This window comes from Nesoenas mayeri (assembly GCF_963082525.1).
Source record: "Nesoenas mayeri genome assembly, chromosome: 6".
Classification (NCBI taxonomy): domain Eukaryota; kingdom Metazoa; phylum Chordata; class Aves; order Columbiformes; family Columbidae; genus Nesoenas; species Nesoenas mayeri.
This window is the reverse complement of record NC_137545.1, coordinates 34,661,224-34,732,482: the sequence shown is the minus strand read 5'-3', so window position 1 is coordinate 34,732,482 and position 71,259 is coordinate 34,661,224. Positions and strand designations below refer to the sequence as shown.

General features: G+C 47.9%; 2 protein-coding genes across 2 annotated transcripts; one reads left to right on the top strand and one right to left on the bottom strand.

The window, feature by feature from the left end:
- Window positions 1-10,263: 10,263 nt before the first annotated feature.
- EN1 (engrailed homeobox 1) lies at window positions 10,264-15,918 on the bottom strand. Its single transcript, XM_080346667.1, has 2 exons — window positions 14,150-15,918; window positions 10,264-11,576 (listed from the first exon to the last, which is right to left on the bottom strand). Exons 1-2 carry the CDS (start codon window positions 14,820-14,822, stop codon window positions 11,260-11,262), a joined length of 990 nt encoding a protein of 329 aa, XP_080202793.1. The 5' UTR covers window positions 14,823-15,918; the 3' UTR covers window positions 10,264-11,259.
- A 34,092-nt stretch (window positions 15,919-50,010) lies between these two features.
- MARCO (macrophage receptor with collagenous structure) lies at window positions 50,011-60,049 on the top strand (the record flags this gene model as incomplete). Its single annotated transcript, XM_080346973.1, has 15 exons — window positions 50,011-50,125; window positions 51,183-51,284; window positions 51,644-51,874; window positions 52,297-52,332; window positions 53,547-53,591; window positions 53,958-54,065; window positions 55,356-55,467; window positions 55,587-55,627; window positions 56,191-56,289; window positions 56,385-56,438; window positions 57,437-57,481; window positions 57,634-57,741; window positions 59,014-59,055; window positions 59,396-59,572; window positions 59,919-60,049. The coding sequence occupies 15 exons, from the start codon at window positions 50,011-50,013 to the stop codon at window positions 60,047-60,049; spliced, it is 1,446 nt and encodes a 481-aa protein (XP_080203099.1).
- Between the last annotated feature and the right edge of the window lie 11,210 nt (window positions 60,050-71,259).

Sequence of the window (71,259 nt, the reverse complement as noted above, 5' to 3'; positions counted from 1 at the left end):
GGTGATGCTCTGCATCACCCCTTGGACCACCACCCTGATAGCCACGCAGTGCCACCCCAGGGAGCCCAAAAAACAGGCAGGGTGTCAACCACCAACCCATGAGGCTCCTGTGCTCCCCACTGTATCTGCTATCAAAAAACCTGAGGCTTACATCCCCTCTGGGACAAGATAGCCAGAAATTCAGAACCAACTTAGAGGATAGTATGTCCATCCAGAAAATAATAGAAATATAACAACAACAACAACAAAAAAGGTGGGCTGCATTCTATTTGTTTGTTTTGGCCGTATCATAGCTCAGACCTTCTTTGCCATTGTGGTTCAATATTTACTGATCGAAAATATAGACTAGCTGCAAGTCACAGCATTTGCCAGAAAGAACGATTATCATCAGAAAGAAATGGGCATTAAAAGAATAGCTCTTCCATTTCCAGCATATAAAACAGACATTCAGAAGAACAAACAGAGCAGAGAAGAAATAATAGTCATTTGCAAGTAAAATATTACTAAACAATATAACATTGGATTAACTGTTTCATGTATTTATTGTGAAAGAATATATAGAACTTTACATGAGAAACTATCAGTACAAGCAAGAAATAATGCAGCCTTTTAAACAGCTTGCTCATAAGCATAATGCTTCTGCACATATAGCACACGAGCTTGCTGCCACTGGAGCCTGTGCAACAGCTACTATTAAGTTCAAAGGGGCCAGGATCAGGCCCTGAGGTTTTGAACTTTTCTCCTGTAACATCCCTCTCAATAGTATTGCAGACCCCCTGGTCTCAGCGACATTAATGTGCTCTGGACATATTTATGGCTTAGAATGCGCAATATGGCAAAGAGGCACCGTAAGATGAGGGCTGATCCTGAAAACTGTGGAGTGACTTTTTCTTTCTACATACATTTGAAAAGAAAAGGAGAGGATAGAGGGGTAGGATAAAGAAGAGGGAAGAAGAAAAAAAACTAGGCACATATTGAGTCCAGTCCTGCATTTGTGCGAAGCAAACCATTGAGCCCACAGCACAGTAGCGAGGGCTGACTGGACCCGACAAAACCCGACTCCATTTATTGTCTTTTGTTGTGGTGTGCCAGGAATGCAGGAGCTGTAGTTATTCTGAATTAAAGCTGGCTCTGGGGATGGCTTTGTACTCCCAGGACCTGTGGATTGCTGAGAATGGGTACAGCTCTGATCTCTGGCTTTAGAGATTTTTCTTCCTTCTAGAGCTATTTAAAATAGTCACATAATAATTTCATTAACTCCGTGGCAAATGATAAATTACATGAATTTGTAATTAGTTTGCTACTCTTACACAAGCTCAAATTAGATTAATTTGATATTCTCTTACCCAAAATACAGCTCTAAATAGGAATTTCTGACAAATGTGATATGCAGGTCTATTCTAACACTTGTCCTGGTTTACTCAGAAATCATTCACAATTCAATGCATGCTTTAACACTGACCAAAAAAATTAGTACAAAGTTAATTCTATTATTTTTACTAAAGACTGAGATTCCTATGCAACTATTTTTTAAATTAATTTAACCATAAAACCCAGTTAACACAGAAACATTTTCCTAAGTCTTTTTGTAAATGAAAGAATCATTGCAGAAATAAAAGCACAAAAAGAATTGCAGTGGTATGGTTGATCACTGCTTTCCTGGCAAACACAATTACTGTCTATTGAGATAATTAGAGCACCAGCAGTAGAGATGCATAAGATAAGAAAAGAGAAATTTAGGGCTGGATTAGTGCAACCTTTACTCCGTGTGATGCAAAAGGTTGGGCCAAATGACCCCAGAAGTTGTCTCAAACTCCATCTTGTTTCATTCTACGCATAGGGAAAAGTCATTGATTTTCAGTATTTGAACTCTGCCTGCAAGTGCACCCCATCCAAATTAAATAAATCTCTAAACTCTTTCAAATTGTTTGCAAACAGATCCTGAAGCCCTGACTTACTTCCAGCTTCATGCCTACAAAATTCCTAGTGATTTCAAGGATGATTTTGGTAGACATACAAAAATGATAAGTTCAGTTCCCAGAATTGTGGCTGCAATCCACTCTGAGTGGATTTAGAAAGAACCCAAAATAAAAAAGTCCTTAAAAAAAAAGAAACAACCTCTATTTGGCCTCTAATATATAGTAATAACAATAATATCATACATGTTCAGTCACGTACATGTTTTCATAAACCATTTTTAATAATTTCTTGGACATATAGAAGAGTTTGACATGTGACAAGCACCTGTAATTTTAAATAAAGCTTTCAAGTAACTTTTCAAGCTCAGGGCAGTAAAACCCACTGACTGTGCAATGCATATCTAAGTACAAAAACCCACTGCAGAGGTATAAGCCTTCTGGAAAGACAGAAGCATGGGCTGGATGCTGCCGCCTCCTCCTCACTCAGTATCACCACTGCAGGGATTTTTGCAGAGCTGGGGTAAAGCACCATACAATGGAAAGGAGCCTGCATTGCCTAATTCGCCTTGTCACACAGCGGTGAAAACAGCAGAGCTAAAACATTTTAAACCAGACCTCCATTGAGGGCACTGCCTTCAAAATTAATTCTGTGATGGATTTGGGGGGATGGCAACGAGTACACCCAGGAATTTCAGGCAGTGGTCAAAAGTTAGTGGATTAACAGGGATCTGCAGGATATTGAAGCTTTCCATAGCACCCTGGGCTCCACTCTTTTTGGGAAATACCTCTCATTCAAGCTATTGGGTTAGAGCTTGTCACTGCCCTGCACCTCAGCCAGCTGACAGGGGCTCGGCATTCTGACCAGGGTCAGTGCTCAGGAACTATCCTGGGTGGGAAGATGGAGGTTCTTGGCACTGCTAATTGCAACCACACCTTCACCTGGTTGCTCAGAAAGGTACAATACGCAAGGCCCAGAGGAATACTCCACTTTCTGCTGGCACTGCTACATGCCTGTTATTTTTGCAAAGATTTCTCCTATCTACAACAATATCCAAGCCACTAATCTATTGTTGTAAGTCAGGCTAAGCTAATGCTCATTTTTAAATTAAACCTCAGGTGAAAGTTGGCAAATCCGTGTGTGTATGGTTTTCCCCCTGCTTGCAATCTTGCGTGCACATACCTCAGCACAGTGCAGGTCCTCTGACCTCTGACTGGTGGGGTTTTATTCCTGACAGGCTAGATGTGAATAAAATCATATGGAGCTGTGTTTTTTACAGTTCAACCTTCCGAGTCCCATTCTACTGCCATTGAATGGCAAAACTCCCAACTTCGCTAGTCATATCAGATTAGCTTTGTTCCACAGACTGAAACAATCTAATAGATACCAGGTGTCCTTGATAGAGCTTGTGTGGTCTACAAGTAAGTGGAACATATTTTAAAAAGTCAAATATGAAACAGCTACATTACAGAACCTGTAATAACCCCAAACTGGTATTATTATCTATGGAGGACATGATCGGTATCTAAAATGTGACTCAATATATATTTACATGATGCATCCCATAACAGACATGTTCTGAGGTAAACTCAGCTGCATGTTAAACCACTACAGAAACAGATCCATATTTATGCTCATTTCCACAAGAAAGCATGGCTCTCGTGTGTTTTTACTTAAGGGAGAGAGCCCCAAACAACCTTAAATTAATCCAGAAATCCACTTTAAATATATGACCCTGCATGTATAAAGACCTATAGAAGTTAAAGGCTGCATGTGAAACCTCTTGGCTGCTGCTCTAACATTTAGCTCCCTTCTCGCTCCAAACTGTAAACTTCCAATTCCGTATCTACTTCTCCACAGTCATGGAGCCTCACCAGCTGCTCTGGTAGCATGGACTGAAGGAGACAACACAGCGATATAAATACCCACTCCTGGACTGCACCAGGACATCCATCACTGTGCAATGGCTGTAGCTATAAAACGTGCAAGAAATTCCCTCGTGCTATCTCCTGGCCTGTAGGTCCAGCCTTGCCCAGCTCAGTAGAAACATCTCAGTGCCCTGCTCTGCATCAAAAGTTGTTCTGCTCAGTCCAGGGCCTGATTCTGATTCACAGCATCTGCAGATAGGAGCTCAGTTCAGTCCTTGCTTGTTTTGCCCAACAGAGGAGCAGAACCTCCAGCCCAGGACCCATCACACAGGTACAACAAGGTCAATAAACTAGGAAAACAGAAATGGGAAGATCCCAAGGGAAAATTCAGCCCTTACCAGAGAAAAACAACAACCAAAAAAAAAAGTACTGATAATTTTTTTCTAATCCAATTAAAGGTCCTCAAATATGGTAAGGTCTACCTCAGTTCACAGCCAGAAGAATATCTCCTGGGGCCACCTCTTGGGGTTGTTTGCATGCTGGTGCTCAAGTCTTCTTCTCTGCTCTTGCCTTGCAATTCCATGTCTTTGGAGCAGCTTCCATAGATGTCCCTGACTGCAAAGTTGTCCCAGGGCTCTCATGGGCAATACTAACACCTGATAGATGAGGAGCTGGAGTCAAGAGGCTTCAAAACTTTTGCACCTCTTTCTGCTAGAGAAGCAGGAGCAAACATCTCATTAAACCTCTCTCTTCCACCCAAAGTACAGACTGTTATCTCTAAGGGTTGATGGACAACATGTGTTTGCCCTCGTCCTGGCCTAATGGGAAGCACCTTCCCAGCTGGGGTCCAGGTGCTGCTGCAGCAGCCCTGAGAAATGAGAGCACTGCAGCACTCGAGATTATACTCCCAGACAACATTTTAGGCAGCTGAAGCTGCCGGTGGAAAGGGCCAAGCTGACAGCAAAACGGTTGCTGGGGTCAGTGCAGAGATCCTGAAGTCAAAGGGTGCACGTTCAAGTTTTGTTTTGTTTTGTTTTGTTTTTTAAAGCTGCACCAGGAAAACACCAAGCCCTGTTAAAGAGACATGATCCAATTAGTATTTAATTTGGTATCTGAAAATCGAGTGCTATCTCTAGCCTTATCTTTTACCAGCCATCCTCTTTCATTTAAGCCTCCTTAAGAGGCTTAAATACTTGTACTTTTCCAATAAAGATCTTGCAAAGTACGGTCAAGGGTAGCTTATTTTAACATTCATCACATTTAACAAGACTTTTACCAGAGCTGAGAGAACGCGTAACTAATTGTTGGAAGATCTGGTCAAGTTTATTGTAACGGGTAACTGTCGGGCAATTATGATTTATTTATTCAGAGGGAGATAAGGCACGCATTGTTCTCTGGAAGAACATCGAAAAAAAACCCCACACAAAACCAGGGCTGATCTTAAAGTTAATATTATTTCCCATGCTTTCTTCAATCTTTTCATAACTAAGGGGGCTCACCAGCGCACAATCCTCATTGGCTCCCTTCACTCCAGATTTTTGGGTTTAAGCTTAACCTCTCCCCAGCCTGGCTCCCGGGCCCGGAGAGGCCATGCAGTTCTGTCTCCTCCTCCACGTATTTCGTAAAGGTCTGTTGTCGTAATGGGACACCTGAGAACGCCGGTGTCCCCCGCAGGGTGCCCGAGAGGGCGACCAGTGCCCGGCCAGAGCGCCTACGGGGAGCCTGGGCAGCCCGGGACCGGGGGACAGGGTAGGAAGGGGGGGTTCTTTTTTTATCTGACAACCAAAAAAAGGAAGAGGGAGAGATCAAAGAGGAAAGAAAAGTGCCCCGTTGTTGCCACCGTTCCTCGGGCTCCTCCTGTGCTTTCTCGAGGAGCAGCGTGCCCTCGCAAACTGAGACGGCGGGGAGCAGCTCCGCCGGCACCGGGGCTGGCGGAAGACACGGCAGAACACGGGCCGGCACGGCCCCACTGCGAATGCAGCCGTTTCCCACACCCCACCCACGCAAACAGATCCCGGGCTGGGCAGCCGCTGGCGCCGGCTGGGACGGGTGACAGGTGGCGGTGGGGCACTGATACCAAGGGGCACCCCGAGCCCGGCCCCCCTGGGTGCTGCCTGCCCCCGTCCCCCCCACACCCCTCCACCCCTGTCCACCTCCGGCCCCCAGGCCGGTGTGTGCCCGGGTGACTGCTGCCAGCTCTGCCTGGCCCCGAGAAACCCTGGGGCTTTGCTGGAGACCGGGCAGGGCTCTACCTGCCTGGCAAGGGGGGTGCTCGGATGCGGTCGCCGAGGGGGAGCAGTGCCCCATACTACCCCGGCTGCGCCCGGCTTGCGGCTGCCTTTACTTCTGGCCTGACCCTGCTATTCTCTGGGCCAGGCGGTTCCAAGCAGCCCAACCGAGGATGAGAAAGGGAAGAGCAAAAAAATCGGAAAAAAAAAAATAAATAATAAAACCGAAAGATGCCCAGGCCCGCCTGTTCCCTGGCACCACCCTGGCGCGACGGCTCCTTCCCCTGCCCGAGCCGAGCCCTGCGACCGCAGCCCGGGGACATAGCGGGGCTGCGTCCACCGCCCGCCCCCACGACCGCACCGCCAGCACCAGCATCGTCACGGCCATGGGCCGCAGCGGGGGCGGCTCGGCAGACCCGACCCGTCTCGTCCCCCCAAACCTCCCCCCCCGGCCCGCGACAGTTATGCTGCTGCCGCAGCTAACAAAGTTTTTATTCGCACCCTTCTTATCTCCAAACTGACAAACTGACCAAGAACAAACAAAGAAACTCTTTTTAATGTAAGGGTTGCTCACCTGGTGCAGTAAAGATCAGATCTCAGAGCAAAGTACTTCTACTTCCAGCAAAGTTTGGTGCCTCGGCTTACTCAACCGGAAGACAGAGCTCCATTAGCTCGTTTACATACACTTTTAAATCTGTTTCAAAGACATTTGATGTAGAGCATAAAGATGCACCTTGCGCGCTGCTGTCAACAGCCAGCCCGAAGCTGGGGCTCGGGCGCTACGTGTTCAATTCCCCAACAGAGGGAAAGTTACAGATGTGGGTTTTTTTAACTCAAAATTTGTAACCCTCTTCTCCAAATTTCAGCCCTTCGCCATTCAGCAAAGCTTTCTTCCAAACGGTTTTAGATTCAATCGAAAACCGTTTGAGTTGTGTTTTGTTCCGACCGCCGCTCTGCTTTTATTTGTTGTAAGACAAAATAAAAGTTAAACCGAATAGGTTTCACCGACAAGAAGCCGGAGTCCGGGGGCGCGGCAGCGCGGAGTGAGGTTCCCGCCGGGACCGCCTGCCGTATCCCCCGGGACTCCTACGGCGGTTTCGGACGCGCTGGGCGGCCCTCCTGGGGGCGACAACCTTGGCAAGACCTGTCTCTATAGCCCCCACCCCGCCCAGCCGCGATCGGCTTCGGACAAGGCTTCGCCTGTTTGGCGAGTGGAGCTCGTACCTCCGCTTAGTCACTTGTTAGCGCTGCTTAGGACCTTACCCGACGGGGAGAGAGAGGTGCAGTGCTTGGAAATGTTCATTGTAAACCACTGTGATATTCACTCGCTTAATTCCGGCGTGGCCTCGAGCACCGCAGGGAGTTGCGGAGTGAGCCCGGTACCGGTGCCGGACCCCCGAGGTCCCCCCTTGTCGTCGCAGTCTGACTCCCAGCGCCCTTCGGCGGGTCGGACGCGGCACTCGGTGTCCAGGGGCAGCGTATTTCCCCTCGGCCGGAGCCGAAGCGAGGGCCCCCCGCACCCACGGCCCTCCAAGCAGAGGGGAGGGGAGCAGAGCCTTCTTGTAAAGCTCCCAGCCGTCGAAGCCCGCAAGATAAACATCGTTAGAAATCATTGTAATTGGGATTGTGAAATCTGACCTCTGACCCGTCGGGCTACGTGTCACAACCGTGTCTGCTTTGATTCCTCGAAAGGCAGCACAAAGGAACAAGCTCCGTAACAGGAGGCAGCGGGATCTGCACCCCGGCCCGAGGGGAGTGACGAGGGGACCACGCGTGGCCTTGCCCCCCTTCTCCCGCGACTCATTTGCATATGCAAAGCAGCAGGTCACCGGGCCAAACCCCCCCGAGGGTCGCCGGGCCGGTGCCGGGGTCCTGGAAGCGGTTGTGCTCGGCTCTCGGGGTGTTTTGAAGGGAGAAATGAGGGTCGATGTGTCCTTCCACCAGTGGGGTCGGGGGTCGCCTGTTCGGTGTTGGCTGAGAGTCACACCCCACAAACGCGCTGCTGCTTGCCGAGAGCAGGGGTGTGGGGGAGCCGACCCCCAAGGCAGGGAGGGAGGGGAAGGTACCGCTTTTCCTCCGGGGCTTTCCCTTCTGGGATTGTGGGTGCCCCCTCCTGGGGCTTGGGCTCCCCGGTCTCATCTGCTCCCTCCAGCCCCCAGCTCTCCGCCAGAGGCCCCGGTGCGTGTTCCCCGCCTCCCCCCTCCGCTCCGCGCACACCTGGTCCCTCTCCGACGGGGAGGATGCTGCAGCTCCTGCTCTTACGTCTCGGCTCCTCGTAGCCGACCACGGGGCTGTTGCTGAGCCCCGGGGGGAGTCCTCCCCTCGACTGCCGGCCGGAGAGCACCCCTCGCGGGGCTGTCTCTTCCCGGCACCCACGAGAGACCGAGGTCGCTCGTGGAGCCAGCGAGGGCAGCCGGGCCTGCACCGGGCCCCTCATATGCCCTGCTCAGCTGCTCTCACCAAGAAATCCTAAAAGCATAATTACATTAAAAATCCTGATTTGTTTAAATAATCCTCTTTAGGCTCTCCTTAATCTGCCCTATATTTTCCCCGTCGTCTTTATTCCTGACTTGTCCAGCTCAGCTGAGCTTGGCTGGACACCCTGTGTCTGAGGAAATCCCTCTTCAGCCTCCTTCTCCGGAGATCCCCATCCTGCGGGTGATCCCCGCGCCCGGGAGCCTGTCCCGGCTGCAGGTAGGCAGCGGGGATCTCTTGGTGGGGCGGGGGTAGGCGAGGGGCCCCTCGACAGGGCAGTGCCGGATCCTGCTTTCAGAGAGCGTCATTACTCGATTTTTAAGAAGAAATTACATTTATCGCCTGTACAGCTCCAGGCAGCAGCAAGTGAAGGGGGGCCCGAGGAGGTTCTGACTCTGTCCCGCAAACCCCGCACCTCCCCCCGGCAGGGTGGCCGCTTTCCACCCCAAGTGGTGCGATTCACACTCTGAAGGATGGTTTCTTTTCCTCGGTGTGGAAGACTTTATGTTCCAATCCCATCGAAAAGAGAAAGAAATGCACAACTTTGGATGGCGCTGTACAACATTTATTTAAACCCTCCGAGTATTCCCGACTCCTCGGCCTACAGAGAGGAATAGAGGCCTCAGCGGGCAGAGCAGAGTTGGGCTAGGCGGGAGTGGGGTGGGATGCGCTGGGGTGGGATGTGATGGGATGCAGGAGCGGTTCTGCCCCGTCGGCCGCGGGTATGGAGGGCGCGGCGCTGTCGCTGGGCAGGGTAGCCCCGGCCTGCGTCTCCATCTCCGGTCGGTGACAGCTGACTGCAGCGCTAAGCAGAAATAGTTAAAAAATAAACAAAAATGGCAGAAGCCGTCTCCCGCTGCCTCTCTGCTCCCGTTCTCCTTCACACAGACGGGAAAACCTCTAACGCCTCTGACGGGGAGAGGATGGGTGAAGCTGCAGATTTGATAGGAGCTGCAGGCTGTGCCAGCCGGGTATACTGCTGCTCGTCCACGTCCGCGCCCGGGCCCGCCTGCCCCGCTACCCTGGGGCAAGAGATCGGCGTTGCCCCATCCTCTGGGATGCAGGAGAGGGGCTCCCCTAGCTCGGATCTCACCCTGGCTTCAGCTCTGCCCGCCTCTCTCCTCCTCCTCGCCGGCTGCGGGCCTCTGGGAGGGATTCAGAGGAGCAGAAAGAAAGATAAAGGAGAGGAAAAGCAGACAGACAGTACCGTCGCGGGGGCTGGCGGCTATCCACCCGCCCCGGCGCCCGGTCTCTGCAGGGACCGCGGGGAGCGGACCCCCAGCACTCGTCCTCGGCTCCGCGGGGCCCCACGCAAGGCCCGCGTGGATTGCAGGTCCGGCCACGGCTCCCCTCGACGGCCTGAGGACAAAGGTACGGGCGCGGCCCGACCCCAGCCCGATGGTGCCCCCGGTCCGGTGGCGAAGAGAGCCGCAGCCAAATTTACCCGGGTTGGGTGGAAAACCGGAGCGGAGGCGGCAGGCTGGGAGTCCTACTGTGCCGCCGGTCCTCCACGACCCCGCGCTTCCCACACGGGCAAACGCGAGCCCGAGCCCTAAAAAGGGGAGCAGAGGGTAGGGGCCGGGAGCGCTCCCGGGGAGCCGCTGCGCAGCGCCCGTGCCGAGCGGCAATCTCTCCGGTCCTCTCCTCACCGCGGCTCTGCCCTGCCCGGGGAGATCTCGCTGGAAACTCGGCATGGGAGCAGAACCTCTCGGAGCGAGGTGAAGTCAAATCCCTTTTCAACACATCCCGGAGCTTTAAACGTCCAGACGGTTTCAGGCATTTTTTCTGCAGAAGCTGGTGATACATTATTACCATTATTACCATTGTTTGTTTTTATTTCTTGTTAAAAAGGGAGATGCAGGAGGTGAGGCACAGCCAAAGAGAATTATTTTTTTAAGAGAGTAAAAAAAAATAATAAAGAAAAAAAAAACAAAAAAACCCACAAAAAACTAACAAAACCATAAAATCGAAGGTCTCAGACTGGCTTTGAAAGAAGGGATGGGCGGTTTAAAAATTGCTGCACTGATCTATCAAAAACAACACCTAAATAAGCCTCTGAAATGGCACTATATGCACAGCGTATAATGTATGTACATATATATATTTGATTTGTATATTTATATATATATACATATATATATACAAACATCTATACACTAAAATAAAGAATTACAGCCAGCCTGGATCCTGAACACAGTCTACACTTTATTTCAGACTACAGATTTCTGAACATAATAAAATCTTTGGCTTGTAGCGGCGGATTCAGTCTCGCAGTCTGTGGATCAGATTTATTTTTTTTTCTCGGGAAAAAAAAAATAAAAGAAAAAAGAAAAAAAAAGAGGAAAAAAAGAGAGACAGAAATACACACACACAAATAAGATCAAACGAAAGAACGGAAAAGTAGGACATTTACTGTAAAACAAGAGCAACGGACATCGAGAAAAAAAAATAAAAGCAAACAAAACGAAAAAAAAATGAACAAACGGATAAAAGAGAAAGCAAGAGAGAGAGAGAAGGGGAGAGAGAAACTGTCCAGCAAATAGAGATCGCTACACATATTTCTTACCTGAAATTAAATATATACATGGTCATATGCTGTTTGGCTATATAGAGATAATTTTTTAAGTGTTCATATTTTACTTTTTTTTTTTTTTTCTAAATCGGAGTCCTTATACTATGGATAGACAATAGATCTGCTTTTAAATAGCACCTGTCCGCCTCCCGGCCGGCGGGCCGGCGCCGCGGCGCAGGGCTGTGAGGGCTGCGCCGCCTCACTCGCTCTCCTCTTTGTCCTGCACCGTGGTGGTGGAGTGGTTGTAGAGTCCCTGGGCCATGAGGTGCAGCGCCAGCCCGTTCTTGATGCCCGTCGCCTTCTTGATCTTGGCTCGTTTGTTCTGGAACCAGATCTTGATCTGGGACTCGTTGAGGCTGAGCTCTTGGGCCAGGCTCTGCCGCCGCTGCTCCGTGATGTACCGGTTCGCCTGGAACTCCGCCTTCAGCCGCTGCAGCTGCTCGGCCGTGAACGCCGTCCGCGGCCGCTTGTCCTCCTTCTCCGTCTTCTTCTTCTTCAGCTTCCTGGTGCGGGGGCCTGCGGGCAGGGCACACACACGCCACTGGGCAGGGCCGCGCCGCCGAACGACCGACAGACCGACCGACCGCCGACCCCTCCCCGCCGACCGCCGGAAAAATGGCCGACGAACGAATTTCTGCCGGTCCCGTGTGTTTCCCCCACAGACACCCAACCCCGGTACCCCCGCCCCGGCACGGTGGAGGGAAGGACGGGCAGGGAGATGAGAGGCCGCGGCCAAGCCTCCGGCGCATCCCCCGCTGCCCCGCCGAGCCCGTCCCGCCGAGGGGAGCTGTTGCCCCCATCGCCCCCTGCCCCGACACACGTCGGGGCGTCTCTGTGGGGACGAGCCGCGCTTCCTCTGCACGGCCCGGGACCAAGGTCCGCCGGCCGGGCAGCCGCTCCGCGGGGGGCGATGGTTCCCGTGGCCAGGCACCGGGGAGCCGCCGGGAGCAGCAGCCCGGCCGGGGGCGAGTAGTCTCTGGGGAGCAACAGCTCCTCCGCAAGGCCGGCTCAGACCCGGGAGTGCCTTCCCCGCCGACACCTTGGAATCCCGCAGCCGCCCGGGTCGTCTGCTCTCAGATCCTTGTCGGGGACCCTCGACCCCGCCTGCAGCTCCTTCCATGAACCCTCGCCGAAAGCGGTGCCCCCACACCTCCCCAGCCCCAGGCCGGGATGGGATCAGGTGAAGTGCTACAGAGCTCTCCCGGGAAGCAGCCTGGTCCCGGGGTGCATCCCGCAGACAGCGCCCGCTCGGGGTTCTACACTCCGTCCTGTGCACGCCGGCCGGAGGCGAGTGGAGAGGGGAGGGGGCCCTGGAGAAAGGGATCTGTGAAAATCCCCCGACAGCTGCCGGGCTCGGCGGGCGGCCCCGGGCCCGCAGCACCCCGCCAGCAGCAGCCGCAACCGGAGCCATGAGGCCTCCTGGCCGCCGAGTAGGCCGAAAGCTGCTCTCCCGTCCCAGTCCTTCCCCAGAGCGGGAGTTTTCCCTGCGTCTCGGCGGCGGCTGCCGGTAGGAAGAAGGACGGGGCCCGGCGGGATGCTCCCGGGCTCGGCCGGCGGAGGGACGGAGGGCGCGGGGAGTGAATCGCTTTGACCTGGCACCTTGCAGCGATGTGCCGACGCCTCCGACCGCCGCAGCCCGTTCGTACCCGGAGCTAGGAGAAGCGGCCGGGACCGGCGGGCAGCTCTGAGCACAACAAAGAGGGCGGCCGAGCCAAGCTAGTTTCCCCTCGCCCTTTCTACCCTCCGGGCTGGGGTAAGCATGGAGCTTCGGGAAGCACATACAGAATTAATTCTCTGCCCGAAGAAAGGGGAGGAAAGGAAATAAAGGCGCAAGTGTAAAACGCCTGGTGCACGGTGGCACTGGGAATCGGTAGAAAAACACCCGTGGCCGGGCCGGCCGGGAGCGAGGGCCGCGCCGTCTGACAGCTCTATCACTCCATCAATCACCCGAGTCAATCAAAGTGCCTTTTCTGAGTTTCAAGTCGCTGGACGTGTCAATAACTGAAGATGGAGATCGCTCGGCCGATAGCGCCGCATCGACCGCCGGTGGGGAGCAGCCAGGCCGGGCAGCGCGGAGCGGGCCCGGGCCCGGGCAGCGCCGCCTTTACAGCGGCCCGGAGTGGCAGCCGGCCCCGCGCCCACCGGGGCGGCACAGGGGAACCCACCCCGGTCCTGGCCCGCGCTGGTGGATCGCTGGGTGCTGGCCTCGGGTGCCACAGGGGAAGCCTCCCTCCTCACCCTCTGCTTCTTTCGAAAAAAATTACAACTAGAAATAGAAACTAACGGTGATAAAATAAGGGGCTGTTGGGAGCACCTAGGAGAGTGTAAACAGCGTGAAAGGGGGCGGCAGAACGGGGCCGAGGGCCGGGATGGCCGAACAGACGGCTCCCACCGGGGTAGCCCCCGTCAGAGGCACGTCCCCCCCGCGAGAACCGGGCCCCAAACCGCGGCATAGAGCACCGGCTCCCGCGGCAATGCGCGGCCTAAGGGCCTGCCTGGCTCTGCCTCGCTTCAGAGGCCCCCATAAACAGCCTCTCCGCCACCTTCCTAAAAATAAACCCTTTTTCTTTGCCCTCCGACAAAACACTCCACACACGCCGCACCTCCAGCAGCTGCTCGACTCATGGCTCAGGTCTCCCCCACTACCCCCGAAAGGCCACCAGCAAAAATACGGGGGGAAAAAGCCCCAAAACAAGGGAGCAGACGAATCGCTGCCTGTTTTCGCAGCGCTCCCACTCCACGCCGCCGCGCTGCGGAACACCAAGGGATGCGGCAAGGCGGAGCGGGCGGGGGGCACGGGAAGGGGGTCGCTGCCCGCCGGCGGTCCGCAATGAAACACGGCCGAATCGGGGCCCGGCATCCCATTCAAATTTGGGAGATTCGGAGGAGGAAGGAGAGGTGGGGGGTGGAGGGAACGCGTTTCCTCTCGCCCCGGGTGACCCAGGACGCCCCCCCCCCGCCTCCCCGCGCCTCCCCACGCGAGGTCCTCAGCAGGCCTGGAGCCAAAGCAATGGGGGGAAGAAGGGAAGGGGGGTGGGGGCGACCTTGTCACGATTTTAACAGCTCCCAGATGCGCCGCGGTTCCTTACCCGAGGACGGTCTGTCTGAATACCTAGTGCAGTAGACCCAGGCAGGCCACACCAGCGGCTGTTGCGAGTCGGGCTTTATAACAGGTCCTCCATTATTAGAGCCCATGAGGAGGATGGCGGGGCTGCCGTGCTCCCCGTACTTCGCCGGGTGAGTTTCGCCCCCGTCGGCGGGGGACTTGGGAGCCCCCGACGCCGCCGCTGCCGCCGCGGCGGGACTGGCTTTGGCGGCGGCGGCTGCGGGCGGCGGCGGCGGCGCGGAGCCGTCGGGACGACAGTTCGAGTCCGGGCAGAGGAGGGAGGGTGGGTTGGGCGGCCGAGCCAGCAGTGGGTTGACGTTTTCTCTACCTGAGCTCTGCCCCCGATCTCCGTCCCGCTCCCGGCTACCTCCTCCTCCGCCGCTGGCCGGCGCGGGCGGCTCCTTCTTGCAGCCGAAGTCCGGCCTCAGGATGTTGTCGATGAAAAAGTTGGTGGTGCGGTGGGGCGGCGGCGGCGGGGGTGGCGGCGGGGGCGGCGGGTGGCGACGGCGGGGCAGGGGCAGGGGGCAGGGCGCGGCGGGGGAGGCGGGCGCCGGGCTGGGGGACACGGGTACGCTCTCGCCATCGCTGCCGCTGCCGCTGCTCGCCGGGCCGGGCGCCGTGTCTCTGTGGCCGTGCCCCTCCGGCGGCTCTTCCATGCTCAGCCCCCGCCACGGAGATCGCTGCCTCTTTTCCCCCCCACCCACCCGTTTTACGCCCACCCCACTTTGCCGGTGGGTGGCGGGGTGGAAAAGGGGGAGAAATAAAAAATTTAAAAGAGGAAAAAAAAAGAAAAAAATTAAAATCCACTTGTTGGGCTGGAGCTGAGAATTTTTTCTCCCCCTCGCACGGACGGATCCAAAACCGGAGAGACACTCGAGGGCTTCTTTCCCCCTTCCCCCGATCAGCTTATATTTCCACCACCAAAAAAAAAAAAAAAAAGGAGGGGGGGGGGAAAGCAACACCAGACCCAAAAAGGTGTGCGGCAACACCGCAGCCCCCCCAAAAATCCCGCCCCCCGAAAACCCGTCAAAATCTGCCCATCTCCCCGCCGCCGCCGCGGCGGCTCCGCGCTGCCCCACTGTCACGCTGCGCTCTGCCCACGCCGCGGGCTGCCGGAGCCCTTCCCCGCCAGCCTGGAGCTGCACGCCGCCCGGGCCAATTTTTTTTTGTTTGGTAATTCTTTTTTTTTTTTCCCTTTTTTTGTTGTCTTTTTTTCTTCCTTGAAAAAAAATATAATAATAATTAAAAAAAGGCCAAATCTCTGACAGCTCCGGTCCGTGCAACAAACTCTCCCTAAAAAATCCCTCAGCCACACTTTTTTCACTCGCACCGGAAGCACGTGAGGCGGCCCCGCACGTGGGGGCGGCCAATGGCGCGCGGCCGCCGCCGCTGACACCCGCGCCCGCGCCCAATGGGCGCCCGACGGCGCCGCCGCCATAAATACCGCGTGGGGACGGGACGGGCCGCGACGGGGCGGGGGCTCCGCGCCCGCACCTACACGCGTGTATCGGCACCCTCCCCGGCCCCCCTTACCACCCCCAAACAGCCCCGGGAACAACTTCTTCCAGCCGCGCCGCATCCCCGCCGTGTCCTGCGCGGGCCGCCGCGGCTGGCGGGGATTGGGTCATAGGCCGTTTTCCTATTGCCCCCCCAATAATAAACTCCCCCTTCCTTCCCCTCCCCCCAAAAAACACAACTGTTTGTGTTCTTTTTCCTTTTTTTTTATTTTCTACTCTCTCACGGCTGGGTCAGTCAGCGACGGGAGATGGGGAGCGGAGTACGGGATGCCCGGAATCGAAACTTACTTTATGAGGAATAAAAAATGAAAATAATAATACCAATAAATAATAATAAAGGCAGGAACCACTGCCGGGGTGAGCTGGGCGTACGGCTGCGGTCACTGGGCTGTTTTTTTCCTTTATTGTTGATTTGCTTGGTGTTTTGGTTTGTTTTGTTTTTCGGAATATGAAGCAGATCAGCCACCAGCTCATAGCTGAATTCGTATCATGTTTCTTCGTCTGCTTTTTGATGCTTGTTTGTTTGTTTGGGTTCGGTTTGTTGCCTTTTTTTTACCCTTCTGTTCCTTTTTTTTCCCTCAGCAAAGACCGAGCACCTTGAGACGTGAGTTTAGGCAGAAGGGAAATTTAAGGATATTGAAGGGTGGAGAGAAAAAGGCACTTTCCGAGAACTGCTGCAGATTTCTAAAAATTAATTTACAGGGGAAACAAACAAACAAACAAACAAACTCTGCTCCCTGTTTTAGGGTTTTTTTGTCTGCTAGGGTACTGGAGCCCGGTGCCGTAGGGAGAGCGGCTCTGCCGTCGCCGTGTATTCTACCGCGGCCCCGGGCGCTCCCGTGCGCGCAGAGCAGAGCTGCTCCGGGGAAGGGAAGTCTCGGTGCTCACACGAAGGGGCACGGGGGGATAGGGGTCCCATGACAGCTCACGTTTTGCACAGCGGGAGTGTCCCAGTGGGCTGGGTGCCCGGTGCTGCGGCCACATCCCGGCCGGCCGCAGGCACCTGCTCCGGGCTGGAGCCGCTTTTCCAGCCCGGGGACGTCTCCCAGGACTGCGGGAAGGCCAATTCCCGGCTTTTTCTCCTGCTGACGCAACCGAAAACCCCCATCTTTCCCCCCCAAAAAACAGCGGCCAGTCGGGCCGTGGAGGCCGCGGGGCCCCGCGCACCGCTCCGCGTCTCTCCGCGGGGCCGGGCCGCGTCACGTGCCGCCGCCTATATATCCTATATGTGCATGGGTGCGTGCTCAAAAAACACCTATAGCTGTATCTGTGCGTTTCCTCGCGGGCTGAGCTGCGCTGCCGGCTGGATGCGCTTCAGTCCTCGGGAGCGGCCCCGGGGAAGTGCCCGGCCCGGTGCTCCGCTCTCGGGACTGCGACCGGCGCCGGGAATTGGAGGGTACACGTCTGGGTGTCCGACACCAGCTCCCCGGGTGTCCGAGCGACGTGTGGGTGTCCACACTTCCGAGGCACACTCGGCTATTCTCCGTACCGGGGAAACATTAGCGAATTGTTACCTCCAGCCACACAATAATCCCCTAAAATAATAGCTGGCAGAACACAATCAGCCCTGGCATCAAGAGCTTCATCCGCAATTAAATGAATGTTAACCCCCCCCTGCATTGACAATATCATATCATTTACTCGCACCGAAATTGGGTTTATTTATATTTAAGTTAGCAAAATTGAAATCTTTATCCCAAAAGCGAGCGTGGGTACTTAATTAAATTCTAATTAGGACACTATCAATATCCCATTTAGCCACGTAGCCTTTGTGAGCCGCGGTCCCTTTCAGAGCTGTAAATGGGGGCTCGCTGCCTTATCTCTCCTGCAAGAGACGCCTTGAGAAGGGCTGCAAAAGATAATTTATAGGTTTTAATTACTCTTCATTCCGCCTGATCAGCTTGGCGTTCATCACAGGACGGCGAATAAAACCTGGTCAAAAGCACTGTCACTATTCCCTGGCAAGACGCTTAATCAAAGTAAGCAGGGCCATATTACACGCTGCGAGCTTCTTCACGTAATTTCCCAGCTGCTGATAAAGCTAGTTGAATAATGCTGCAGTCCTTCGGAGACACCATTTACAGAAATGACTTTATTGACGGCTTAACGTCGGTAATTCATTTTACCTTTCATGTATTGGGAGCCCGGATTTGTTACAGTAATAGGATGATAAATGTCCTGGCGGCCCTATAGCTTTTATTATTGAATACAATACACACACCCATCCTTAAATGTTCCAAAATTGGGTAACAAAAGGGAGAGAGAGAGAAATCGAAGCCTTTAACTATTTAATTTGCCTTCCTGAGCGCGAGGCGGAGGGAGGGAGGGCGAAGTGTGTGTATGTGCGTGTGTGTGTACGTGTGTGTGTAGGGGGGGGGATTATTTTATCCGGAGTCCTCTCTTCTAGAAACTGTTCTGGATTTTAAAGACTTCTCTATAAATTGAGTAGGTTTGTGTACGGAGGGGGTGGGGGATCGGCTGGATGAATGAGGAGGGGTTCAAGGAAAAAGACGATGTATATTTCCAGGCTGGATGTTTTTTCCACCGCGACCGTTCCTATCTAAATAGACAAATATTACTCCAAGCTAGTAGATAGTTACAGTAATCGGGGTAATATGTTCACACCGTGTCTTACGGACTGAAGCTTTAAAAAAAATAATAAGCCCTTCTTTGGAAAAAGTTCCCCTTTGCAACATATGAGTGCCGCTGGGTTTGGAGGCGCCCGTCGGGGCAGCGCAGCTCCGCGGACCCTCGCCCGCTGCCGGGAAGGGGAGATCGGTCCCGCGGAGCCTCCGATGCGTCCAGCGGGGCCGAGACCCCCAACGCTCCCCGGAAAGGGCTCCTGTGGCCGGGGCCAGGCTGCGACACTCCCTGGCCCTCGGGAGTGGCCCGGTGCTGTATGAGCCTCTTACAGGATGTTGTCCCCACCGCCTCCTGGCTTGGGTCAGCCATCCTGGCGTGGGGAGGCAGAGAATGAAATCCGGGAGGCGGGGAGCAGCCGAGGGGCAGCGGGGCCGGGAAGCAGAGCCGGGACCCCTGGTGCCCACCGTCAGGCTGCATTGCTCCCGCCGCAAGACACCAGCTTGCGGCGCCCACAGCCTCTTTGGAAATCGGGAGAAATCATTTCTCCGATTTCGTTGTATTGACTTTTTTTCTTCTTGTCTTTTTTCTTTTTTTTTCTTTTTTTTTTTCTTTCTTTTTTTTTTTTTTTTTTTTTTTCCGGATGAAGACCATCAAAGGAAGGAGGGTATCAAATTGAAATTAAAAAATAAAATTAAAATCGGATAAAAAATTCTTTGAAGTTTGTTTTTGTTTTTTTTTTTTCTCTCTGCCCCCTGATAGGAAGGAGGAAGTATAGAAACGTGGTTAATATACGCTGTGGTAATCCTATTTCTAGGTCTAGATCAGATCTCATTGGGGCCTTTGCTGAAGGACATAAATGAGTTGTTCTAATACAATAGATTTCATCCTTCCTACAGGGACTGGCTGACCAGAGGTTTTGTTAAAAGTGAATGCGAATAGATTTCTGCTACAAGTGCAGCATTATTATTATGAGCTGTAAGGTCAGACTATACATTCCGGGTCCCCAAAGCCTATAGACCCTGGGAAATGCGCGGGATATACCACGTCATTGTACCTGACAGTCTCTTCAATAGACTAATTCAATTATCGCTTGGGGATTCAGTCTTCATTGAAAGCAATAATAGCAGTGTAATTCGTTGGTAAATAGGTATTGGAAGCAGCTCCGCTCGAAACTTTTTTCGGGGCACAGGTTTGTATCTCCAGGATTCGAAATCTCTCCGGGTGTAAGAGTGGGAGCAGGGAGGGAGGAAGGGCTGGTTTTTAGTGGAGAGGAGGGCCCGGCTGCGGGGAGACTCCGGCGCTGCCGGCCGAAGCAGCAGCCCCCGCACCCCGGCCCGGGCGGGCAGCGCGGTCGCCCCGCTCCTCCGAGAAGTTCCCGGAGCGCCAACGATGTTGTGCCCTGGTGTCCTGGTGTACAGTTATGAATCAATTACCATCCAGGACCACCCCCCACCCCGGCAATGCAGCCCGACTTTCAAGCCACAGGAAACTGTAGGAAATATTTAAATTTATTTACTTCATTGCCTGTCGTCCCCTTCTTGCCAAGGGGAACGGAGAATAAAACACCCCGCAGAACTTTGTGGGGAGGGGAGAGAAAACTATTTCTTATTCTTAATTATATTGTTTGTTTCTTTTCATACCATGGGAAAAAAAAAAAAAAGAAAAAAAAAGAAAAGAAAAAAAAAGAAAGAAAAAGAGAGGGATAGGAAGGGAAAAGAAAAATAGGAAAAAAATAAAAGAGAAATAAAAAGAAAACGGAGAAAAGGTAAAAAAAATAAGAAGAAAAGGTAAAAAGAACAGGAATTTTAGCAATGAAAAAAAAAAAAAAGAGGAAAAAGAAAAAGGGTAGAAAACCAGAAAAGATCGAACAAAGGGGAAGAAGTACAGAAAACGGAAAAAAAAATAAGTAAAGGAAAGAGAGGGGGGAAGAAGGAGAAAAAGAAAAGTAAAAAAATAAAATGAAAAGGAAAAAATAAAATGAAAGTAAGGAAAATGAAAGAGAACATAAAAGAGAAGAAAAGAGAAGGAAAGAATAAAGGAGTACAAAAGAGAAGGAAATAGTAGAAAAGAGAATAAAAGAGAAGGAAAGAGAAGGAAAGAGAAGAAAAGAGAAGAAAAGAGAAGAAAAGCTCGCTGCTTTCCAGTGGCCTCCCTACATACCCCTTCCCATCTGCTTCCCAAGCTCCCTCCCGCCTCCCACCCACATCTGCAGCCCACCCTACCTCGCTGCGAGCAGCACAAGTCACCTGGATCGGCTGCCTTAAAAACTCCCAGTTCCCGGCGATGTTTCTCGCTAGCTGGCCGGGGAAGGAATACGTCCGAGAAGGGCAGAGACATCCTCTCGACAGGCGAGCAGTCCAGACGGCTTTCTCCAGCCCCGTCTGCCTCCCTGACAATCTGTTTTAAGTTACAGTGGATGTTTCTGAGCCTTGCTCTACCCCATTTCGGGGCAGATACTCCTGTCCCCTCGCTAAATACGTTACGAACAGGAGCTGAAAGTTTTGTGGCAGAGTTTGGGTCCGCACCCATCTCTTTTCTATCGGGCTGGTCCCGGCGTGCGCCCCGTCTTCCCCCTTACACGGTGTCGGACTGGCTTGAACCCATTTACATTTTTAAATATGTTTTCAATTTCCTCCGTCTCTCCCTACCTATGTCTCGCCCTGCTCCTATCTGTGCTCGAGGAGCCGCGCAGCCCAAGGAAGACTCGGGGATACTTTGGCCGCCCGGCCCCGCGGGGTGTTGGCGGGGCTGGGGCCGGGGCCACTTCGCGGGGCTCCGACGGGCGGGAGGAGGGGGGGTCCCTGCCCGGCCTTTGGGAACGGGGCCCCAAGACTTTTCCCACTTCGAGTGGGTGCATGGTTCTTCGTGACAGCAAAGCCTTTCCCTTCCCCAGTTTCTGGATTTTTGGCTGACAAAGGGGCACACGCAGGACCGTCGCCCACCCGCTGCTCTTGCCGTGGGCGTAGGTGCAGGGAGGGTGTGCGTCCAGCTCCACGCAGACCCGCCGTGTCTCCCAGCCCACGCGGGCAGCGCTTCTGTGCGCATATTTGCGTGCGAGAGTTTGCGAGTTCGTTTGCGCATCTGAACGTGGGTGTAGCGGGAGTGTAGGGGACTATTCCTCTGCACACACCCCTGTGCTAGTAGCTGTAGCTTTTAGAGGGTGCACACGGGCAGAACCACCCCCCGTCTCCGGGTTCCCCTTCAACCTGAAAACCGCCCTGAGGGGCTCCTCCTGCAAAGCCTGTGCCTGTTCCCGGGCCGGGAGCAGAGGGGCAGTGGCCGTGGGAAGTTTGCTTATCTCTCTGCATGGCAGAACGCTATCCGGGGTCCTCGCCCCATCTCTCAGGTGCTCGCCTTTCCCAGCCCGCTGAAGGTACCTTCCTTACTGGATGGCTGGGGCTCGCCAGCAACGACTTGTGCAGATATTCCCCCGCAAAGGAAAAGATGATCCAGTCTTTGTTTATTTTGGGGTGGGGTTTTTTGTTTGTTTTTGGGGGTTTTTTGTTTGTTTGTGCTTGTTTTTGTTTTTGTTTTTTTACCCCGGGGTCCAAATAACAGCACTGATTCCAGGGACTCATGGGTATCATCATTTCTCCCCTTCCAGTGTGCAGGCAACTCAGGACATTCTCCCTACCAATGTTTTGGAGGAGGGCTGAGCCCCGCGCCCTTCACCACAGTGAATCCCTCTGTCATTTCACACCCCCCATCGCGGGGCCGTGTCTCCGGGCAGGGCCCCGGGCCCGGGGCGCGATACCGGAGTGGGGGGTCCCGGCCCTCACCGAGCCGGGGTGCAGGCACCGGGGAAGTTTGAGACGGGGAGAAAAGCAGGGAAAGGGAAGATAATTCCTTTGTGTTTTTGTCTTCCTTTGTTCTAGAATTAACTTGACCAGTGGAGTTGGAAAGCAGCACGATTTCGATTTGAAAAAGCAGAGGAAAGGGGGGCTCTTTTGATCCTCATCAGGGAAAATGATGCTCGGGGAGGTGGCTGGAGGCGCTGACACCGGCGCTGGGGTCTCTGCGGCGGCTCGCAGCAAAATTTCGTTGAAGGCACTATTTCTGCCTTGCATGGGAACTTTCGGCATTAATTAGCCATGTTGGTCGAGCTGAGCTGGCTCCTCTCTGCTCATCCGTTCTCAGAGAGAGAAAATTGTGTGTAGGGCTAAAACGCAGCAAGACAAAATAATCAGCTTTAAAAGTACGTATTGGCTTGGGGAGGTAGGGAAAGGGGCAGAGAGTAAAGCAAAATAAGACTATCGCCTGGAGAAATTATGCAATGTTACTGCTGCCCAGTGGCAGTAACCGGAATTGGGTCATTTTAGGGACAAACGCCAGCAAAATTCAAGTCACGTCCACTTATGCTATAAGGATGTGTCCTCTTTAAAAATTGTTATGCAAAAGACCCTCGTACGTGATCTTTTTGCGATAAAAAGCAGCAAGCCAAATATAGGAGCCCGAGTCAATAATATATGAACAGATTAAGTAACCTTTCTCCTAGGCAATTATTTCAGCAATTGAAAACCTCGCTTGCTCCAAATTTGGAAAATAATAATAACAATAGTAACAAAAGTAAATAAAGGCCAGAGCAAGTGCTGTGGTCTCTTGCTCTTTGCCCCTTGCTCGGGAAGGGTGGGCGTATTTTTTGTTTTTTGTTTGTTTTTTTTCCATCCGAGAGAGAGTAGCTGAGAAGGTATTTAAAAGAGCAGCAGCCTGAAAATCACAACAATTCATAATAATCTATGGATCGCGGGAGTAAATAGGCATATCGCAGGGACACCGGCCTGCCTGCATTTATTTGTCTTTAAAGCTCCGGGTAAATTAAGTTTCCGGCTGTGTAATTCTAACAAAAGGTGATAGAAAACGCACTGGGGGAGTAATAGATGGTGGCACCAGGTATCAGAGGGGGGAATGGGTTTAATGCTGATTTATGTGCCGCGGGCCGGGGCGCAGTGCCGCCTTCGCGGGAGCAACGTGAGCAGCTCCGCGGGTGCGTGGGCTCCGCAGGGTCTCCACGGAGCGGAGTGGGGGGCGGCGGGGCCGACGGCATCCCCGGGCAGGGCCCGGAGCAGCGACTTGGAGAGGAGCCGCTGCCGGGAGGTGGCTTGTCCCTGCGCTCCTCGGGAGGCTGCTGCCCTGCGTGGGATCCCCGCCAACGGGTCACGGAAGAAAAAAAATATCGGCTACAAAAGGGCAGTGGGTGCGGGTAGGGGTCTGTCAGGGGCGACCCGGGTGCCTTTGCCCTCCCAGCAAGGGGCAAAAGGCAGAGCTGGGAGGCGTTTCCCCGAGCCGTCTTGTGCCTAAAGTGACTGCAAAGATTTGAGAGAGAGAAAACCTTCAGTCACCCACCGCAGGCTACTTTTTCTGCCCCCTTTCTACTTTACATCTCTTGCGCTGTGGCTGCCGGACACTGCTGGCCATGCAGCAGGCGGGATTTCCTTTGCATGCTTATTTCTGGCTCCACAATAGAAACTTGCCCCTTCTTCACTGGTTCTAGTCTTGGTCTTGGATTTAGTCGATGGTACAATGGCAATAACTAGCCATTTGTTTCGGTTACAAAAGCAGACAGCAGATCAAAAGCAAAGAAACTGAACTTTCAGAAATTGGGGTCTGTACCCTTCAGGAGAAACCATGACCAGGTTTGAAGTGAGGGACAGGACTTTGGACCTATTTGGGGGCTGGGTAGGAGGAAGATGGAAAAATTATTTGGGAGCGACAATTCCTTTTGGTGTATCAGACTGAAGATGTCTTGTGAGAGCACTAAGATGTAGGAGTACACAGCCCCACCGACCTGCTACAGCTGAGAGCCTTTTCCAAGACACGCCAGAGTACAATAGAAATGCTCACTAGCATGGCACCTCACCTGCACACCCAGCCCTGCAGCCAAATCCCACATCCCTCTCCAGACAGCAGCCTTACATTCCTGAGCTAGACAAATGATGAAAAAGTTCCAGTTACTGTCTAATGAAAGGCCTCCATCTCCCTTCCCCCAGAGGTTTCCGATGCACATATAATTAGCTCTCAATATTTCATGAATATGGGGTTTTACTAATTCCTTTTCACTCAGGAGATTTCACATTCGCTGTTTTACCCTCTCTGTCATTTTGCATAAAGCCCTGGTTGTGGGAAGGATGGTTATGGGTTGGGGTGGGTTCTTCTAGCTGGATACACAACATCTCTCAGCCGCCTGAGGCCTCAGCCCAGACATCCTGAGAGACACAGATCCCAAATGAAGGACTACAGCATTTTTGTTTTTCTTTTCCATGGAGAAAATGTAATGTGCTATGGGATTTTGGTCCTTTGGGGCAAGCATTTCTTTGGATGGGTAGCAATTTAGGAACAGATCTACTTCTGAGTTACAGCACATTTTGGAGGGAGATCGGTGCTTTCTGACTAAAAAGAGCAATCATCTCAGAAAAAACAGGAGGTAGAAGTCAAGCTAAATGTCATCAAGAATTGTCCCACTAAATCTTGGTGAATTTCCACAATAACAGCTCCAGCTCCACAGCACAATCATATTAATAAGAACAACTGTAAGCTCCCTATCTGTGTAACAAAAGGAAAAACTACCCTGGCACCAATTTTTTTTTTTTTTCCTTTTTCCTTTTTTTTTTTTTTCCCATCTGATTCACTGGAAAGTAGTGACATAAAAGTTCCTGTATTCATAGTCTACATGGTCTACATGCAAAAACTTTTAGCAGTCTTATCTTCCTTCCTCAGTACCTGACCTGTGACTGTGGGAGGCTCAGGGTGCAGATGCTGAGAATGCTGAGGATGTGGTTCACACGCAGGGCTGAAGTACAGTCTCTGCCACAAAGCCACCCTTTCTGTTGTGATTCCCCTACTAAGGCTGCTTGGGTGCTGCAGACGGTCTGACTCCATCACCCACATGTCACCATCCAGCATCCTCTTGGCTCAGCCTGCAAATAGTTGCACTAAGCAGAAATTTGCTGTTCTCTGTGGGAAACAAAAAAGCTTTAAACCTGTTCTTGAAAGGCTGAGGACCCTCAGCTGCACAGGACAGGCTTCGCTGGCTGGTTGTACAGCAAGAGCAATCTCTCCTCTAATCATGCCGTAGATATCAACTACAACTTTCTTTCTTGTCCTGCTCAGTCCAAATGTATGTTCCTTGAGTAAAGTGTTGTAAGGACAGCTCAGTCCTGGAGGAACTTTCCTAAACACGCCACAATAACAAATTTGGATCCTTCTGTTCGAGCAGATTTAGAATAATGGGCTTTTCACCACATTGCCTTAGTGCTAAGCGCTGGCATTTGCACTGCAGCAGATGAATTTCTGTAAAGGCAACCCCTCAACCAGAAACAGCTTGTTAAAAATCCCCTTATGCCCATAACTTATTATTAATTTAAATTACTGTCTTATGATTTGTAAGAAGAAAACCAAATCCTAAACCAAATGATACTTAGAATCACTGAGTCTGGTGGGCAATGGATTTTGTTTGCCACACATTTTTAGTTGGATGCTAAAGAGGTTTTCCAGTTTACAGTAACTGCTGTTTCTCTATGTGGTCCACTGAAGGATAGCTTTGTTTTCTCACATTAAACTTTGTGAGTCACTAGTTACTGTGCTCCGCATATTTCTTAATAACAACTTTACACTTAGAGGGACCTTTTCCACTCTACAATTCTCTAGTTGTTTACTAGGAAGCCAAGAGAAGCTGGTGGAAGGGAGAGGAGTTCCCTGAGTGACTGACTCGGATGCAGGATCAGGACCTGCAGGCATTTTGCTGAGCTCTGAGTCACGTTCAACAGGATTTTTCCCTGTGTCAGGGACAGACAGTTCATTCCCATAACGTCTGTCTGTGGGTGTGCCACAGTGGGATTTTTCTGTACTCACCAATCCCTGAAGGTAGTGAAACCACGTAGGAATTAGTACGTTTGGAGGTTATAAACCTAGGTCTATGCTGCCAACAGCAAATGTCTCAGAAGCTGAAAATATCTCCTTCAGCTCTCTCAGGAGTGACCTACAGCAGAAGCAGGGCCTAAGGGAGAAAGGGATTGTCCCTTGCTGCTCTGGGCTGAGACAGCCAGTGCTGAGACCCTCTCCCACCGCAGGTACTGCTGCCCTGTGGAGACTGCAGACCCTGAGGGGTGCCAAGCCGTGTAGACACTGTGCTGGTGTGCAGGGAACATGTGGCAGAAGAGCTCCGAGAGAAGACTCCTTCTGTTTTTACTGTTTCCTGCCACTCTGTGATTATTCTGTAATCTGGTTTTCAATGTGCACTCTCTAGTGTTTGACCCCTCACTTCAGAATTCAATACAATTTTTAATCCAATAGTGATTTTCTGATCCATGGTTCTCATCCATGCACTGGGGAAACACCATGGGTGCAACACCACAGACCAAATTCTCACCTGGAGTAAATGGTGATGGAGAGGAAGCTTCAGTAAGCCGGGCTGTCCCAACTCCAGTGCTGCAGTGCTGCATATTGCCAGGGCTCAGCACTCACTGCAGACGGAAACAAGCCCAGCCACTTTCCTGGTGTTATTAATGTCTTTTTTGTCCAAATGCTGGTTTCCAGAGACATCTTGTGGCTCTCACCAGCTATCACAGCTGAGATGCTCCACATCCCAGCATGCTGCTCCTCCTGCAGTGTTGAATAGCCAAACTGTTTCACAAGCTGTTTGCACCCTGAAGGACTTTGTTGTTTGTTTTTTTTTCCAACCCCTCGATGTGTATTTTTGGCTTTGTGGGACTCCCCTTTCACATACAGCTCAGGCTGGGGTACGGGTGTAAGCACTGGTCTTGCAGAAGCGAAGACCTCTGCAGAAGTGTCACTGGCGTGAGAGCCTTCCCAGGCCCGTGTCACCACAGATCAGTGTTTGCTCCCAACGCAGCACCCAGCGCTGGTGCCTCAGCAGATAATGCAGCACAAGGTGTTTGTCACTAGCTCCCTTAATGACTGTGCTACAAAGACAGAGAAATATAAAGCAAAAATACTTTTGTGAGAAGCAGAAGAAGGGTGGTGTTGTTACATGGGCAGAAGCTATGGGCTGGCTAGGCATCCCCGTGCACTGCAGGTGGAAGGGCTGTCTCCAGTCCTTGCAGCAGAGACTTCCAACAGCAACTTCTCAGCTGAAGTGGGAGGGACAAAGCCCATGGGTGTGTGAAAGATGACCCTTTTCAGAAAACAAATAGTGGGAATTGGACCCCATGACCATGAAGGTCCCATCCATCCCCATGCTGGCTGCACAGCAAGTAGTGCAAAGGCAAAGTGCTCCCTGGCAGCAGAGAAAAAGGCATTGCTGGTCTTTTAAAATCTTTTCAGAAGTAATGGATCAGCAATAATTATTCACTAGATAAAGAAAGGACATTTAAACCACTCAGTGACAACTGTTCTTTTCTGGACTTGTAAACCTCTTCTTTAGATGGCAAGCCCATCATTTTGTCTACCAGGGTTGCTTGTACTAGCAAGCACTAGCAGCCCCACACTCCCGAGCACACACAGCGCTGCCAGCCGGCTCCTTGCTCCCAGCCGTGTGGCACAGGGAGGAGCTGCCAGGTTCAGGCAGGGAAATTAAGGCTGTTCCTCCAGCTACAGGCACCCCAAGGATCACCACAGTGCCAGGCTATGCTGGATCTGTCTGCCCAATACATAGTTAATCCTGTCTCCTTTTGATGGGGAGATAGCACCTATGGCAATGGTGTCTGAGCCAGCAGATTGCTTGTCTCTATCCAGGCAGGGATTCCCTTCCGATTGCACAAAGAAAGCTTCATAGATGGGGGATGTTTTTTAATGTGTATCCCATAGCCACACGGACTCTTGCTGAGTCCAAGCCATCTATGCAATCTACACTTTCCCACTGGTGTATAATTTTCTTGGCACTTTCTTTGCAACAGGTGGGCTGCAATGTAAGGAAATGTAATGTGGCTGCTTCATTCTTGACTAAGAAGAAAGATTTACTGCAGGAGACACATTGCTTACAGTTTTATGGAGATTTCTTATATAAAGCCATGTAACACCCTATGGCGGGGGTCCACAACCTTGAGAAAGTCTCAGAACATGCAAACAAATGTTTTCAAGCAGGAAACGAGCCAAGTTACCATATCTGTGTGTGACATCAGGACGCTGGGCTGGGAACTGTAGCTGAGATCACATGGAGCTATAACCCCATTTTGCCTTTCTGAGGTCCAAGGAACCTTACGTAATTCATCCAGTCCTAGAGGAGAGAAGATATCAAAGATGAAAAATTACTTCCCAGGTGCCCTGGACAATGTGCTGGCTGTGCTGGCTCAGACAGCTTGCTGAGCTCTGTCCTCAAGCTAATCATCGGCATCCCCTTCCAAGAGGTGGTTAAGCCCATAACACGGCTTTTGGAATGGTAGCTAGGGACCTGATGACAGTGATGGGTGAAGAGATCTATATTCTGGCCTCTTATGGACATGAGGCACCATGTAGACATTACGAGCAGCCTGGCAGAGACACAAATGACCTGGTGTTCCTGTGTTGCTACTTAAAGTGGTTTTTCTGCGTGGGGTTGTAGTTTGGTACAATGTCCACAGCAAGAACCAGTCCATTCCATCACAGGCACTGGTGCAACAACAACACTGCAACACAACAAGTACATCGTGAGTTATGACCACTAAATAGCAAGGCAGCGCTAATAAATCTTAATCTGAAGGCTGATAAACTATAAAACACAACATAAAATATGATGCATGGGTTGGTGTTGAGCATGTGAGCCTCTGCTCCCATGGGGGCAAATTCTGGCTGATTTTTACTGATGCAGCTCAAAGCAGGCCAGCTGCAGACACCCACGCTAAAGCCAGCTTCATGGCTCTTATCAAAATAATTCCTAGTTATTAATAACTTTTATAGTTGGTACGTGGGATTGAATGGCGTATGCTTTTTCAGTGAGGATAAACCATTCAATCACATAAAGCCTCGCCTAAGAGATGTTGCTAGATGAATCATTTAGGTTGATTGAGGGCTGTGTAAGTGATATATTAAATATGTGCCAAGCAACATTCCTTGATGAGGAAAATTATGTGTTTTCTGGCAGATTCATGAGCTAAGGAATTCATCTGCGGGTTGTTAAGGAGATTATTGTCTGGTATGTGTATATATACATGGGAATGGGAATACCAGTCAGTCCAGTTTAATAAATATCAAAAATAATCTGGTTTTACTGAAATGAAACTGTCAACTTGGGCTGATGCTGGGTAAACTTTTGACTTATCAAATCAAACCATTTCTTTGCGTAATTCTCATGCCAAGGAAGAATTTTGTTCATGGGCTTCAGAGACATGAGCTAGGTGGGATATGACCAGCAGAGCTGGCTCTGTGAACATAGTTCCCCTTTAAGTCAAGAATATTGCTTGCTAGGACCACCAAAAAAGGGCTAAATATTCCTATAACCATAGCTAAGTTTAGGTTGAAGTGAAAAGTGACATAGTTACTGTACCTGGTTCAATTCCTCTTAATTTGCTCCATACATTAAAGAATGCTGTGCCAGGGGAGGTTTAGACTGGACATGAGGAAGCATTTCTTTACTGAAAGGGTGGTTAAATACTGGAACATCCTTCCCAGAGAGCTGATCTATGCCTCAAGCCTGTCAGTGTTTCAGAGACATTTGGACATTGGTCCACAACACACTTTAGCATTTATCAGCCCTGAATTGGTCAGACAGTTGAACTGGATGATCATTGTAGGTCCCTTCTAATTCAAATTTATTCTATTCTATTCTATTCTATTCTATTCTATTCTATTCTATTCTATTCTATTCTATTCTATTCTATTCTATTCTATTCATTTTAAAAATCCCAATAACAACCCTCTCTCATTTAAGAGGTTTCAAGCTGGGATTTAAAACCAACCGACCCTAAGGAAAAAATGTAATTTTAACTCCACAAGAAACATTTGGTGCCTGTGATGCCATCCCAGTGCAAGCCAAAATGCCTCCAGTTTCTCAGCCACTCTGTCAGGAAGATGTCCCCCCAGGCTGGCGGGGCCAGGGACGGGGTCTGGCCGAGGGTGACATCCAACCTCTTGCTGCCACCAAAACAGCAGCTTCCCAAAGGAAGCACAAGACACCTGAACTGGTGGCACTTTGCCATCCACCAGTTCTCACATCGTTGGCAGGTGAATGGAGAAAAAGTATAATCAGTGAATGTATTTTGCAACATACACATATTTTTTAACTTTTTTGTTTCTTCTCACTTTGCTGGAAATCAAATGTGCCTCCCTGCCCCTTGCACTCCCACACTTTCTCCTTTCAGCTGAATTCTTTGTTTTTTTTCCACATGTTCACTATGGTCTCAGTTTGGATGGCTGTTCAGTTCTTCAGTCTATCTTTTAAAAACTACTTGTTTCAGTTTATGCAAATCTATATCTCTGATTCTATATTTCACATTTGAAGCATTAAGACATTACTGAAAAGAGTTGTGTGTTGTACAATCTGAGCTTCATGTTATCACTTTCAAAAGCAACCTAACTGCTTATCACTAGCAGTTACTTTATTGTCTCATTATTTGTTTTGTAGAATTTCCTAGTTTATAGTTCTGACTTTTCCGTGCCTTCATATCATACTGTAATTTTATCATCCTCCAGTGAAAGATTTTAAATCACTGCTTAGTTTCTGTCCAGTATCCTCCATCCAAGGTCACATGACAACTTACATGCAAGCCTCCTTCTACCTGTTACAAAAGGAGGAGAAACCCCATCTTGGCGTGTTTCTCCCTAATATTTCACCTCCTTGTTTTACTCTGCTTCTGCCCGCTGTGCCCCACTGGCCAGAGGGGCTCTCCTCTGCACTCACTTGGAGAGGGCTATTCTCCCTGGAGATGAGAGAGACAATAATTAATATGATTAACTGTGTGTCATGGACAAACCCAGCTTAGGAAGAGCCCAGAGTGCTTGCAGATGGGGAGCCTATGGTCACATCAATCAGCTGAATAAGCAAATGAGAGAGGCAGGCTCTTAGGCCCATTTACTCCGCAGCTCAGTACTCTGCAGTACTCAAGTACTTTGGCTGTCTCTCCGTGCACTTTATAAGGTTATTGTGGCCATTATATATCTCACCTTCCCATTACCCATTGTGGTTTTGAGAGATGTTTAAAGTGAACTTCAAAGAAAGCTTAGAGTTGCTTAATGCTGCAGAGGAATCTTTAATAGCCAGTAGCTTGGGCAAGGTTTAATCCATGGGGAAGCCGGCTGTGTTCAGGTACAAGTCCCAGACCAGGCTGCAGACCTCTTGCCTTACTCCAGGAGAGTGGGCATGGTTTGATATTGCTCCAACAGGAAAGCAGATCCTGGTATGGGTGTATGTATTGCCACTGAAGGATAATTTTTCTGACTTACAGCATGGAGACGACGCAAGGTGCAAATAATGTCAGATCTGCCTGCCGGAGGCGGACAAGCCTTAGGTAATGGATACGGATCTATGGTGATATATGAATAAACATACTGACTAAAGGCTTCATGTTTGATAAACTGTGACTACCTGAATGGTTCCCTAAGAGATACTTGGTGTTTTTCCACCTGTTTCCCTAGCAGAACAGAACCCAAAGGACAATCAAGTTCAATTAAACATGTCATAGAATCATAGAATCATAGAATGCTAGGGATTAGAAGGGACCTCGAAAGATCATCTAGTCCAATCCCCCTGCCGGAGCAGGAACACCCAGATGAGGTTACACAGGAATGTGTCCAGGCGGGTTTTGAATGTCTCCAGAGTAGGAGACTCCACAACCTCCTTGGGCAGCCTGTTCCAGTGCTGTTACCCTCACTGAGAAGAAATTTCTTCTCAAGTTTAATTGGAACCTCTTATGTTCCAGCTTAAACCCATTACCCCTTGTCCTACCATTCTTTGTCACCAAGAAGAGCCTGGGTCCATCCTTGTGACACTCACCCTTTGTATATTTGTAAACATTAATAAGGTCACACCTCAGTCTCCTCCATACTAAAGAGACCCAGCTCCCTCAGTCTTTCCTCATAAAGGAGGTGCTCCACTCCCTTAATCACCTTGGTTGTCAATCTGCCCAGCATTGCCTGGGTAAAGAAACTAGTTGTACACTCCCAGCTAGTCTCCAAAAAGCCTCCACTGATCTAAGGAGCCTCAAGTTCTCAGCTGGCCGAAGTAGATAATATCTTTCAGCTACTTGTTGGGAGCACACATTCCTTGGGAAAGCTATGATAAACCCGGCACTTAACAAGGCTCGCAAACCAACTAAACAGCTGTGGGAGACATTTGGTGCGTTCGACAGTAAAGAGAGGAATGCTTTGAAGATGGGGCTTGTAAGGCAGAGTTCTGTCAACTAGCTCCGGAGCAACCCGGCGAGCGGCCGAGGCGTATGGAGCAAGCTCAGCCTTTACGACTTCGCAGCCTGTGACTCCCCTCCTGGCCAGGGTGCCCGTGATTTATCCACACTGAGATGCTTTGCTGTTCTCACTCCCTGCCTTTTCCAGCCCTCTGTTTCACATTAACTCATCAGCAGGTTGCAAAGTCAGCATGTCCAAGGAGAAGCTTTTTAAGAGAGACCCTGCAGATTGTCCTCCCTTTGCCACAGAAGGAAAGAGGGAGGAGGTGGCCTCCTGCTCCTTCGAGCCATAAGCTCCTTCATTGAGAAGATGTGAATAGTCTTCACTCCTTGATACACAAGGTAGAAGTGCAAAAGATAAAGGGGCTCTGGGCTAGTCAAACTCACTGATGCCTTTACGTTTTTATAAACAATTTCTGTTATTCACAAGGTGCTGAGGATCACTGGAGAAAATGCAGCCCTGGTGTACCAGTCATCTGCCAGGATCTGTTATGGTCAGTGTGTGCACAAATATATATATTTTAATTATTTAATTAATTGTTTTGTTTGTTTGTTTGTTTGTTTGTTTTTAAAGCAAGGCACAATATTAGGCCACATTCCCTCAAAGAACAAGGACCGAATCAGTGTCATCTTAATACAGGGCAGGAAAATGCTGGGTTCTCACCTTGCCAGCAGCCAACAGCATTAGACCTGGGAGAGGTCAGGCTAAAATTATCCTCCTGCAGATGCTCTCAGAGACTGAAGAACATCCAGGTCTTTGAGAAAAAATGTCTGGTTTATTCTAAATTGTTACCCCTAGAAGGAGATCTTACACTATCGCCTGATTAAAGATGATGGATTATCTCACTGAGCTGATTGGTAACCAGTGAGGTTTAGAAATATCTGTGTTTTCTGAAGTCCAGTGACCACTCACAACACTAACTGAAGAATCACAAATGACTATGTCTTTTTTCCCTGTAAAATAAACTTTTAGCAAAGCTCACAGATTGCCTTTGAGAACCTTTCTTGCAAAAGCAGCAAAAGACAAGTTACTGGCCAGCTGTCTAACACCTCTGGGAAATCTTTAGTAATATTTTTAATTTTCATGGTACATATTTAGGTATCAGAATCACAGGTTTCATCTTTCCAGAAACAAACAAACAAACAAAGCACTGAACAACTTTCCTCATTTATCCAGGACTTTTTCCATACATTTTAGCACCTGCCTTGAAGAAGACGCAGAGCACATGCTTATGTATCTGTTTGCAATGAGGGTCTAATCAGGGTCTGGGGCTGGCCCACACTGAAGCCTGGTGTCCCAGTGTCCCCAGGCGTGGAGGGGGTGAGGCCGGGGCTTGCAGGCAGTCCAGCACCACACCACAAGGTGGGGATGCTACAATGCTGAATGGCAGGCGGCTCCCGTCGGATGAATCGTATTAATCTCTGCACGATATGAAGTTTGTAATAGCCAAAAGCCAAGCCGTCTCTTTGGTGCTTAGCCCTGTACACCTTGCTCCAAGCCCCGGGGAAGTTACTCTGCATCATATCTCCTGCATAATCGCAGCATTAAAGGCTTTATAAAACATTGGTGCAAGTGAAACGTGGTGCCAGGGACCCCAGAGCTTTTTCCTGGAGAGCCAGCATCAGGGCTGCTCCTGGGGCTGGAGTGAGCCAGTCAGTCACAGCAAGGCTCAGAGCAGAGAGGGGAAATCAGATAAATCAGATATGCCTCTTTTTTATTATTTTATTTTCACACAAAAGTAGGGTGACACCACTGCCACAGAAAGGTGATGGATTTCAAGCAATTAAGGGAATCTCTTCCTTTAGAGGCTCAGCTGGGCTGGAAAACTCAGCGCTTCATGCTCCTACTCAGTTTGACTTGATTTAGAAAGAGGCAGATGCCACAGCGAGAGTAATTTCCGGGCAGAGGCAGGGGATGATCGCTCTTTAAAAACTCTAAGACAAGATGTGGAGCTCTGCCTTGCAGGACAGCATGAAGCCAGCCAGCAACACGAGGCATTTCCCTCGTCTACACTGACCATCACTGCCTACTCCAGCAAAAGTGCGGCAGGCTCAGGGCCATGCCTGTGACATCCCATGGCAGCAATGGGCAACCTGCTCTGCCTACACCCCCACAGGCATTGTGGGCTCCATACGTTTTGGTCTGAGTGAACATGATACTTCTCACCACTCCCTGCAACTGTTCTTCCAGGACTGGGACATCTGACATAATGAATACAGGCAAATGATAGCTATGATACTTCTTGGATTTAACAAAGCACTTGGCAGTGTAGAAACGAGAAGTGGGAACTCGATTATAGTCTTCAAATATGCAAGAGATTATTATGAAGAGGGCATCAGTCAATTGCTCTCCATAGCTACCAAGAGGGAGACAAAAAAGAATGAGCTCAATGTTTAGCAGCAAACTCAGTAGTAGGCACTCAGGGAAAAAATACATCCTTTCTAACTGTGAAGGTAATTACACATCAAGACAAGTTATCTATGAAGGGCTGGGAACCTCTGAGTTTTAAGATTAGATCACACAAGCATGTCAGGAATCATCTTAAGACCTCCCAAACCAATACGTCTTGGTTTTGTGATTTTAAGGTTGCCCTGAGGTCTTGCCCTTGCATGTCATATACCCAGGGGTGAAGCTTGGCCAAAAGGATTTCCTTGTATGGACAGCATTTTGCCTGGTCATGACACATCTAGACAAGGTTCCAGGAGCCTTTTTGTCAGCATGGGAGGTGTCTCAACGTCTTCATCCAATTCTTTTACATTGCTCTGACCCATCTCCATTTTGCTGTCCAGGAGCAACCTCTAGGCTCGACATCTGAACTCCTTGCACCTCTGCCTGCAGGAGCAGGCTTGGGTTTTATCTCAAAGTTTCTCTGTACAGACATCCTTCTTGGACTTAGGAGTTCTCAGAAGAAAGCACCAAGGCTTGATCTTGTCTCAGTGGGGACTTTGCTTTTGCTATAAAGGAACACAGGCTGGGACATGGCCAGTTCAGCAGTGGCCTTGGCCACCCCAGTAAAGTTGTGAGGGTGAGTAAGATCTCATAGCTCTGCTTAACCAACTGATTTCAGCCTAGTATTAAACTAGGTTTAGGAATAGTGAAAATATTCCTCGAATCGGGGGTTCATGGAGTTTGGCAACTCCAGGGCCATGGGGACAGCATCACTCTGGGGCAACTGAGTTGGGATTGCTTGGTCAAAGGAAGTATATGGCAAATTTAGCATGATTCAAGCAGTGACAGCATGAGTTCATTGAAAAAGAAGTATAGCAAGAAACATCAAATACCTGGGAGTATCATCCAGCCAGATCAGGAAATCCCTGAGCTGAGGATGACTGGAGGCCGAGCAAATGTTTGGAAAACATCATAACTATGTTCTTATACCCCCTTCTTCTACCCTTTCCTAGCACCCACTTTTGGCAAACCTCAGGCAGGGTGGTGAGCTACATAAGGCATTAGTCCATTTGAGCCAATGTGTCTGCTCATAGCCTTCCATCAAAAGAGGGGCTAAATGGGACTGAAGAGGGCTCAGCAGATTACAGGATGTATTGTATTCCTCTAAATACACAGGTTTTCCTCCCACAGGCCCTGGTGGGGAGTGGGTGCTTCAGCTCTCTGGCAACACTATCTTTCCTTAGTTGACTTTCAGAGACAGTAGGATGTGGTCCACAGATCCCCAGACTGAAACCTGCAGAAGAAGAAAGTGGATGAGCACTGTAATAATTTACTACGGTCCTTGGCCATTTTTAACCCAGCCAAAGAGCTAGCAGCTGATATTCGACAGTAGTGGTTCAGAAAAGGAAGGCAGAGCTCTGCTGAGAGGAAGCAAGCGGACTTACAGCCTGGTCACAGCACGCACAAGTGAATTGGGTGGGGACGATGAGGAGAGCTTGAAGTCACAAGAAATAGCATGGGCAATGTAGCAGAAAGGTCATGAATATTTTCACACTGATAATAAAATGCCCATAGTCTGAGTTTTTATTTTGGGGATGTGATAGAAAATTGACATCCAAACAACAATGAGGAAAGTTAGTTCTACCTGCAATTTTATCTATACACAGCTGAGGAGATGGTGTGGTGTTTGTCTGTGACTGCTTTATCTCTGGGTCCAACCATCCCCAGATGAAACAGCAGTTAATTCTTTATCTCTCTATTCTTTCTCTCACTCGTGTGGTATGAAACATTAACGTCATGGCTGGAACTAATGTCATTGGCAGGAGCTGTTGTAGTTATCCCAGGCCATTTATATAGGTCAGAAAATGAAAGATACTTTTTCAACAGAGAATTCTTGCTGAGGAGGGGCTCCCATGAGCTTGTAAAAAGGAAGAACACCCCTCAATCCTGCTCAGGCTGTGGACCATTGACAGATCTAGCTCCACCTGCCTGAGAGGGTCCCCATCCCTGCCAAGTCATGTCCCACCCAAGGCCAGGTGTTGCCATGAGGGACCACAGGGCTGAAGCTCACTCTCTCCAGAAACCTAGGGCTCATGTAGAACCCAAACAGCCCAGTTGCCCTCCAGCCTGGAACTATCCCAAAGTGAGCAAATCTCAGGGGAAAGCTGTCAGGAAAGGTAGGAATTTGCTTTTTGTTCAACCTAGCCAGCTGAGGGAAGAGGATGTTGAGGGCAGAATGACACTGTCTGTGCAGTGACTGCTGCAAGGCTACTGCTGTTATTATAAAAGTTCAATCATTGTTCCCTTGTTTAGAGCTGCTATGTGGACATTTTATTATTAAACGTACAGAAAATCAATAGTGGAAATATGTCAGCACTGTCCATTTGCACAAAGCAGAAGATGACTTGATGTGACTTCCTTACCGCTGGGATGGCCAAGAAACCAGCAGCAATGCGGTGGGTTTGCTAAGCTTCCTTTAAGCAGCACACCACGGTGTAACCACCACCCACCATGGCAGAAGTGGAGCTCAGAAAGTAGTTTTCACTAAAATGTCCATCATACTCCTATGTCAAACACAACCAGGTCCACCATGGCTTTGTGGCTTCACATGGGGGAAATCCATGCCCGTGGAAAGCTGCTGGGATGTTTCCAGCCTCCATGTTGTGGTCTTCCACCCTAGGCTGCAGATGCATCAAGACAAAGCCACAGCTTCAAGCCATAAACCCGGAGCAAATTGCAGTGTGGCAGCTGTGTGTGCATGAGCAGGCTGAGCATTTGACAAATAAATAAGCAGCTGTTGAAAAACAGCAGCAAATTCAGTTCTCGCCCAGCTCAGGCAGAGTTTGCCACTGTGGGACAGAACTAAATCACAGAGACTGTGCCGTGGCTAGTGCTTTGGAAAGTGCCTGAGTTTAACCCGTGCTCATGGCCCAAGTTTGACCTAAAGGCTATCAAATGGCAAGTCTGCAGACTCTGCATCAAGGTGATCATTTGCAAATGAGCCCAAGTTGTGACCTATGGCTGAAAGTTGTTGCTGGTGTTTAGTGTCATTTATAGGGGAGGGTTTATCCTATGAAGTCACCTCTTTAATTTATTAATTATTTATAAGACAACCTCAATAAGCCAAAAAATATTTTTTCAGCAATTCTAGTAGTATATTTCCAATTCTTATCATGGTAGAATTGCAAATTTGTTGTGGGACTGCGGTGGGTCTGTGAATTCCCTGAGAGAGGGCATGGGAACAGAAATTAGCCTTGAAGATATAAAGGCCTACCTGTGAGAAAGATGGGAGTAAAGGAGTATCCGGAGATGTTAAGGATGTACCTGTGAGAGAGAAGGGAGTGAAAAAGTAACATTGATGATAGCAAAAATAGCCAATGAGATGTTACTGCTGTAACCTGTAACCCATAGTGAAGAGACACATGAATTGGTAAAACTGTATAAAAATGCACTTGTGGCAATAAATGGCATTTACTACTTTCATCCTGGACGAACTTGGTCTATGTCGTTTGTCCGTCTCAACGGTGACAATTTGTGGCAAAGAGCTCACCGCGCACCTGTGGATTTGGACACCTGTGATGGACTTTCCCAGGGAAACAAGGTGCCAGAGAAGTCAGAGCCTGGCAGATGTCTCCTGTGCTCCTATTTCATGCCTCAAATACTGACCAGAACTTCATCAAACATTCATATCTGGCACTCATAGATGTGAAGAAGCACAGAAGGAAGATGAAACTTAATTGCTCTGAACAAGCAAAGCGCTGCAGTGCTGCTCAGAGGAGCCACTTACCCGGAGGTAGCACTGTCAGGTGCCACCCCCACCCCACGTCCTGAAAAGAGAACTGCCACTGGGAAAAGAAACTGTTTTTTCAGGTTTTTTCTTCTTACTTCTCACTATCTCCTTTTTGCCCTGACAAAAAGCGAGACTTTAGCAAGTGCCCCACCAATGACTTCTGCTCATCTCAGCTCTTTTTCTTTCTCACACAGGACCTAGGGCTGGCCCGGACAGTGATCACAGAGGATTTCCTGCTCTATCAAGACTCTCAGCAGCTTAACAGGGAGGCAGCTAGGAGCACAGACAAAATGGAAATTAAAAAAAATAATAGTGTATTAATGAAGTGTGAGAGGGAAGGTCATTTGCTTGTTATTTGTAGCACAATACCTGATAAGAGGTCATTAGTCATTCAAAGCCACTGGATTACTTTAATTAAAATTTGAGTTTTGAGAGCTGGGTACAGCCTGCTTGCTGAACAGACTTGCAGGGCAAAAAGACAGAGAGAGGGAGGGAAGGAGTGTGGGAGTTGACCAAAATGACAATAAGCTTAATTAAAGCCAGGAGGAATGCTGGGAAACTCTCATTTCCAGACTCCCTGCTTGGGTTTTTATCCTGGTCTTCCTTGGGTCTGCCTGGCACAGCAGCCGTTGCTCTGGGCACCATGAGCTTGGGGGGTATGTTCCCAGGCTCTTTCCCATGGGACCATGGAATTCAGCACTCTGTGCAAGATACCTTTTTTTTTTCACAAATATTCTCTATTTTTAAAAGTAATTGTATTTTTAAAAATGATATTGCATTTGGAGATTTTCTGCTCTGTCCCCAGCCCAGTGCAGAGTTGGGAGGTATAATTGAGCCTTTCAGCACGGAAAACAAAGACAGGAGAAAAAGAGTGTGTGCCTGGGATGCTCAAGGTCAGACTTCCCAGAGGTGTTGAAATTTCTTGGCATTTTTCCCTGACTGTCCACATAATCCTGTCTGGTGGCAATACAGCAGCTGATCCTCCCTGCACTGCGTCCAGGATGGTGACAGGGAAGAATTGATGTCGAGTCAAAAGGGCAGCTGGTGCTGTAAGGGGAAAACCTTGCAGAGGACTATAACTAAATTTTCATTTAAAGAGAAGGAAATCAGTTTGTGAAAGGAAGAAAACAGTTCTGCACTGTTTAAGGATAAATTCCGGACTTCCCCATTGCAGCTTCTCTCTCCAGGGTTCATCTGCAGCACCTCTACTTGCACTGGGATGCTGAGAAGTGTTGATATATGTGCTCTGAACAGCTGCGAGGCAGACATAGTCATGCTGGACTGTGAGAATAAAGGAGGGGGTTTGTCCCCTGCTGCTTGGTATATGCAACATATCAGAATTAAGTAATGTGAGCTTTCTGCCAGCCTGGGGCACTGCCACAGGACGGGGATGTGTTTGTTTCCTAGGACAGGAGATATTTCTACATGTCTTTTCTAAAAAAAAAATATTTATCCAATTTTCTGATGTGTGTGTGTGACAAATGAACCTTAAAGCCACTTGTTGGTACACTGAGAACCTGAACTTTAAGCAGAGGCTACATAATGCAACACCTGCTGTGAGCTGCAGACTGTTGTTCCCTTCCCGTACTGGGTCACTGGCGTGCTGGAAAGGCTTCCCAGGGATGTCATTCGTGTGCCAACAAGCATTAGGACTTATCCTCACTGAGGTCTTTATCTGTGCCAAACTAGCAAAAGACCCCACCTCTCGCCCCACTGTCCATGTTGGCACCAGGGGACAGAATTGAGAGCCAGGGACGGTGCAGGTCCTCTGTCCTCTTGCCACCAGCCAGTCAGGCTCATCCCCAGCTAGAGGCTATGCATAGACCACCAAGGAAGAGCTAGTTGGCGTGACATATCCTCTCCTGGTAAGGCCATGCCACTGGAGACATCACACCAGACCTTTGCATGTACCAATTCACACTTTTTCTTGCCAGCAGAGCTATATCATGTCTACTAACAATGTTGCTAGGCTGACAAAACACTGTCTGCAACAAAAGTTTTCTTATCTCAGCTTTCCATCAGGAGGTGTGATGGTTTTTTGCTCTCCAGCCAGCATATCTGCACCAGAAACATTTCACACTATAGACCAAGCCCTACTGCTATTGCAAAAGGCAGCCAACTTAGACTAGTGCTTAACTTTCCATCTGCTTGTCATTAGTCTGGATCTTCACGCTCTCAAGCTAGAGAATGAAATCTATGACCTTGATCCACTTTCTTTTCATTTTGCTTTAAGATTTTGCTATTATTCTTGTTGGTCTGGAAAAAAGTTTTGGGACAAATTCTCAAAGGCCACTTCTAATCCAGACCTTCATGCTGTCTATGTAGGGAAAGCAGTGGACAGTTAAACAAAAATCTACACCCAAGTCTCTAGGTAGAGTTGAGATCTCCCTTGGATCTTATTCATCAAATATCCGGCCCTTAAGTGGTTGAGAGAACGAACTCTGAAGGTGAGATGACATTTGGAAACTTGAGCTCATTTCTTCTTCGACCATTTTTTTTCCTTAATGATGTGAGCAACTGGACTGTCTCTCTCCATATAAAACAACACTTTTCTTTAGCTTGCTCTGACAGACTAATATATAATGTGTTTGATTCTGGCACACATATTTATTGGCATGTTGACATCTTTTTTATATTCTTCCCACCTCAGGCCATTCCATCACTCCGCGGTCCTTAAGCAGAGACTTTTGAATGCACCACAAAAGAGAAGTCAGGTTAATTATTTTTTTTCTTTATATTGAGCGGAGCCATCCCTCCCAGGTTTACTTAGCCCTATACAAAGGTTCATACCAAGCCAATCTGAATTCCCTTTCAAAACTCAAACCGTGTTTAATGGGAAAGGTATGATTTCATAAGCAGATCTGTGCAAGACTGATGTTGTGCAGACAAAATACTATAATGATTAACATGTGGCACCTTGGTCCAATTCACTCAGCTATGTGCTTACATCGCAGTGAAAGCTGCTTACCAGTTTGCTCACTTTGTGCAATTTAATTAAAGAAATTAAGATAGCTGGAAGCCCACTGCAAGTGTCATATGCTTTATTGACACTGGGATCTCTGATTTTTCACAGCACCTTTCTAATATTTTTGGCGAGGAGAGAGTCTCTAAGCCTCACCCCCAGGACTCTGCAAATCCCTTTCAGCTGTGGCAGGAGTGGGAGCCAGGCTGCCTGGCTCAGCATCACGAGGGCTGGGCTGACCTCCCTGATCAACCCTCACCCAGCCCAGTGCTGGCAAACAGCCTGAGCCCCACGCATGTACTTGACTCCTTGATTTCAGCCCTGAAACCCAGGTACAGTGTCAGCCCAGGCCCCTGCGGGAGCCATACTGAGAAGGAAGGGGCATATGAGGCACTGGCCATGTCCTTCAGTGGTCCAAATGTTGAGGAGATCACTTTGAGGAACATGAAGGAGAGGTTTGGAGACAACCACAGCTCCAGAGGTCTTCTAGACTATGTCCTCCAGCTCTCCTGCCCCATTGACAGCAATGGCAGGCGCAGAAAGGCTCCTCATCAACACCATGGCTACAGCTCTTCTCATGGTTTTCCCCAGTCCTGTCCAACCCGAAGCACACTGACATCTCCCAAAAGCTGCTGTTTGACACCAGCACCCTCTGAGTTAGCCCCTACATCTTCACACACCTTGGGAAAGTTGAACAGCCTACAGGGTGGACATTTTCACGAGGTCAACTCATTCAAACACAGCGGTGAATGCAAATCAGCGACTTGCATGTAGAATTTCTCAATGCCATCAAGAGTGCTGTATTGAATTAAAGATATCTGACTCATTAATAAAGGCAAATAATGCCAAGTGGATCTGATTATTTTATTGGGCTAGAGTTAAATATTTGACCAATAACGGAAACCTATTTCTAATTGATTTCTCCCTTTCCTCCTCAGTCCGTTTCTTTTAAAGTCCATATACATGTGTGGTTTTGGTGTTTGGTTTTGCTTAAATTGTGCCTTCTGCCAGGTTCCCTGGTGGTTAGGATAGAAGGAATTTATTAAGAACTTTACTTTTTTTATTTCAGTAATTACCATCTCTGTATTGAACCAGCCTTCAACGGCACTTGGTTATTCTTTGCTCTACCACCACTACCCATCACCATCGCTGTATGGACCTGTCTTCCTAGGTAACACGTAGAGAACACAACATGTAGGGGACATGGGGAGGCTGTGGCATCCAAAGCCCTTTTGTTTCTGTCAAAACTCTGCTCAAACACTGTAAGAACAACAGTACTACTGAATTAATGGTGTTGAAGGCTTCAGATGCTTTGCCCAAGCCTTTTGGGTCTTTAACTCTTATGCAAATGTAAGAATCCTAGAGACCTGCTGCTTCCAGTTACTTTTGGGGAAAAAAAAGGCAGTTTAATGGGAAAGGTTGGAACTAGACAAGCATCAGGGTTGTGGGGTGACTTTCACTTTAATTCATCAAAATCCTTCAGCTCTGCTTGATTTGCCATTGTCAGCATAGCAGAAGGAAGGGAATTCCCAGTTAGTTCCCAAAGGAAGTTGTGTATTGATTATGGACAAAGGCACAAAAACCTGAAGGTCAGTACCAAGGAATTTTTCATTCCTTAGAAAGACTTGCCCACACCTCGAGCATCCTGTGCTTTCCAGGCATTTGGACACTTACACTCTGTTTCGTAGAATGAAGGAAAGCATGCAAAGAAAAAGTAATTTGCTTTGCTCCTTAAATCCCAGTTTAAGTCACTCCTGCTATTAGCATGATTCTATGACTCTGTGGTTTCTTGTTCTCTTTCCGCAGGATACTTCCTTAGGCTGAGAAATACTGAAGAATTCAAAGAATGAATTAAGAATCAGTTATCATTGCTGAAGACAACAGTGGAGAACCAGCCATCAGTTATCAGCCCTAATTAAAGGAAAACAATCCATACTGACATAAGGAGGAGATCTGGGAGAAGCAATGCACTGATTGCAGGCTGGCTGTGGTTTCTTGTAGGTGTTGTGCCTTGTGGATGGCAATAAAACTCCCAGTAAAGGTGCCTTTTCCTTTTTTTTTTGTTGCTTTTTCCCCCATGTGCTGGTGCTGGGGCTTTCACACTCGAGCTTATAATTTCCTAGCAGGAGACTGAGCAAGCTCGGCCCTGCGTGGCTGTCACTGGTAAGCAGGAAAGTCACTGAAAGGGAATTGAGGCTTTTTGCAGAGTAGTGATGAGTAGATGGGAGCAGCACAGTTGAGTCAGCACCCACAGAAGCAAAAGGACATGAGAAAAGAGGGTAAGGTGATGAAGGAAGGAAATTGAAGGGAAAAAGCTGTGACTTTGGGTCTCTGAAACACCCAGTGTCACCATAGCAGTTATGGGAGATGATTTGAACAGCAGGGCTGGTTGTTGGTCTCTAGGGACAGCTGAAAACCACAAGGCAGGGGAGTCTGAAGCATTCTCAGGGGCCGAGCTTTAATGCCTAGCACTGCACACGTGTTTTACAGGACAGTTGCTTTGCGTTAATTCTGTATGGACTGCTGTCAGTGATGGTTTCAAGTCTGTGTACATAGCTGCTTACACACATGTTTGCTCTCCGCATTCATTGAACAAGGGGCACGGGGTGGTTACAGGTTAATGGATTTTCAAGCTGAAGTGTTTGCCAGTAGCATTCAGGACATGGAAATTTGGTCCAGAAACCTTATCAGAGACAAACCATCCTGTGGCATCCTTCAGTGAAAGCCCAAGTATTAACTCCTTAATTTGTTTACCCTGAGATAAATCCAGAGTAACGCATTGATGTGCAGGCAATTGATTGGGACGTGCCCCAGTGCAAGGACAATATTCTTTAGGAACGTCCTTCTGAATGATCTGCTGACTACCTGCTTAGCTTAATATCTAAAACTGCAATGATCCTGAACCTCAAATAATCCCAGAGAGAAGAGGGCAGGTTAAGGACCTCCTTGCCTGGCTGGGTTGGTTGTGGGGCACACACCTGGGCAGAGGCGACCACAGCGGCACTTGCAGCATTGTTTGATGTGGCTGACAGCTGCTTAGCAAATCTAAAATGACTCTGGGATTTTAAAAGCCCAAGGGATGGAGGAAAGTGGGGACCTGGCTACATTGTGAGCTGTGTTTAGAGGAGTCTTTTTGGCCTTGTTGAAAATATGAGAGGAACAAAAGCATCTCAGCAAAGAGGAGTGTTAGGGAGCAGCTGATGTCCTACAGTGCAGAGCTGCTACCTGCAGAGTGAACTCAGGGAGATGCCTCCCTTCAGCTGCAATTGTGCTGTTTATAGCAAGCCATTAACAGACCTAACATGCCTTTTGTGTGGCTGGTTTTTGCACATCTCATTATCCCTTCTGTTTCTAAGCTGGTCTGGGATACATCCAACCTTTGGGATCAGCTCTTACTTGAACAGGGGACAATTGTCTTCGAGGTGAGGAGGAAGACACCATACGGGGGCCTTGAAAACAGAGTTGCCTGTCAGGAGCAGCTGCTTTGCAGAACATATTTTTTGGCTTTGAGGGTGGCCTGCTTAGCCAACCCTGACTATTTCACCATGCTGCAGAGGCTGCCCTGGTATTAATTCACCTCAAAGAGCAGGTTGAAGCCATTAAAATATTTTGCAGGTGGTTCCTTGAATTCATGGTGCAGCTGGATCCAGCCTAAAGGGGGTGGGGGGCAGGGGGGCGAGAAGAAAAAGAGAAGAGGCAAGTTCTGATGAAACACAAATTAACATAACTCATAGAAGGGAAAGAAAATCTGGTTTCAATCTCTACAACAAAGCCAAGCAACACATCAAGCTAGAAAGGCGAAATGTCAGCCAGGCAGGTCTGGGGATTTTATTGCTTTAGCACAAGTGCTTCTCAGTGGTCCCAGGAGTGCCCAGGTGCTACCGCAGCAGCCAGACCTCCTGAGGCTCTCCAGTCCTCCGTGGCTCTGAGCACACAGTGACATGGGAGGCTTCACAAAAAGATCGCTGCTCCCATATGGGTTCGGGCTCAAGGTTTGGTTTTATGTCCTGGCACAAACCACAGATGTTTAGATCTTGTGTGTTGGCCTCAGTCTCTGTTCTGCATGGAAGCTCTCCAGGTACTACATCATTTCTTGCCCTTAGAGTGGGATCTACTTTGTTTTAGGGGATGCTGACCAGGACTGAGCTGAGCAGCCAGTGGGACAGTCACAAGGGAGACCACAGTCCTGGCATCTCCATGAGCTGCTGTTGAGCACAACACTCACAACCTGCTTCAGCATCCCCTGAGTTCAGCAGTGCCTCCTAATGTCCATGGGCATCAAAGTCCTTGTTCCTTCCTCAGGTAGAACAAGGTATTTTAGCATAAACACCGTCATATCAGAGAGCTGTACTGGATCTGACTGGGGTGGAGGTAACATTCTCCACAGCAGTATGTATGGTGTTGTGCTTTGGATTTGTAGCTAAGGCAGCATTGATTACACAACAATGTTCTGGCTTTTCGTGAGCAGGGTTTGCACAGCATCAAAGCTGGCAGTGGGCGAGACACTAGGAGGGGACACAGCCAGGGCAGCTGACCCAGACCACAGGGATATTCACACCATATGACATCGAGCATGGCAATAAAAGTTCAGGGAAAGAAAGAGGAAGGGGAGATGTTCGTGATTAGGGCATTTGTCAGCCCAAACAGCCATCACGTGTGCTGAGACCCTGCTCCCCAGGGAGTGACCGCCTTTCTGTCTACCGACGGGAAGTAGACAACGAATTCCTCTTTCTGCTTTGCTTGCAAGCGCAGCTTTTGCTTTCCTTATTAAGCTGCCATCATATCAACCTGTGAGTCTTATCTTCCTTCTATTTTCTCCCCAGACTTTGGGAGAGGGGACTGAATGAGCAGCTGCATGGGTGCTTGGCTGATGGCCGGGGTCACTCTGCCACAAGGGCTGGTTGTATGTCATGATTCGCCAAATTTGCTCATTCCAAAGAGAGAAAAAGACTGAAAAATAAGGTGAAAGGGGGAAAAAAACAAAGCCCTAATCTGGTTTATAAACAAACCCAGCACTGCAGAGGCAATTGTACAGCTCTAGTTGTTAATGGCTTTGTGGTATACGTCTGTCACCTGTGTCTCAGGTCAAGCCACAGCTACTTGTTTCTGTGGGAGAGCAGTGTGGTCTGTGAGCAGGATTACTTCTCAGTTTTTCTGAAGCTCACCTGCAGAAACATGTGTGCAGGTGTTGGGTTAAGGGGTAGACTGTCACATCTTCTGGCTGCCACTCTCACTTCAGTATAGAGGTGACGGCAGAAAGGGTGGAGGTTGCTGTCCTGGCTTATCCAACATGGGGCCTGTTTGTGCCATCACTTCTTCTCTTCGCCATCCTTGGAGGGGCACCAGAACCTGCCCATTTGTGCCTAAGAGAGTCTGCAATCAAAGCTTGGAAAAATTACCATATTGTAGATAAATGGCGAAACACCTCTGAGCTAGGTTATCTTCTCATGTGGGAAGAAAAAAAGCAAAACCCAAAAAACAAAACCTTAAAAAAATCACAAATTCAGTTTTTCCAGGATAAATTCTTATCCTGAGGAGGCTAACATCTGTCCAAGCTCCCTGCTGGTATCACTGCTGGGAAGTGTTGTTGTTCAGCTAATACCAAATTGGAGTTTGGTATTACATCTCTTCACTCTGCCTTGAGCCTTTGGTAGTGACAGATGCCTGAAGCTGACAACAGCAGTGAAAGGAAATAAGAAAGGTAGCGGGTATGGCCTGGAACCAGACAGTTCCCTTTCCCTCCTTCAGCAGTTACCCACGGACCTTTGAACTCGAGGCAGCTGTGATCTGTTTATAAAACTTGGTTCTGAGGTGATGCTCTTGTGCAATGAGAGCGTGAGGAGGGCCTTCTGCCTGGCACAAGCCACTGACATCAAACCATGGGGTGGGATGAACCGGTGGACTTCCCAGAAATACTGGTAGAGTATTTCAGAGGAAGCAGTTGAACAACAGAAGGGTGAGGGGCCTGGGCTTCTTAGCAGAGAGCCTGGAGGGTGAGGCTGATGGCCCAGCAGACATGCCTCACAATGTACCGGAAACTGCTATTCTATTAATAATTCCATTGTTTCAGCAAACTCTCAACCTAGAGAGACTGCACTGAATCAGCAGTTTGTTTTCTTTTTTTCTTTCCTGATTTACTAACCCCGATTGCACAATCAGAGTCAATCTATTGCTGCAGCCGATGACACTGCAGCACGGAACGAAAGACACGAGAAAGCAGGGTGCGGGTAGCAGCACCAAGCACACACAAAGCCTGAGCGAGCATGTTAGTACACGATCTCTGACATCTGTGGCATGGCCCGGACCCTCAGTGCCACGTGCACGGGGAAATCCGCTGCCTGTTTGCAGAGGCTGACATCCAGACGGAAACACACTGTGACGCTCCCAGCCAGCCAGATGCTCACCTGACTGATGGGAATGTGGCAGCACGCAGAGCTGAGAGGGGCTACAGCAGCTAGTAATAAAGGGAAAATTAAGTAGGCAACCTCTGCTGATTGATAAATTTGGGTGGGATCATGTTTTTGCTCTTGACCTTCCTAAAATAACCAAGTGGAAAATCGGACTTCGAACCCTGAAGCAGTGCAGATCAGGACTGTCAAAATCAAGGGTCTCTACCCCTGCTTTTGTGCCCATGCCACCTGGTCCATTGAGAATGGCATGGCCACAGCATGACCATGAGAGGTGAGAAAACATACCCCTGAACTTCTTTCTCAGAGAGGGAGGGCACAAATATCTCATTGCACCTTTTGCTTTTCAGAAGGGCTTTTTGAGAACTACAGCTGCCAGCTTCTTTCTAATACTTTTGAAACAAAATGGATTTGCCTAGATGTGGTGTTAAAAGCTTTTCTGATGTAAATCTGTGTGCATCTGAATCACTTCCATCCCTATTAACATCCACTTGGTAACACATGTGCAGTCATGCCCAGCTCATCACCTGGCCCAGCAAGAGTATATGGTTTCAGGCTTGCACAGGGTCATCGTCTGAACCACCCAAACCATTAGAAATGGGCTGCATATGAGCCCTTACTCCAGTGGGGAGATGTTGCCTTGAAGGGAGAGGATGGACAGGTGGTTACTATGGCTTAGCTAATGGCTGGTAACCACTCAAGCTGCCCTGATTCGGGGATGAATCTGAGTCCTTCACAACAAAGCAAATTATCCCAGCTCCTATGCAGTGTATAGCAGAATATATAACAGAGGACTGCTCTTCCCTCCTGCTGGTGCCAAACCAGGTCACAGCTACACAAGCACATTTGAAAGGAGAGCACAGAAATGGATTTTAAAATCCCCACATATATTTGTTTTAAGCCTTTTAGAGAGCTATATGTCAGGAGAAGGCGTCATTCTGCACTGGGCTGTTAGGGTGTGGGTTTCCATCTCATGTCTACCTGAAGCTTAAGCTGCACTTTCTTCCACAGCCACAGAAAGAGGTGAGGACCCAGCAGCCCTGCAGATGGCAACAGACCCGCAGTCCAGGAGTGGATCCTGTGATGGGGACCGGACTCTGCCTGGCACCTACCGACAGCTCTTGCTTGTGGGCATGGGTGAGTCACTTCACTTTGCAAAATCAAAATCAATCCGGGCACAAATGGAGGTGCCAAAACACCAGATACCATGGTGAAGCCTGTCGAGTGGGTTTTACAGGATGTGAGCAAAGAAATGGTGAGGTGGTAGAAATTGTGCCCATGGGTCAAGGAGGAAGCAAGAGCTGGAGAGAGCCTTGACAAGGAGGCTACAAGTGTCTCTTCTCCATTGCATCCCAAACCCATTTGGGCTTCAGCATTTCCCCCATTCCACCATCATTTGTTTGTCTTTATAGCTCCTCCTGATTCTTTCCCTCCTTGCACTTCAGTCATGCACCATCATTAAATTGTCCTCTTAGTGCAAGTTAATGTGGTTTTGACTGCCACACAGTGCTTCACTTCTGTTGCTAAGGGATGGATCCCCAAGATAATGTTGAGCCTGGGATCTTCTTGGTTACATGAGGAGGTTTGTTTGTGTTAGGAGCAAAATGGCCACCTCATGTCCAACTCTGCTAAAGTTCAGAGATGTCAAACAACTCAGAGTTTAACCTCTTGCAGGATCCTGCCTGAGGCTCCGTGGACATGGTGTCTCCAAGTAAGTACACAAGAGAAGCTGAACCTCTTAGCTGAGGGATTTTTTGAGGAACTGTTCAAATTACCACATCAGAGTTCTCACAAGTCTATAAAAACTGAGCAGATAGGAAAAGCATATCAGAAAGCATATAAAATCAAGAGGCAGATAGGAAGTCCCTTCAGTTCCTTATTGTTTGTAATCTGACGAGGCTTTAGTTTAGCCACAATAAATTTGTCATGAAAATTGAAGACAGGCACGGGGAAGACGGAAATTCAAGTGATATGAACAGTTTCAGTATTTCAGACAAGATTGGGTTTGCCTCAGCTGCTACCACAACCTTCCAGATAAGTGGTAAGGTTTCTTTTTATTAAGTAGATTGATATGGATTTTATCTAGTCTATGAAGAAAGCAGCACATAAAAATGAAATCTTGTATTTATACTGCATATTAAATGCTTTTGCAGTGATCTTGCTACTAAATTAACTGACCATTTAAAAACAGAAGGATGTGAAAGTGTCCTTTCCAGCCCAAAACTGATGCTGAGCATCAGAGAAAAATTAATTCTTTTCCTGTTTTAGAAAATGCCTGATTTCACTGTGTAAAACTTTCATGTCTTAATAGTTAAGATACTGAAATTGCCAGACTCAATAAAAAATGTAAGTTTATGTATTTTTAGCTGAATATAAATACTTTGTTGCTGACTAAATCATTCTATGGTAAAATTAATTAAATGTTGCACTTTTAAAGCTAAGACTTTAAACTCATTATTACATTACTTTGAAAAAACTCTATTAAGGGTAACTTACTGAATGTCTGAAGTAGCTATTAATGCTTCTGAAATACTTTTTTCTCCCTAAAGGCCAAAATTGGATGAAGCAGTTTATTTCTTTAACATTTGCTGGTGACAACTCTTTTGAAATGTTACAAGTTGTTTTCATTTGTTCTGCAGTTCAGTTTATTATTGATTTTTCATTTGTTTCGATGTATACATGCACCACTATTGGAATCGCATGTATGTGGCACATTGGATGGAGAGGATATGCTTTGAGCAACCCTCTTTTAGTGGCAGCCTGAGACAACTAAAAGTGGTGGAAATAGAGAGTTTTTTGATGCAGAAAGGGAAAACTACCACATTCATTATGTTATAGTGTGGATTAAGTCTTGATGGAAGTGAGCTGGTTAAATTAGCCAAGATGACCAAGTGAATAGCAGTGCAAAGCGCGGGAGAGAGGAAGGCAGCCTGCCTTGCCTGCAGGACCTGGCAGTCTCACCGAGGCACCTTGCTGCACCCCATCATGGGAAAGCGTTGCTTATTTGTTGTGGTCAAGCCTGAAATGGCTGGAAGAGACCAGAATTTGTAGTGGAAGAGATGTGAGAGGGTGTCTATCCTACTTCTGTTGGTTTTTAGAGCCTCGAAAACAAAGGAAACCATCCACATGCTGTGCTCAGGCGGCTCTCGGCACCTACCTGCTGCTGTTGACAGCTGTCCAGGCGCTGCTGGCCTACAAAGGTAATGCAGAGACTTACTGTGGGCTTGACAGCAAAGCTCTTGGGGGTGTGGGTGAGCCAGGATGAGCACACAGATAGGAAACCTCTGAGGGAGTACAGACGTTCCTCTGCACACCAGAAGTCAAAGCAGCCACTGCAGGAAAACATTCTCCCACTCCGTATATATGCTTTGCATTTGCAAAAGCAATTCTGGCTGCAGCAAGGGCCAGCAGATGCAAAACACCTCCCCGGGTTAAACGGTGATGGTGTTTAACCCTGGGTGTACTTCACGGGTGCTGAGGTGATACTCTGCCAAATAGACATTTCCCAGCTGGATGAGGCAGGGAATATTCACTGCATGGGCCTTTTGTTTTTCCTCAGTGTTTAAGATGCAGAGAGAGATATTGAAACTTCAGGAACGAAATACCTCCTATACAGAAGAGATTCTGGAAAGCTCCTTTGCCAGCAAACTGCTTTCAGAGAGAAACTTTATAGAGGAGCCCATGGGACATGAAGAAAACTGGAGGAGAAGCTTAGAAAAGGAAGTCACCATAATTAAAAGCAGCAATGCAAACCTGATGATGATGATGAGAAACATCACCCTAGTTGCAGGTATGGCTCCATTTCTCCATGCTGGCTGTGCAATGGGGAGAGCTGGTTCCTCTGTACCACTGGCAAGCTGGCTCAAAAACCTAGTTCAGATGAACAAATAACTAGGGCAAGATTTGGTCTTCCTCTCAGTTAGTGAGGCTCCAGTGCCCTGGGTTGGATTCTAGCTTTGGATGCCCTGGCTGGAGAGCTGGGCACACCTGGAGAAGATGGATCACAGCCCTCTGCATCGCCCCTGGATCCTGCTGCAGCTGCACACGTGGCCCTGGGCTGCTCTTCCCTTCCGTAACTTGTAGACTTGGGCTCTGAATGCCCTTCAAAAGGGTTTTATCTTCAGCCCAGACCTCAAGCCTATCAACCTCCTACTAGTATGTTCCTCAGTGAGTGCTAACTACTGAAAAATATCCATTAAATATTTGTTTCAGGGCCTCCTGGACGCAAAGGAGATCCTGGTCCACCAGGTATGTTGGTAAATGAGCCGTGAGCAACTTTTCTTCTTTTCCTCTTTCTCTTTTTCTCCTCTAAGAGACCTGAAGTGAGGATTTGGGATTTCAGGCTCTAGACCCAGGTACTGCCCAATGGGCAGACACTCAGTGCCAGTACCATAAGGAGACCTTCTGCACCTTTTGATTGATCCCCTGGGGCTCTCGACTTGCCTGAGTGCTCCAGCAGAGGTCAGTGACCACCATGGAGGAACATTTTGGCTCTGCCTCCTCACTGCTGCCCCACCAGAAAAGCTCAGGGGTGATGGAGGAACTGTATCTGGTGATTATCTGCAATAACCACCCCAAACCCCCATTTGAAGGGTTTTATGTGCATCCCACAACCAGTGGATAGCTGGGCTTTCTGCCCCAGATATAGCAAGTCCTGCTGCTCAGCTCACTCCAGGACAACTCAAGGACAATTCCTTAGTCCCTGATCTATAGGGTTCCAGCTGAATGGTGCATACAACAGCGATGGATTTGGGACGTTGTCCACCCTCTTCCTGAGGAAACAACTGGACAGACTTGGGAATGAACTGGGTGCAAGCAGTCTCCTTCACAGTCATGCACAAGCTGCTGCCCTGGGTACTTGGAGCTTTGGGTGGAAGCACTCCTGCTGCAGGAGGTAAATGTCTCCAGAATGTGAGGATGTTTGCTCCACTTTGAGCTGAGGTTAGACTAGGCAATATTCAGAGAAAACAGGGTTTCCATGATCCTATGATGATGATCTAAGATGCAGCCCTTGTTAGGTCAGGTCTGTATCTCATCCATCTCTAGCTCTTGGCTACACTGATGAACTTTTCTGAAGAAAAAAAAAATTAATACATTTTTTTAAAGTCATGTTTTCATATCTTCCTGGCTGCACTTACAACATTGAAAGAGCACCTCCCGCCAAGCACCGTTATTATACATCAGAGCCCAATAGCTCAGTACATTTTCAGAAAAGATCTCCCCAAAGGTTCCCACGAGCTGAATTTGGCTGGAGGACAGCTGGCCCCTGCCCAGCCATGCACTCAGCTGAGCTCCACAGACTTTGCTCAAGTGGTTGTGCTGGTCCCTGCCAGCTGAAAATTGGCCTCAGTGGTGACAGAAGGCACATGCACAAAGGATGATTAAAAAATTCATCTCTTCTTCTTAGCCATTACTGTGAATAGATGGTGTATATCAGCTGATATATGTATTTTATATCTCAGGGCTACGTGGGCCACCGGGGACAAAGGGAGACCAAGGAATCCAAGGTAAGGCTTTTCTGACATCTGAATTATTTCTGTGGATGAACATAAAGTGGCTTTATGGATGATTTTATGGACAATCTTGTCCTCAGTCAAGGTGTAAGTCAGTTGGAATGTCACTGGAGTTGAAGGAAATAAGCCTATGTAAAACTAACATGAACAAGAGCCAAACTTAGCTGGAAAAATTTCTGTTGTAAAAGTAAATGCGCACTGGACACGGTGGTCTATGCCCCACTGTCCCCAGCACCACTCTCAAGTGCACAGAGAGCAGAGTTTGGCTCATGCCCTCAGCTGAGCCACCTGGTCCTGCTGCTAGCATTCACCAGACACAACACCTGATGATGCATCAGAAAAGTGATGTTGTCCTTGCAGGCTTACATGGACTGAATGGTGCAAAAGGGAGTAAAGGAGATCCTGGTCCTACTGGCCCAAATGGTGAACCGGGTGTGAGAGGAGAAAAAGGAGAGATGGGGCTTACGGGTAAGATACTATCTCAACTTTTTAAAGATCCTCTCCTGTTTTACTGTTTAAATTAATTCTACTTAAAATACCAGAAAAAGTCTTCATAGGCCAGATATTTCATAAAAATTCAGCTTTCTGGTCAATGAGGGAGCTGAATGAATGGATCTTGTTTCATGTCATGCTCCAGCAAAGCTCCCAATGGAAGGCTGGGGGAAAGGAGACATGCAAAATGTTGAGTCTGCACCATGGAAGTATCTTTATAAAATGACCTTTGTATAAAAAAAGCCACAGGTATTCAATTATCAGCCTATCCTAGGTTAAAGCAGTGATGTTTGCAGTAGGATTTTCACGGTATTAAATAATACAATATAATTTATATGCACAAGCACATGGATGTTAATGCTCACTTTAGTAAAACTTATTTCTGAAGACTTTATATCCTATATAAGCCTGACTTCTGTATGCTTTAAGTAGAAGAATTATGCACTGTGCCTCTCTTACGTAACATGTATTAGTGTGTACCTTCAGGATAGCTGTTATTCAGTGGTCTCTCGAGGGCTGCACCCAGAGAGAAAAGGCTGCGAGCAGGACAGCAAAGGAAAACCAGAAGATGTGTGTGGTGCAGACCAAGGAGGATGGTTGGATAGGTTGATTAGAGCTTCCTCAGATCTTCCATCAGATCCCACAAGCTGCTGTGTGCTCATTAGCACAAGTTGCTCCAGAAGATAAAAGTGAAAGTACGAGGAATACCAAAAGGTGAAGGCTTTGGAATAATTTTGGAGCAGAAAGGTGAAGGAGATTTCAGTCTTTGGAGCAATTTGGCTTTGGAGTAATTAATCTCTTTTGGAGCATGACAATCACCTGTTCAGGGAAGAGAAGGCTAAGGGGAGATGTGGCAATTCCTTGGAAGTACAGGAGTGGAATTGCTGTCCTCCACTGTGGCTACGAGAAGAGAAGGGTTCAGGCTGCACTAAGAGATATTTAACTAGAGAAGAAAACGTTCTAGTAGTAGGAATAATTTGAGGAACAGACTAGCGAGGTGTGATGGCACCACTGCAGGTCTTTAAGAGTAGGTCTGATAAATACCTGGCCAGACAGTCTGGCAGAGACAGAATTGGCTCAGACAGACTCTTGAGGTGCCATCCAGCCCTGTTCTTCTACAGCTTTGTGGGAATGCCACTGAGTGGTGAATGCAGGTGTGAGGCCAACCTCTGCTACTGGTGCAGCTAGATGGAGGTGCTCCACTGGCTGCGGGGACAATGAATCTGTTGTTCTGAATTTTTACACATGTGCTGTGCTGTTTGATAGGTCTCCAAGGACCAAAAGGTGAAATGGGCAAGAAGGGAGACCCTGGGCCCCGTGGACCCATGGGTCCTCAGGGGCAGCAGGGAGTCCCAGGACTGCCGGGTTTCAATGGTAAGTGCAGAGGATGCAGAGCAACCCACCATCAGCACAAATGTGTCATGCTGGAGGGCTGCCCTAACTGAAGCGTTTGGCTGAGACTTGTTAGCACTGATGCTGGGATGTTGTTACAGGTAGCACGGGGGAACCCGGACGTCCTGGTCAGAAAGGAGAAGCAGGTAAGAAGTACAGAAGGTGTGGTTTCTTCTAGAGATGTGAGACAGCTCTTTTAGATGGTGCTTCATGACAAGGAAAACTGCAGCTAGGGCTAGATCCCAGCATGGGTAAGAGAATATGATGATTAGATGGAGAAAACATACCAGTGTTGTGCAAACCAATCCTACAGCCTCAGCTGTCTCATCTGGACCCTACTCACTGTGCAGGAGAATGAGAAAGAAGGGTTCTGTACCATGGAGGAGGATGTCCTCCTTCCTGACATGTGTGCACACACAAGGGCAGAATTTGTCTGCTTTTTTTGGGAAAGCATTTGTGCATCTCAGGGCTGACAGTCTGCAAGGACCTGGGACCATACAGTTCTTTATTCAGACCATCGCTCACTGAACCGCCAAGATTAGCGCTGCCAGGGAAGGATTGCAAATTTGGAGAGAGACAGCGTTTGTTTTGCCTTCATGGGGTCAACTCAATCTGCACAGTCCAGGGGCTGGTGACTGAGCTGTCTTTCTTTTTTCTCCTTCATATATTGTGTTGCATTTCACATATGGTGCTTTTGCTCAACCTTAAGGTGTAACTGGATTACCTGGACTGGCAGGAATTCCTGGCCAAGAAGGCAGACCTGGTCAGAAAGGGGAGAAGGGGGACCACGGTACCAGTGGGAGTCCAGGTACGATGCTACTCAAGCCCGTAACTCACTGGTTTCCTACTCTGGCCTCACTTTGTGTGACAGTTTTGTCCTTACTGATTTGTTTTTAATTTTAGGAACACCAGGCATTGCAGGACTAAAAGGTGAAAAGGGAAACAGTGGAGTAACAGGTAAAGGAGAATCAAACAGGTTTGGCGTCAACAATGCGCATCATGCAGACACTGGAAAGGGATCTGCAACAGCAAGGAGATTTGTTGGGTCCTGTTCTTGGAGTCCCAATGCATCCCAGGATGCCATGGTTGGCCTGGGCCTCTGACAGACTGGCAAGGGGTCAGCTACGCGCTGGAGGGGTTGTTTCAGCCATTTGTAATGTACATGAGGAGTTGATGTTGCCTGCATTTTTGTATAAATAGTAAACGCATAAACAAAGCAGCAGATTAGGATGAACCAAGCAAAAACCTCCCTACCCTAGAGCTAAAGGCAAATTTTACTGGCTGTAAATCTGATGGGGAAGGGTATTCACTAGCAAGTATCTGTCCTGGTATCCACTGTGGCATTGCAGAAAGAGGTATTTTCACAGGCCAACTTAGAGCACATAACCTAGGCCTTTCCTCTGACCTTCCATCTGAAGAAGACCACCTTTCTTTCCCAGGCACCCAACTCGTAGGGTGACATTCTGCAGTACAAGCCTATTCTGGTGTATTTCTCTTGAATCAACCTCTCAACTCCATCAGTAGGTGACAAAGGTCCAAGTGCTGCACCCTTCTGCATTCGTTGATACCTGGATGATACGGATGGGAGTAACCTGGCCCAACATTATGTGCTTGCATGTCTGATGCACCTAAATTTACATGTCTAGGTTCTCTATATGGTAGTGAAGACCCACCTGGAGGGAGGGTCTCTATCTCATTAGTGGAGTTGATATCAAATAAATGACCAAAAGTTGATTTACTTCAGGAGAACACGGCTCTCCACTGCCTGTATTTTCTCTATTGATGAGCTCTGCACTAAGTAGAAGGGGAAATGAGATACTTCAGAAATAAATGCCTATAGTGTAGATAGCTAAACTAGACAAGTTGAAATCTATCAAAAATACTACTTTGCATAAGCTTTTATAAATCTATAAATATCTGTCATAAATTTTGCTCGTTCATTTTGATGATCATAGGTCCTCCGGGGCAAAAGGGAGCAAAGGGAGACCAAGGCTTGGCAGGTAAACCTTTGTTTGACTGCATTACTTATTCTGATGATGCAAAGCACTTTAAATGTTTCACTATGTTTCACTTCTCTGCATCAATGTGAATGCTCATCATGTTCTTTTCTTGGGAAGGGACAAAGGCAATGAGTTTCTTGCTTTCCACCCAGGCACTCCAGGCCTAACTGGTCAAAAAGGAAGCAAGGGTGATTATGGCAGTCCGGGTCCAAAAGGAAATCCAGGAGTCAAAGGAGACAAGGGAGACCGTGGATACTCTGGTAAGGCTGTTTGCCCTGGGGTCTATGAGCTGATGGCGTGTTTGGGTTTGGGACTCTACATCACAGTCTGGCACAAGCTGCTCTGGGTCGTGTTTACGGAGCTCATTTGGAGGAACTCAACAGGCAGATCAGGGTTCCCAGAAGATCAATGTGCAGAGTGTCACATTCGCACCTTGGGAGGTGTGCTGAAAGACATGCAAGTAAACAGATGCATTAGATTGTCTCACATCTCTGATCTCACAGAAAACTGGAACAACCTGGTTTCCTCTTTGCTTTGTACAGAGACATCCTGCAGCAAACCACACTGCTGGGGTAAATCCCACGTTAACATAGCAGACAGGAATGCAGAATTGGAAACATCAGGGCTACTTAACTATGTCTCGCCAGTTGTAGGACACAAAAATAGTTCAAAAGGGCCAACATTACAGCTAATCCCCAGCCTTAACTCCCTCCCTTTCAATCACTGAATGCTTCCAAACCCCCTAAGATGCGTAGTAAAAAAAAATCATCCAAAACAATAATTACAGCACACCACAGGAAGCAAACAGTGCTCCAGATGCTTTTTGTTTTACTTGTTCACACTGAATAGTACAAGAGCCCTCAGAAATAAAACAAGCTGGAGCCTATCTGGGTCTCCTCCATGCACTCCTCTTCTGGAGCTTTGCCTCTGGAGGAGATGAAAGGCATAACGAGGGTGAGCCCAGGTTGGGGACTGCCCTGCAGGTGGGTCTCAGCTCCTGGTCCGCTGAAGGACATGGCAATATGTGCTTTGTGGAGGTAGCTTTTGGGGGAATAGCTCACTGTGTTTTTTTCAACCACTTCTGCTCTCAAGACCAGGATTCTGCACAGAAATACAGAGGACGGTTGGAAAGGTTTTTCTGCTGTCCCATGGCAGCACATAGAAAGCAAATCCCATGATGTAGGTCTGCCTACCAGTTCTTTGAGAGATACCGTGCCTGTTTCTGGAGAGCCCAAAGGCTACCAGAGATGTCGTTTTACAGGTAGTCGTGAGAATAAGATACATTTCCCACAAGTGAGTGGATGGGATTTTGCAAGTGGCCCTTTTCTTGGGTCACATGTTAGGAAGGTTTGGCTGTATGTTATCATACTTGTTTTACCACATTTCTTTTACATACCCTTAGTCACTTCAGGGGGTCTGCAACGGGATGGAGTACTCATATCTCTGACTCACCCAATTATTTTGAAGGAATTAATAACTGGATTTTCCCCCTAACAGCTGCCAAATATTGTTTGTTTTTTAATTTGGAACAGGTTCCCCAGGAACGAAAGGGAGCAAAGGTGAAAAGGGAGAAGGTACTGGACTTTTATTTCTTCTTCTCTCACTTGCTTTCTGATATTGAAGCTATCTCAGATCAGGACCAATGTCCCCCATGCACACTGGTTAACCCACAGCACAGCTACCAGAACTGAGGGGTCCATACACTGAGCTACACTCTGGTGTTTCCAGACCCAGGAGAGGACCCTGAATTTGTCGGATTTGAGCTACCAGTAACTTCTGGTCCCACCCTGGCTACAGCCATGGAGATGGGAACATTTGTCCAGTTTGGGCAGTCACTGCTTCTGTCTATCAATGTACTTTTTTCTCATGCCCATATGAAAAGTATAGTTATTTTCTTCTCTTTTGAACTGTTAGGCAACTCCTATAATTTGGTACGAATCGTGGGCAGCAGCAGGAGGGGCCGCGTGGAAATTTTTTACCGAGGGTCCTGGGGAACAATATGTGATGATGGCTGGAGCACCCAAGATGCCACTGTGGTCTGCCGAATGCTGGGATACAGCCGTGCCACCTCTGCATTTACAGCCACAGCAGGTGAGTCCACAACAATCTTCCACCTCCCCAGGCTGGGGGGGTGTTCCCTGCCTGGTACGGGAGGTTAAACACACCCAGAAAGCACCAGAGCATGGTCCTATACACCAGCAGCAGGAGAACAAAGAGGGTCTCCTCAAAGGGGTGGCTCCTTCTGCTTGGGATGAGGGAGCTGCATGTCAAATGGTGCTTGAACTGTGCCCAAAAAGTTGACTTCCAACGAACCAACCATGCAACCCAACACACAGCTGCTATGCACAGGGGTGTCTTTAGAAAAAAAAATGCTTATTCCTCTTTCTTTTGTCCAACTGTTTTTTGTTTGTTTGTGTGTTTAATTCATATTCCAAAGGCACTGGACCAATTTGGCTTGATGATGTGAATTGCAGAGGGAGTGAAAGTTCAATTTTCGACTGTTCGAAGTCCAGCTGGGGTGTGCACAACTGCAACCACAACGAGGACGCTGGGCTGGAGTGCAGTTGATGGGACCCAGAGGCTGCCCTGGGAGCTGCTGCTTGCCTCTGCTCGCTATGGGGCTCTTATTCATAATGCAAACCTAATTTTGTAAGGCTGTGCTTATAGTCTCTTTACCAGGTCAGAAAAATATTGACCAAGAAATTTGAATTTTCTGTAAATTGATAATGGTTGCAAGACCCACAGGTAACCTGAAACATTCCAATTGTCACAAAACAACTGGAGCTCAGGCACGTGAGCCAGTTCACAGCTTTTCCAGCTACCTGACATTAGCTCATCTGCAGAAGCTATTTATGACCTCTAGGTCCACAGGTGAGGAGAGATGGTCCCCTTTAGTTTAGTGCAGTAAGAGAGAGCTGAATAAACATGCAGAACTGAGCAGTTACTGCAGCTGAGCATGTTTGTTACAGTTATGAATCTGAAGCTAAAAACCCCAGAGAAGTGCATACACCCAAGATAGGAGATGCTCAGAAATCATCAGATGATCTCTCTGGCATTGAAATATACATGTTCTCCAGAAATGATGCTGATGACAGGTTAAAATGCCTGGGATCTAGGTGCTACACTATCCTGGTTTAGCACAGACCTTGTTTTTGACCTTGGCCAAGTCCTCTGCCTTCTCTGTCAGTGTTTCCTAACCTGTTCCTGGGAGCAATACCACTTACCTTATCTGGTGTATAAAGCTAAGCATTTTCATACCTTTAGAAAACAGATGTTCTAGTAAAGCAAAAGGATAATTAATAAAAGCAACAATGTGGAAGTATTATCTAATTAAACTTCCATAGTGAAAATACGGACCCTGAACCAAAGGTTTCTACCTTAACTGACAGTTTTATATGTGTCCGAGATAATAACTGAAAAGCTTCACTTTCTTAAGGCCTAAGTCTTCCCCTTTTCCACCAGCCCTGGGCATTCACCAGGTGACAAGCAGCCTGTGTACATGTAGCTGGGCACATCGCAACAACCTGCTTGTGGACATTTTATTTAAAATGTCAGAAATATGCATAAGCAACCCCCACATCCCTGCCTTAATGTTAGTAATAATTACTTTTGTCTACACAGCTTTGAAATTTGCTTTTACTGCTCATAAATCCAGATATAAGTGGAAAAACAGAGCAGTGCTGGTAAGAGCAGCAGGTGATAGGGCACCCAGGGCCAATGGGAGTGAGAAGACCTGGTGCAGCACAGGGTGTGACAGTGCAGTCTGCAACAAAGATCATCACTGTCTTGAACCAGAGGAAATGTTTAGTGTGGGGTCTCAGGCCTCAGGAAAGAATTCTGAAAAATCCCAAGAGTTTTTTAGTATCAACTCCGATGCCTTTGACAGCAAGAAAATGAAAAGAGTCACTTACCATTCCTGGTTCTAGTTTAGAGGAGGCAAGGAACATCTGCCACAAACCACGGGTAAAACCTGATGAATGGCAAACATTTCAGAGCTGGTGGAAACAGACAGCGGCTCATCTGCATAAGAAGAGACAAAAGTTTTTGATTCTGCTAAGGAACCCCACCAGCACAAACAGCATCCTGAGTACCAGCAGCTGGGCTTATACAGCTTTCTGTAGGGCTCCCATGGACTATGCTGAGCCTGCGCGGCTTTCCTTCATCTTTTTGTGTGTGTGCGTGTGTGGTAGTATGTAAACAAAGCATTGCCACTGTTAGGAAATAAAAGATTTACAAGCTGTATTCTTGTTTTGATACATCAGCATGTGGTGCTTACAACTCCCATTTTCTCACTTTCCTTGCTAGTAAGGAATGTTTCTCACCATTTTTTCAGGTGAAATGCTGAGATGTTTGATATTTTCATCATGTAAAACTGCCACTGAAGGGAAAGCCATAATGTATGCTGTGTTTTGGTAGAGGTGAGAAAAGTCCTTATCTAATAAAACAAACATATAAACAAACAAAACCAAACAAAAAAACCCAAAACAACAAGAAAAATAAAAACACAAACAAACAAAAACCAATCAACCAACAACAACAACAAAACCCCCACAGCATATTTCTTTCAAAACCATTGGATAAAACTAGCACGGGGACAGCCAGGCTTGAATTATCTTCATGTCAATTCTTGTGTAAATAAACGCTTCCCAGCAAAGGCAACGGCTGGACAGAGCGCTAACGGGGTTGTCATCGGCGCGGCAGGACCTGCGGGACGAGCCCCGGGTACCTCTCCAGCAACCCAACAGCGCTGAACTACCGGGGCCTCCCCACACGGGGGACGTGTATTATTAAAAATACTCCTTCCCGACACTAAGGGGAGCTCAAGGGCCGCCACCTGCTCCGCGGCCGCCGCACCCCCGGATCGAATCGGGTGGGATCGCATCGGATCGGGTGGGATCGCATCGGATTGGGAAGGCTGTGGCTCAAGCAGCGCACACCTCTGTCCTGTTGCCTTCTCCCACGGGGAGCTGTCCCTCCTGTACATCCCGGGAGTGGCCGGAGGGTCCCCGTGATGCCCACCTGTGTCACGGGAAAGGACAAAAGCGTGGTTTATTATGTTCAATGGGCACAGGCAGGGAGAGCCGAGAGCAGGGTGCTCAGTCTAAGGGGGTGAGGCAGGCTGTGGTGGTTTTCCAGCCTTCAGTAACACCAGCTGCCATCAACCAGTCCTCCCAGAAAGTGATTTTGAAAAATAAGAGTGGAAAATACCTTTGTGATTCAGCTCCTTATGCCTGCTGGTTTACAGGAGATTGCCAGGTAGTCAGGCCAGGTTTACAACTTTTTCTCTCCACTCTTAATAGCTAGAAACATTCTTTCTAAGGCAAAACCCCAGATTTCACCAGCATGTCAGAGGTGTCCTCTGAGAGGGACAGAGCGGGGACAGCTTCACAGCTCACACCAGCCTCGCTGCTGTGAGGACAGGACACAAGTCACGGCAGTGACCCTTGCAGCCTGTAACCCAGCACTGGTACCCCAAGCAGGAGGTTTGGAGGGCACTTGTGCCCCATGCATCCATTTCTCCAGTGCAAGGGAAGGTCCATGGGGTCAGGAAGAGTGCCACAAGTCACTGCAGAGATAACCAGTGAGTTAAGAAAAAGCCTCTTGCACCTACAAAATGGTAGCCCTGAGATGCAGAGGCTTTGTGGCTTGCACGTCCACACCACCTCCCTCCTCAAATACCACTTCGGAGCTCTACAGCCCCAGCTTCTAAGTCTCCTAACTAACTATCCTACACTGCCCTACAATAGCTATCTATAATAGCTAATAAGGAACTGTACAGCTTTGCTGATCATTCACTCCCAGCACCAATTAAAAAGATTTAGCTAAGCAAAATGCAATTACACTGTCATGGATAAAAGGGATACAATTAATTAAAAAGGAATTATTTCCCTTAGAAATGCTGTTATTTCCAGATACTCCCATCCCTGTCCCTGACCACTCCTCATGATCTGAAGACATTTGGAGTGGGGAGAATTGGAGGGTTCAGGTAGTTTTTCTCACTGACTTGGATGTATTTCTGAGGTAAGTTAGCAAGACCCTTGAGGACGCAAATCTACTCTGGAGCCCTAAAACATCATTTCCAATGTATCTGTCACTGTTCTCCTTACTTTTCCAAGAAGATGAGCATTTTATAGAGGCTATCCAACACCAAGCTGGGACTTTTTGCCTTTTGTGGAGAAAACTGGGTTTTCTATTAACTGTGAAGGAATGTGGAACAACCAGAGACTGTAGAATATGTACTGTGGCTGGAAGGATTTACCAAAATCCACAGAGAAGCAGCTGAAGTTTCCTACCTGGTGTCCCTTGGGAAGGGAGGAGACACGTGCCAACCCTCCCAACTCATGGTGCAGGCAGGCACCCAGGCTGCTGCTTTCCCAGCTCTGTGCTGTTGATACGTTTGATCCCCACCACCACACCTTCAGTGTCAGATCCAGAAAGCTCAGCTCTGCAGCGAGGTGCAAATTTCCCAGCATTGGAACTTTAGTTCATGGAGGATGCTCTTGAGAACGTGTGTTAATAAATACAGAGTATTTACCTAGTCATTGCCATGTCTTGATACTGGCATTACCGTCAAACCACAGAAAAACAGCATGGAGGAGAAGGCTGCAGGTTGCCAGTGAAGCCTGCTGAGAGGCTGAATGCAATTTTCATGTCCTCAAGAGCACAATTTGAAGCACCACCCAGGCACAAAGGGATGCTGAAGAACAAAATGTTAACTAACTAAAAGTCAGGTCTTCAGGTTTCCAAAGCCTGAAGGTTATGTTGAATGCATCCATAACACACCTCACCCTAGCAAAATTATTGATGATTCCAGCTGAAAATGTAAAAAAGGCAATTTCATTTGGCTCACAGCCAAGAAGTTGCTCTGTCTGAGGGCTGTTGTTCTTTAAAGTATATTAAAGCCATCACATTAAATGTCAACTGTAATAAAGGAATTACTTCTCTGCTCATATTAGATACAGGTGAGAATTTTAATATGCATGCTGGCTATATCTAAAGATAAAACTCATCACGTAATATATGGGCCACTAATTGTATTTTCACCCCTGTATTCTGAAGTCTTTTGTTGTTGGTGGAGTAAGATCATGTCGCCAAAAATCTGTCGACACATTTCTTAGGCTTTTCTCCTAAACATCATGATCTAGCCTCAAAATCCTCAGATATTTTTTTCTGTCTCACTTGGTGTCAGAACCAGTCATGTTTTCCTTGGTTAACTCTCTTTCCACCAGTATGGTCCAGCAAAGGCCCAACCAACCATTCACTGCAGTGCACAAGCCCAAGCTGCAAATGTTTCTGATCTGAGCAAAGAGGCCAGTTTGGCTCTCACTGGCACCAGTATGAAGCTGGAGCATGCATCGATGCAGGCAGCTGCTCTGCTGTGACGCAGAGATTAATTTAACCCAAAGTATTTAAACAAACTCTTAGTGATAGCTTCAAATGATTATCCACTTATTTCAGTATTTGTCTTTTTCAAATGTGACCTAAAATCTATAAGTAATTAGTTATTGTACTGGCTACAGTATTGCAAAATGCTTCCCTTCATTTTTTATTCAGACTCTGAGCTGTAACTCCCAAATCATTCTAGTCACACCAACCTTCAAAGGTCTAAATGGGGAGGAAGGGGGGCTAATGCCTTAATATCTTTGAGATTTGTGAGAATATTTGAGGATTTTCTGGGGATTCAGTGCAAGATGAAAAAAAAGAGTTTTGCAGACAAATAGAGGAACTTGTGCCTTCAGTTCAAAAGGAAAGACACATCCGAATGGAGAAAGATTTAAAAGTTAAAGTGCTAAATAAACATTGCTATTCAACAGCTGTCTTTGTCTTTTGAGTCCTAGGTTAAAACTACTTCACAGAGACTATAAAAGCTCATTGCTCTCCTTTGTTGAAGCTAAATGAATTTTAGCAGTACAAGTTCCAGAGAGAAGAAGAATTACCACCTAAAACTCCTCCTAAGCCATCTAGGTACCACAGCAGGGGAAGGCAGGAGAGGACCTTCTAGAGTTGTTAAATAAGAAAGTAGCATACAAATTGCATTTAATCTAGGTCCACTTTGTGGTGCTTTGTGTAAATCCTGACAAACAAGTGGTGTTGTGAGGGTGCTGGTTCCATGACATCAGGGTATGAACAGCACAACAGAGCACCGTTCTGCAATGACTTTGTATCTCGCTGCCTTAGGAAATCTCACTGGAGGGAGTGGATGCACAGGGCTTTCAGGTTCAGGACATAAATCACTCCAGATATGAGTTACTGCCTTATTAGAGCAGCTTCATAACTGTAATTCCAGATAAATGCACAATTAGTCTGATCTCTTCTGATAACATGCCAACAGGAGAAAAAAAAAATCTCCTGCTAAGCTGAGCAGCTATTCAAAGGAACCACAGCAAACTTTCACAGATGTTAAAACCAGTGGGACCACTGTAATAATCTCATCTGACCTTCTGCATGGTGTAGGGCAGAAAAACTCACCCAGAAGTTTCTGTGTCATACTGAAACCAAGGCTTGTTCTCCAGGAAAGTGCTTCATCTTGGTTTGAAGTTTTCTGGAAGCAGAGATAGCATCATGTTCCTGAAAAACCGCCACGTTCTTGCTATGTTAATTATCCTGCTAGCTCTCTCCCAGTAACTCCGCTCTTAAACCATTCTGGGATACCAGGAGCCAGCTGAGGTCCTGGAGTGTTGTTGTCTTAAATTCGTTCAGACCAGGTTCAAGAAAGAAAATCAGTTTTCCTTAACACAGTAAACTCTACCTGCAGAGACAAGCAGGTTTCGGAAGACCTGCTGTACCAGGCAAGCAGCACACCTACAAAGAGATGCTAACACCTTTGCTGGGGTTCAGAGAAAAGAGGAATGCCTGACACATGCCAAGATCAAACTGGACGTGACCTTGATGATTTTACTCCTGTTCCGTATCTGAAAGGGCACTACTGGAAGATTTTTTGTCACGATAGCTGGGGCTCATGCAAGCACCAGGACTCTACCATTGCTCTGATTGTGCAGTTGCTCTGAGTAGCGATGTAAGAAGCTCGGTGGGGGTAGAAGGCCCTCCATGCACTTCTAAGGCCCTCAACCCCTTTTTTTTTAGGTGAAAATGAGATCAAACTAAACTTAAGTAACACTGTTTGCATGAGTAACAGCTAATTCTGATTACCCGGGGCTGCCAGCTGAGAATCCCAGGGCTACAAGAACAAGGGTGTCATTTTCCAGACATGGGTAAAGACCATTGATTCAACTTGCAGGGCTTTAAAATTTCTCCAGTAACAAGCACGGACAGACTCCTACAGCAATGCTGGAGGGAAGGGAAATACCCTGTCTCTGAGGATCTAGCTATTTTAGCCTGGAAGAGCTACACAACACTATAAAGAGATCTGGCTGTGGTTAAAGGATAGAAGGACAGAGGAAGAACACCCTTTGCTTCTCCTGTGTTTATACTACCAAACTGCAAGATAATGAGAAGGGAAGTCCCCTACTCCTAGTTTATTTGCTTTAGAGGCGCTTTTGAGGACCCTGTGCAAGCTGGCATGGGGATGGCAAAAGATGGGAGAGAAGCATCTCTCTTTTCCAAGGGCTGCAGTGACCACAGTGCTCTGGGGGCACTCTGACTTTCCACTTCTTGGACTAGGAAATGCGGGGAAAAAAAAGTCACTTTTTCAACATTTTCCCTTTGCTGCTCCCGGATGCACAATGCCACTTTCAATTACAGACCAGCATGTCAGTTGTGACCTGCTCTGTTGTGACGTGCTGTGACCCTGTGGGGCAGACACAGTGCACTGAGGATGCAGGGATAAAATGTACAGTCTTGGGTGAACATGTGGGGTCCAGCTTAGTGAAGGGGTCCTGGGTGATGAGACTTCAGTGAAAGGCCTCCAAGCATCACCCAGCATGGGAGATGAGGCAGAGAGTTGTGACCTGGGTCATGTCTGCAGCTGGTATAAATCAACATCGCTCTGTTGATATCGGGGGAGCTACATGGATTTGCTGCTGCTAATAATTCAGCCCTTTTTTTTGTTCATTTTTGTTTTGCTCAGCTCTCTCAAACACTGCTTAGCTCCTGTAAAAGCTGTTATAATAATATGCATTTAAGTGGTTAATATATTTTACAAGTCTACTCTTTTTTCTCCAGTATGTTCTATAACACACATACAAAAATCATCTTGGTGGAGTGGGGCCATTTCTCTGCAGTAAGAAAAGCCCATAAATATGAGTGCAGGGAAGGATGAGCACCTTCCTTTTGCAGCAAAATTTGGCATATAGACCAAAACACAGCCTTTGCATGGTACATGAGAGAATAGAAACTCACATATATAAGACACATGACAAATCAGACAAGCTGTTGTGCAAAGGAAGAGACCCTAGAGCAAACATCCCTTGGGAGATGCACAAAGTTGCCTCGTCTAGAGATGGGTGATACCAGAAAAGTAGGGGGTAAGGTGGATTTTAGCATTCTCCCATGTTCACTAGACTAGGTGAGCATGTCTGCAAGCTATGTTTTCTTTATTCCAGGAGGTTCAGATGAAATTCCCACCAGGGCATGCCTTTCCAACTAGCTCTATGCACGTAATGGGAAAACAGCATAAAGGTTCGGGTTTTTTTTTAAAAAAAAAAAAAATCACCACGTTCATATCCATGTTCCTCATGGAAATATTTTTGTGGTCATTCTGCTAAAGTAGGCATCTTCTGACTGGGATGAAAAGATATAAATGGTTCCTATGTTGAATTTCACCCTATCCTAGTCCATCTGTGACAAATGGAAGAAAGAGAAATGCCCTGTGAACACCAACTGTATCTGTGCTAGTCTGCAGGTGTTTTGTGCAAGCTAGATAATAAAATGAGGATTGCAGTCTTATTAATCCAGGCTGGACCTCTGCCAAAGCTGGGATTGCTGTTCTTACAGTACAGACGTCAGAGCACCTTCGCAATCTCTACCTCCCCTCTAGGATCCCAGGTGGGATCTCCAGCTTGGTCTGAAAGCCCAGAGTTACTTTCCTTTGCTCCTAAACTGAAGCTGGGGTGTGCGATGTTCCTCACCTCCCTCAACATCGGGGGAAAAAAATCTTTAAAGAAACATTGTCTTATGTAGTCTTTGTGCAGGACACATGGGTTAAGCTCTGAAGCTGGCAACACATGAGGCCATAGAGAGAGGGAGAGATCGAGCTTGCTCTCAGCTGATGTGGGGTGCACATTTGCCCCATGCACCTGCAGAATGCTAGTGATGCTGGGGGTGGTCTGTCTTCTTCAAGGAACTCATTTAGCACTTCTGGTTGTACTAGACCACCTGGTTCCTTCCCTGACATTTATTTTGCAAAATTTGGAGCTTCCCTTAGAGTGTGTTTCTGAGGTTTAGCCCACAAAGAGTCAGAGGCTAAGTGCCTCCTAGACCCAAACTTTTCTGCTCCTTTGAGTCCCTCCCAGCAGCTATTTCACCTTTAAAAGAAATCCCATTCCAGTTATTTACCTCCCCTCGCAAACACAGAGACCACTCAGGGCCATGTGCCTCCCACCCATCACCCAGCATAACTCCCATCAGCTTTATCAGCTGCTTCTAACCCAGAAGCAGCAGCCACATCTGGACGTTAAGAGACTTTCTGGAGTCTGGATGACACTTATAAATCCTTCATTACGTCCTTTCTCCAGCCACTGGTAACCCTTTGACAGGTATGGTTTCCCAGTGCAGGGTTCATGGAGAAACTCACCCAGTCTCATTTCTTCACCCACTCCCCACATAGCCCCATCTGAAAGTGGATCTGAACTCCCTAAACCCAGAGGGAAAAGATTCAGGGTGAGACAGAAGAGAATAAAAGGTCCAAGAACAAATGTCATCACCTGGAAAGCAGGTGATACTAGTAAGATCAGAGAGGACTTAACTTGGGACTGAGAAAGCTTCAAGGCAGATGAATTAACTAATAAGGTGTGGGATGCTTCAGGAGTCAGGATTCACCACCTTGGGCAGGATTTTGCTGATTGCCCAGGCACCTGAGGCTGTGAACAAATCTGGGAGTTGAGTCTCCTGCCTTCCTCTCAAGCTGCTGGGCAGCACACAAAACCCATTCACAAGCCCCGCAGCAGACTCATCCACCAGCTTTCTAAAGCAGAAAATAGTAAGGACTCACCCAAAATGGCTATTTAAACAAGGCATTTTAAATTGAGCTGCACTGATTATTAGAAAGCACAGTAATTTTCAGTCTTGTGGCACACAAAGGCATTGTAAACCTGCCATGAGCAGCACTTCATCAATGTCTCTAGTTCCAGCTTTCTCCCACTTTGATACTCCTGCAGTTTAACGCTGATTATTGCTATTTATCTGTTCACTGCATTACGATGGATGCAGTCCCAAGCCATGCTTCGGGTTTGTGCCATACAACATCAAATGATCCAAGTCGTCCACTTAATATCAGTGCACCTAATGATGAAATGGGTTCTGACCCAGGGCAGAGCAACACAGAGACACGGAGTTAGAAAACTGCCTGAAAAAACGTAGAAGCAAAAGCATAGAAGAGAGTTGTATGGAGTTTTTATCCAAATTTCTTTAACAAGATACATTTGGATAGGAGAAACTCTTACTCCAGTGTAGAAGAGCTTATTCCCCAGCCAACTTTGAGTACTACAGCTCAGCCTAAGTCTTTGTGGATCCTTTCCCCTATCTTTAGTGGTTTTTTCCTCCTATTCATTCACACATCTTCTGCTGTTTATCTGTAAACTGTTCCAAGAGGTACATATGATATGAATTTATAAACCATCTCATAGCTATAATTTTCACTTTAAGAAGGCAAACTCATGTACGGTTTCTAAGGTTTTAACCCTTAATCTTTGTTTTCAGAGCCGTATGTATTGGTCTATTGATATTTCTGACCTTTAGTTTCTAAATATTCAATCTCTTTCAAATGAGATCTTGATAGCTGACAGTATTTAGAAACACTGATACTGTTAATCAGCAGAAGTCTCGTTGAATTTAAAAGAAGCACCTCATCTGTCTTACATGGCGAAACACTAATGATAAATTAGCCCCAGCCAACACAATAAGGTGTGTAGTAGAGAACAGGCCTTTAATGTTGGTTAAGACAGAAAATATTTTAATCACAGTTGAGAAAGGAAGAGATCAATGTCAGGTTTGCTTAGGCTCAAGCAGATCCTCAGCTGATGTAAATAAACTCAGCTCTGTTGAGGTCATAACGTTTTACACCCATAGTTATTTTTTATGAATGAGATGAACACGTAATATCCTTTATCAAGTCATTTTCAGCAAGTTGAGTGGGTGAGTTCTCACTAAAATCAAGAGGAATTAGCAGTCTGAGAGAGGACCACCCAATTTATTGCAGGCTATCAGTAGCTTTCAAGGCAAAAATGGCTGTAAATCAAGGAATGCAAGTTCGTCCCCATTAAAAATACAGACTAAATATATAAGTGAAAAGAGCTCAAAACATCCCCTTTCTGCATTTGACACAGCAGGAGAGTGTTTGTCCTGGCAGCAGCATTTCAGGTAGACTGGGATAAGTGAAGAAATGCCCAGGTTGAAGCATCCCATCTGTCACTTTCGGAGTAGCTGAGAGAGTTACCTGGCAGGTGATATGAGAAGTACATGGATGAAAAAATGGAGAAGTACAAAGATGAGAGGAACATCCAGCTTTCAAATGGACAGAAGAAAATACAAACTGATTCCATAGGAAAGAGTAGAAATGTAGAGAACCTCTATCGAACCATCAAAATTGTCCATAATATGAAACTAAAGGGTCATTTTCAGGGAGTCTGGAGTCAGAAATTAGACTCTGGGTTTCAGAAGTA

Bases quoted from the DNA above. Each gene is read 5' to 3' on its own strand.
- EN1 (XM_080346667.1), bottom strand. From the start codon at position 14,822: ATGGAAGAGCCGCCGGAGGGGCACGGCCACAGAGACACGGCGCCCGGC. The intron at 11,577-14,149 runs GTAAGGAACCGC...CCCTGCCCGCAG, and splicing joins TTCAGACAGACCGTCCTCGG to GCCCCCGCACCAGGAAGCTG.